General features: G+C 32.1%; 1 protein-coding gene and 1 long non-coding RNA gene across 22 annotated transcripts; one reads left to right on the forward strand and one right to left on the reverse strand.

The window, feature by feature from the left end:
• The first annotated feature begins 1,398 nt into the window (after positions 1-1,398).
• LOC119070545 (elongation of very long chain fatty acids protein AAEL008004) lies at positions 1,399-42,521 on the forward strand. Of its 21 annotated transcripts, none has more exons than XM_037174918.1 (13): positions 1,438-1,619; positions 1,765-1,927; positions 17,369-17,421; positions 28,127-28,193; positions 29,340-29,422; positions 30,219-30,326; positions 30,658-30,738; positions 31,486-31,569; positions 36,444-36,500; positions 37,102-37,207; positions 37,340-37,476; positions 37,614-37,772; positions 41,398-42,521. In XM_037174918.1, the coding sequence occupies exons 4-13, from the start codon at positions 28,136-28,138 to the stop codon at positions 41,647-41,649; spliced, it is 1,125 nt and encodes a 374-aa protein (XP_037030813.1). In that variant the 5' UTR covers positions 1,438-1,619; positions 1,765-1,927; positions 17,369-17,421; positions 28,127-28,135; the 3' UTR covers positions 41,650-42,521. The 21 variants fall into 21 exon arrangements, with proteins under 21 accessions (XP_037030832.1, XP_037030813.1, XP_037030815.1 ...); XM_037174920.1 differs by having other exon boundaries at positions 1,438-1,605; XM_037174919.1 differs by having other exon boundaries at positions 1,449-1,538; positions 1,620-1,927.
• Positions 42,522-48,462: 5,941 nt separating this feature from the next.
• On the reverse strand, positions 48,463-50,193 carry LOC119070522. Its single transcript, XR_005086528.1, has 3 exons — positions 50,035-50,193; positions 49,616-49,755; positions 48,463-48,695 (listed from the first exon to the last, which is right to left on the reverse strand). It is a non-coding gene; the product is annotated as an uncharacterized LOC119070522 (long non-coding RNA).
• Positions 50,194-57,719: the final 7,526 nt, after the last annotated feature.

The following is a 57,719-nucleotide window of genomic DNA, read 5'->3' on the forward strand; positions in this document are numbered from 1 at the left end:
AGCAGTAAACCAATGAACTTATCAACATGTAAACACATTACAAAGACGCTATAACTGAAGAAAAACCAATTCTGAAAACGAATTTTCTATAATTTAGTATCATTTGAGAGCTTGATGTGTCATTCCCGCGGCCTGGAGATATATTGCAGACACATTCAGATAAACATATGTGTGGCCGTGCACATGCACACATGTCTCTAACGACTTTATTTACTTATTTCATTTTGTGTTTGACTTCAAAACACCAACAATGTGTGTGTTCTTGTTGTTTATGCAATGGCTGTCGGTTTTTTTTCACAAATACTCATGTAAAGTATGTATGAATGAGCGAAGCCTCTAAAAATATCAAGTGAAGTTGGAAAATCCATTGGGGACATTAAGTGTGTATTGCGGTCATGTCACAAAATATTTGCCGTAGCCTCTACTCCACATCAGAATTATTGTGTTCATCTTACCTCACAGCTTCAATTTGGACAAACATATGATTTACTACTTATTTAGAACTAAAATTAATTTAAATTTTTCCAATAATAAAATAGGTGCGTACTTTTTAGCAATGGGAAATGTGTTAGTCATTTACATGACAAGGGATACAAAGTTGAAATTCCGGTTTTAGTGGGAATTTTGTTGGCCAGAGGCGAATCCGAGGTCATTAAACTTAAATACACGAAACAGTGAATTTTCATTTTTGTCCCAAGTTCTGTAACATTCTTTTGAGGATTTGGTAAATTTTCTTGTTTTCCCTAGGGGTGTAATGGGTCACTTTCGACTCTAGAGTAAACTAAAGTACGTACGAATTTTACACACTAGTGACAAAATTGTTATTTACGTAACTGTTGTGGACGGTTCGGGCTATAACTCGCTGAGACTGAGGCCTAAATTACGAGAAAAATTCCGAACTTTATGCCCAAAGTAAGAAAAGTAAAATAACACACTTTTGAATGTTGTATGAAAATGTGACTTTCGCGACGAAATTGCATGATTTGTATTTAAACGCTTTTGTCACACAAAACATTTATTGATTTGTACTCCGAGTCGGAACAACCCAATTCACACAAAAACTCGTTTTTCCAACTTTTTAAACCTTGTTTTGTTAATGGTTAACAAAAATCAATTTCACCACTGTAAGTAAATACGTGAGATAAAGTTGATGCTACATTTCTATAATTTTTCAACTCTCCTAATTCGTTTGTAAACAAACTGTAACGAGAACTATCATTAACCGAACTATAAACAGAGTTCAACATCGAAGCGGCTATATTCTCTGCGGCCGTGCTATTTACCTCCACATAGCCAGCAACAAACTATACACTCTCTCAAAGTAGTCTTCTGTCATGTTTTCGCAGGGTGTGTGTATGTGTGCGTATATTACTATTTATACAAATACACAAAATAGAGTGGGGCTTTTTGGTAAAACTCTATGGGTTTGAAAATTTTAATGTCAGTCTTTTATTGCTCTTGAGTGAACGTTCTTGCCGTCAATTGATTATATGCAATACAAACGTGTCCTACGCGCAAAAATTACACATCCACTCTGTGTGAATAATATTTTAATTACACAATTTTTTGCTGAATTATGATTAATTGAGAAAAGACCATTTAAAGGTGTGATTTTGCAGGTACTTTTTCATTCAACATTTTCCGACTGTGAATCAGTTTTCTGTGGCATTATATACAGTTTTTAACATCAAGTAAAAACCCTTGATTGATAAGACTGCGCGCGGTTATAGTGTTGATATCAAAATAAAATTAAATAAATTTCAGATTTACCTTTTTTTGGCATATTATTGAGTTGTGTTAATTTTGTAATATAAAAGAGTCTAAACAAAAGTTAAATAAAAGTGAAATCTAATCTGAAGTCAGTAAATATAGTTAACGTTTTAGTACGTGATTTAAATCCCTAATTCGAAATAGAAAAATTATATCGGTGAGTGTTATGCAACTTAAATTATTTATATTTGTTTTGTTTAATTAATTAACAAGAGCTCTGACTGGCTTGACAAATTAAAAAAAAGAGAAATAAAATAAACTGCAATTATCAGCTATATACTGCCTTAATCGACCACACTTCAAAATATATATAATGTCATTCATATAACATACATTATATTTACGCTGATGATAAATGAATGACTCCCATTTTACACATTTAGACATACCTTTTACTACACACGAAATTATGCGCGATCATTACATGTACATTATGTGCCACTAGGTGACAATATTCATCACGATGAACCATATTTACTTATTTTTAAGAGAAATATTAAACGAAACACCGACTCTGAGGCAACCTTTTTTTTATTTAGAAATTATTGATTACTTAATTTTGCCAACATGATATGCAAATTTGTGTTTCATTTAGAAAACCTGTTATTACTTTGGCTTTGGAGTGTTAGATCATTACATAAAACAACAAACAAATAATTTTTTTTTTTCATTGAATTGTTTGAAGACAAAAAAAAATAATTTCTTTTCTTAGACTCATTGGCGTTTGACCAGAAATAAAATTACCGAAATAAAAAAAAATAATTAAATTGATTTGTGGTCTTTTAAGTGTTTTTTTCTTCTTCTTCTTCTTCTTTTTGTTATTGTTAAAAATGTTAAATATTTAATCGACCAACAATTTGATTAAGGAGATTGCATTCATTGGACAATATACACACAACATATATATGTTTATTCTCACATCGCATCGATAAATATTTTTCGGCTATATTTACCATTTCATCTTGACCATCACATACGACACAAGCGTACACCTCTTACTTTTTGCCAAAAATAAAGAAAAGAAAAACAACAACCGAAAATGTTATACTTTGGTGTTTATAAAATCAATATTAAAGCTTGTAGACAGCGAAATATTTTTAGGGTAGCCACACATGTATATAAAAAAGTGTGTTTTCATTTTATTTGGTCTCGGTGGAGGAATAAAATTCAATATTTTCGCATTTTAATGGAGTAGATCATAAATAATAATTGGGTGCTTTCTGTGAGAACCGTATTTTTCATATTGTGTTAATGTATAATGGGGGGTTGGTTCCGAATGCATACATTACTTCGTGGAAATAAACAATTAAATGGAAGACAACACAAAATAAAAATTTAAAATTTCCGATTTAATTTCATTTATACAAAATATTCCATAGCTTTCATAGCTTCATTAAAAATTCAAATTGTTGATTATAATGAAATTTAAATAAAAAAAAATGATTTTACGCCTTCGCCTGTTTCATAAATATTGTTGCCCTATGGGCATTACTACCATAGAATGGAAAATACATTTTTTATTGCACACATCCAACAATTCAACACATTGCCATTCTTCAGGTCAGCATCAGATTCACCTGTTTTGTGTCCCTTTAGTTCCAGTGTCATCATCACGTAAATGTAACATATTTGATTTGTGATACATATCTCAGAAAATGTGAGCTATACGAACAATAGTAAATGATTATTTGTGCTCAAATATGTACTTTGTGTATAGTGGGTTACGTTAGGTTCTCTCATCGTGCATTTTACTATTATTATTGCGTAGAGACGATCAATTGTTGCAGAATTGTTATCAGATTGATGACATTGATTATTTTCGTTTGGCAAAATGGTAACATTTATCCATACATGAATGAGAGATATACGCGACATGTAGAAGAAAAACATAGGCCAAAAAAACCTCAGTTGGTCACACTGATTTTCAGCTAGTATTCCTTGTTAAATTTCATAGTTAAATGAAGCTACGCTAGATGACGCTAGATTGTCCCCATACAACACTAGCTCAAAATCAGTTTTACCAACACAGGTTTTTTTGTCCCACGAATATTCGACTTTGTCGTATATATCACTCTTTCATCTCTTATCCCAAATAGCCTCACGTTGTATATGGAACATACGATTCTTCACTAAATTCATGAATATGTCAGGCTTGCCTCTTGTGGTTTTATTTGATATATTTTCATTTCAATAAGTAGTTCTATCGGCATCTCCATAAAAATTAAGTCATGCTCACGCACAGGTCAGGTCATGAAAACTTTAGGTCAGATTGTAACATTTCAGGTCAAAAGTGACAAGAAATATAAGTTTGGCCTGTTGCTCTATCCTGATTTTTTTAGGTTGACCTTGAAAATACATTTGTTGTTATTGTCAATTCCAAAAATATTAGTTATTCCTAATTTGTAGCTTACGCAAATGAAAGTTTACCTTTAGATTCTACATACATAATTTATCGGGCCCTTTATTGTCTTCACAATCATAAAACGATATCTAATTTATCTTCTTATCATTGTTCGTTCTCACTGCCTACATTTTATTTAAATATGTTCGATTGACGAGGCTTGATCTATTTATTTATTTTTAACACAAATAAGCCGACCGTAGTGTTTCATCATTATGCTGAACTTTGATTGTTGAACGTTGATAAAAAAAAATCGCTAGATAAAAATGCAGGCATTTTCATTCTTTAAACCAAAAAAAATCTTTTCAGACACAAGATAAGATAATAATTTCATACAAACACTACAAAAAAAGAGAATTTGTTGGTTCAGTGATCTAATTTTTGTTCGACCCAAATATTTAGTGCCCTATCATAACGCTACCATTGGAATATAACATAAATAAAAATGAAATAAAATGAATGACTAAATCGATTTTTATCGATAAAAAAACGTTAGTAATCAATGAAAATTCTCTGAACCTGGTTTTGAGTAATTGCGCAATCCTGATGAATTACAATCATTGATTACGATTACGAGCTACAGGCTCTTCAAATATTTGATCGATTGACGTTATTGTGCTTTTAACAGAAACTCAACATGATGTGTCTAATCACTCGAATATTGTTTCATCTCTCAGAAAAGCTTCTGATATGCGTGGCAGATAGTTCCGGGCTGTAGTAGTGGTAGCAGTAAAACAAATTGTTAATGAAGGACAGAAAATCGAGGAAAGTTCGGGCAACAAATATTTTGTACGTTTAATATATCCAACAAAATAGACAACCCAGAAGTCGAACCAAAATCTCTAATTCAATTTGCGCTCCGTTTTAACAAACTATTTTTGCTTGTTGTGAAAACTTGGAAACGATAAACTAAGAATAAATCCTTGTTGGATGCTGATTACGCCTGAAGCTAGTGTAGCAAATGTAGTCTGTGGTGTGAGTAGTGATGCATTTTTAAATATATGTGTTCGTTAACCATTTCATGTGACGGAATGTTTATTGGAACGATTCGTTTTGACCAGCCACTCGTAATAATAAACTTAACAAAACGAAAATGTGAAGTGCAAAACAGCAATCAATCTCCGGTTTACGCACTCAATTTTCAATTGTAATAACACTTTTTTCGTTCGACTGATTAATCGTCCAAGAATGAACTGAAATATGCAAAAATAATTAACTTACAATTTCATTCATTTTGTAGGCTGTGTCTTTTAAACAAATTGTGGTTAAATTGATTTGATTTATTAACTATACCATCTACAAACATGTTTTGCATCTAATGTTAAAAATCTTACATAATTTTCAGCACATTTGTTGCTTATATGCTGCGCAAAACTTGATATGAACTCAGGGTTGCCAACATTTTTTTTAAAATAAACTGTGCGAAATAGTTGAACATGCTTAAGCTTAAACAACCAAGAGATTCGTGTAATTGTAGTACAAGGGCAATGTGCTAAGCGAAATGTATATATACGAATTAAGAATATGCTTTACTTTTATTAAAACATATGGGTGATACGACAAGTTGCAAGTTACTTTCTCTAGACAATATTTTACGTAAAAGAGATGAAAAAAGGCATGAGAACTGATTTTTTTTGACATTAAAAACGTGAAGGGGTTATTTATTTATACGCATATAATGTCAGGTGAATTTAATCGGAATCGGATAAACGGATTGAAAATGAAAAAAAACATTTTTTTTTGCTTGAATCGCGTTAGATAACCAAAACCAATTATGGCAAAAAAAAAACGGTTGACACCAATGTTAATTATTCAATAAAACTTAGCGTACAGATAGTTAATTCCATTTTTTTATATATTGCTACCAAATAAAATATCATAAAAAATGTGTCATCGAACGTTTTCGCAGCTTAACTCAAAGTGATTTTTATCGAACGACAAGATTTTCCTTGTCGCCGATGTTTCGTTTTACTTTTGTTTTCGTTTCGTTTAATATTTTATTTTATTTTAATTTATAATATAAAATATGTCACAGAAGGAATGTATAAAATGATGACCATGAACTTGTTTCATTCTTGCAAATATCAGGCTAATTATTTAGAGGTGTAATTTCATATTTGAAGGTACTTATTTCTTCATTTTGTAAACACACATTATGACCGCTAAACATAAAATGTTGGTATTTATATCTTGTTCATTTTCATATTTTGTAAAATAATGTTTTTCGTATGCATATTGTGGATTTTATCATTAAAGCATAGTATGAGATAAGATCCAAAATTCAGCAAATATTGATTTTTTTAATAAGAAAAAAAAATCTGTTAGAAATTTTGAAGGTTAATAGAATTAATAAATTATATTCGAGATATTGATACAACTAAAAGTCAATGGATTATTGCCTGCTTCTAATAGCCCCGTTCAATGTCTGAAGTCTCGAAGTAATAATATTTGTTTACAGTGAGCTTAAAAATTTAGTTGGATTTGTGTAATTTCAATAAAACATCGAACCTAAATTAGAATTTCGTTGACAAAAGTAGAAGGAGATTTCATTCAGAAAATAAAATGTTTTTTTTTTTCAAATCAAATCAAAGAGTATTCAAATTTGAAGATAAGTTTCATTGAAACTGTAGTAGAGCTGTTGTTGATGATCTATTGTTCAAAAAAATTATTATTTTCCGGATTTATTGACTAGAAATTCTATAAAAACAATTCTATTGCCTGTAAATATGTTAGTATGCCATTACAATTCTGAATGAAAATGAAGGACATCGTCTTGAAATGGATTGATTCATTTTATTTTGGTAGAACTGGAACTAGACTCTGTTAAATTTCCAGTAAACCTTAATACGTATCGAGTTCTCTAAAATTTTCCTCAGTTTCTTCCTTCAGTTTTTACGATGCCACTTGTCTTCTCTACATTCACGGTATAAAACTCTCTTTAAAAAAATATTTCGAGAAAACCCACCTCACATAGTAGATTCTGAAACCTTCACAAAGTTTCTAGCTAAGGATTTTAATTTTCGAAAGATTTAAAACAGGAATTGTTTGTGCCCAATAAGTTGGTTGAAACTGTTATCAAGACGAGCTAGCTAATTACGATGTATTCCACTCAGAAATGAAATAATTGTTAGAAACTTTAGAAGCTATTTCTGTCAATCCCTCTATCTAGTTAATTTCAACTGATCGAAAATTCATTAAATACATATTGAAATAGGAACAGAATCCATATAGATAGCTCTCAATACAGAATAGATTTTTACAATTGGAATTGAAAGGGTGAATTTTACTTCAAATGAAAAACCAATTGTTCTCGAGTTAGTGATTAAAAACTACTGGTGCTGACACTCATCCTAAATGGACGATCCCTCATTTTGATTGCTACGAATAAATCATTAAAATCTCTCTGCTCCGTCGAAATTATAAAATTTGTTGTGGCTGTAAACTGTATAAAAACATAGCCCAAAACCAATTGTACACGTAATGAGTCTAGCTTTGTTATTTGTTGCATGTAAAATTCTAATGCACATTCCCACCTCTTACCCCTATGTATATTTCATACGTATACGGCTTTCGTCTACGAATCATTTCACAGTTGATATTTCCATCTGAGACCGACAGGAAAGAACCTTAAAATCATCGTAACAATATTTAGTTCGGTAGCCGTTGTAGCTATTCTGTCGTTTCATTTAATTTATTTCCAAAAATAATTTTCTTTTATCAAATGAACCGCCGTAGCTGCAGCATGTTAAACAATTCTAAGGAGCTACACATGAATGTCGTTGCAACCAAAATATCAATGGGCAACAAACGGTTAAACTTTCCGTGAATAATTAAGATAACGAGCAAGCGATGACACGAAATATGTTAAAATTTGAATCGTCTAATTCAAAAAATTAAGAAATCGAAAATATTGCAAAAAAAAAATTTTTTTTTTGCTTTGTTAAAATGTTGCATTCAATTGGTATGACGACGTTGTATTATTTAAAAATAAATAAATTTAAATACAACAATGTCGATGAATACAAAAAATATTGTTCACAACGTTAAGGGACATTTAAATTTGATTTCCTTTTCCTTTTCCTTTTCGGTGTTCGGGCGAAAAAGTTTATTTACCTAATAGCCATTTACTATACTTGGTTAATATGCGCAATGTTCGAAAACATCCTTTTGTATTTTATATACATAATCACCAACCACATAAAGTTTAAATCGATAACCCGAAAATTTGAAATTTTAATGTTAACTTTTGCTCATGCTTAATTGTGGAACATGTAATGCAATATAATATTTTAATTGAAAGAGGAAAAAAAAGAGTTGCATGCGAGTAGGTCGTTTAACCCAACAACTCCTTTGGATGTATTTTTCTTTTATGTATTTCAGTTAATTTTTTTTTTCTGGAAATAGTCAACAATATTTTAAATAAAAACGGTTTTGTCTTTCTCTGTAGATGTGTACCGAAACACCTATGGCTCTACTTTTAATTCAATATCTAAAATATTACAAATTAACACAGAAAGGGAAAAATTGGGTCAATGTCGCTACTTATTATTTCTTTTTTTTCAATTTTCATATTATTCGAATGACATAAATTGAATTAGAAAATATTATTCATAACGCGAAATAAACTTGTTAAAAGTTATAATGAGTTGTGTAATGCCCCTTTTTGTTTAAACGTTCAAAATCTTCAGAAAATTTCTCTTTCGCTGCAAAGACATTGGTTAAAAATGTTAAACGAACGAAAATTGCTGACGATTCGTTTCATGGTTCATCATGTTTGAGGAAATTATTTGGTATATCGATTGTAATTTGGTATACAAAAATGTTTGCTTTTTTCTCGTCTCTCTTCAGTTTGATTTACGTAATCAGAAAACCGAAAGATTTATTTACCATTTCACTCTCCATTTCATTGCATTTCATCAAGAAAAGAAGGACATTGTGGATATGTCTGTTCCTATTTTTTTTCCATTGTTCCAACAATTATTGTAATTACCACTTAAATGAAATGCATTTACATTCATTCATTGGATTGTATTAATATTAAACAAGTTGAATGTCAATTAATTTCTTTATTGTTACAGTTGCCGATTAATTTATGGAATTAAGTAGACAAAAATGTAATCACTCATCTCAGCATTTCATTAGCTTTGTCCAATTAGGGGATTTTGTGATCTTCTACGTTTCAAATATCTGACTAATCTGAGTAAAGAAACGTTACGTTACAGCAACGTTACGAAACATCATAAAGTCTTCACACCTACACCAAGTACCGCAATTCTTCAGTATATATCCTCTGCAAATATCTTACTTGTTTCGATCATTCTATTTAGCTGTGCTTACCGTACCAATCATGAAACGTCAATTTGACTGGTTTATCATAAGGAATTGCCCTTAAAATATTATGTGGGACTTATTTTGTAAAATAAAAACTCCTTAAGTCAACCGAGGAGTCACAAACAATTCCCATCATCCAACGAAAATGTTTTCCTTTTCTGTTAAAAATAAAGAGACGGAAAAGTTAAACTCATCTCAACTTTCATTCATGCATTTCCTTCATTCTCTCATTATCTTGGACAACATGCGGGTATATTGTTGAATGTTTATGTCACTATCTTCAACATGGAGGCAACGTACCTTTTAACTGAGGGATATCATATTTGCCCTCCAGGCAGTTTATGTTTCGGTATCTTTCAGCAGGTCTTATCCGTGTCCATCTTCGTTTCTGGTGACATTATTTGTGAAACGATTCACTTTATTTCTAATTGTTTCTCGTCCACATATTTTATGAAAAGACCAATAGTAACGAAATCTGTTCGGTTATTGTGACCACAATAAAATCGAATAAATTAAAGGAAAAAACACACGCTTGAAATGACGCAAATCTTAACAGTTTGTGAATATTTGAATATTAGCTTGTGAAGTAACATTGTCTATCGTTTTATTGCTTGTACATTATAAATACCGTCGTGATACATGACATTTTGTGATGCCTGACATTGAATTGGATGTATGAAAATAAAGAATTTTTATTTGTATAAATTGAAAATATAAATTGTTTATAATAATTAGGCACTTCGCACTTATGGTCTTTGTTTAGATCTAGAATTTATAAAGAAACAAATCTTCTTTCGTTTCGTATTGTTTATACTACATATAACCCTAAGCGAAAATCCACGGTATATATTTGTACTTACAATTTTAATTTCCAATTAGTTATTCAACACGCATCGCCCTGAAGCGGAATCACAAAGTTCTTTTGAACAAATTAAATTATTTATTATCATTTTGGTTATACCCGACATTTATTTATGGTTTGTAAAATTGTTTTGAAGGGTATTTTCGGTATACATTTTTTTTGTTCTTCTTTTTCTGTTTGTTATTTATAAATATTCACTTTTTATATCATAATAAATATTCCGATACTGTGTGAAATAATTTATATAAAAAAAATGTATTGTAAATTTCGCTCTTTTCCATGCTAAATTTGTGTTTCCACAAACAATATGTATTCTTACAATAAGCAGCAATTTTTGCAATCATTTATTCTATGAGTAATGACGCTTGTTTCAAACACGATACGAACTTACATATAGATAAGATAGGAAGAATCGTTTCTAGTTAGACGCTTGCATAACAATGCAGCAAGCAGAGACTGCTGCCAACTGATTTTTTTAAAAGTCCTAACTGGAAATATAAGTCGAAAACCAGCCGATTCACGTGGTCTCCGAAAAACCAACTTTACTACAGATAGAACAACAAACTAGAACAATAGATTTATTATTGAATAGTTGCGTTTAACACTAAACAAAACTTGACAAGACCAGCCCATTTGTTCTATACTACTCAGGATCAAAATCGGCTTAACTCATCCCACTCATCAAAGTTTTAGACCCATGTAACTTAGAAGCACTGAGGCTTTTGATCAAAGTTGAGAATGATAAAAGCAAAATATAGGAAAACAGGGAAAAAGAGACCACCTAACGTCACCCAAATGGCGTATGAAAACCATCGTCACATAAACTCGAACTTACAATTTTCTTAATTCATGCACTTCGTAAATCATCAACTATTTTCTGTCATTTATATGACGATGCCTGTACGTATTTCGTTTCATGTTTACTACGTAGTTGGAAAAAGTATATCATCTAATAATCAGAATTTACCTGACATCAACCTAATGACGTAAATGGAACTGTTTTAAATAATTTATTGTAAATGCAGTGTACTTACACATTGTAAAGTTGCTAATGCATAACTTAATGTTAAACAAATAAATTGTTGTTCACATTTTGGAATGTAAATCAGTTCTTAGGACTGAAACACACGCGCAAAAAGGTCGCCTATTATGAATATAGAACTGGAATAAAGATGTCATCAACAGTAACTGACAATTACAATACGACAAATTGTGACTGTGTAATTTCGGCTAGAAAATGTGTCTCTAACTCAGCGTGTTTTCATTGTGAAGGTGAAGTGAAGTGGTCAATATTTCGTTCAATATTTTGTTATGCGTACTAGTGGTTCTATACGAGCGAAGCGAGCACCCACACGGGGCATAATATGTTGTGTACACGTTTTAACTGCATCAACTCTAACATTATGCAATTTGATACACAAACTAATTTATAGTCCCGCCTGATTAAACTGAAAAATTTTTGTTCTCTTTGAAAAATAAAATGGATGGATGACGAGTGAAAGAATTTGTTAATTGGTTAACCTTGGATAAACCATAAACTAATCAATATATCAAGTAGATAACTATGTGTGTTCGCGTATAAATATCTTTGCAAAATGAAGTAAAAAAAATCTACAACAAATTAATAAAATACTGATTCTTGCTTTACTGACCTTAGATTGGTTTGGCGTTTACTGCAGTTTATTAAAAAAATATAATTACAGTATAATTGCATCGTTTATTATATGTTACATATAGAACGGCAAAATAAATTGCCGGTAAACGATGACAATTATTTTTTGTTATCAACGTTTTTAAATTTTATTAGCACATTCTACGGTGCAATATCGGTTTGTCATTGTTTGTATATCTGTGATGTTTGCTGTATATCTGTGTGGAAATATTACCAGTAAACCAATTAACACGTAAAACTAGTAGTAAAATAACAGCTGCCTCGTCAGCAAAACCTTGCCATGCTCAGTTTAGATCAAACGAACACAATTCTGTATAGAAACAAGACACATATCATTCGTCCTGTGCAAGAGATTTTTTTTCCCTAGAAAGAGACGGACAGCCAACAAAAAAATGCTGACAAACAAGCAAAATCTCACAATCGCAAACCCGTCGCTATAAAACAGTGAGTAAGAAAGAAAACTGATTTTAAGGTGAGCCATTTAACTGGAAAATTCTAGTCAATCCGACGCCAGCTAAAGAGGACTTTTACAACAACATATAGGCTGTAAAAAAAACCTCCAGTTTATGAACGATAATAACGCCCAGGTCAAAGCTTATCGAAAATATCTGAATATCTCCACAACACGTTTATTTTCCATGCAACATTGTCTATCATAATACAACAAATTTTACCCTTATACGATTAATGTAATAAGAATTTGTTAACACGCAACGTAGTAAATGTTTATAATATACTGCTATACGTACAGATATATCGACGAATGGATATTAAAATATTGTGCTTTGCGTTGACTCAATTTAGGTATTTTATTTAAAATTTTCAATGCACAGCAAAGTGTGCATACCAACTTTTGTATACAATCTGTGGCAGTTAATGAATCAACATGAAAAACTCGGCAATGTAGTACTTATTAGATCCAGTCTACCTGGTTACACATCTTAATAAACTAAAAATTCTTGTCAGTGTCATGTTTAACGACTGATCGTTTCGTCACGTGTAAAAATTATGTCGACCTCTCTTACTCTTGCAATATAAGCCAAACTGAAGCAAAGAAAGTATAATTATATGACAATATTTATGATGGTTTGTAACATTTGGTGTACAAAAGATTCACTTTCATTTACAACCGAAAGTTGTTTACAAACAAGTTAACATTGTTACCAATAATATAGGGCAAAAACCCATATCTGAAAATAATGAACCTTTTGCTTCAATTTCGTTGTTACTCGTTGTTCGTCGCTCATTGAGTAGAACCGGTAGAACGATAGGTGCAAAAATGCGAAAATATGGAACCCGGGGGCTAAGCACTTCTTCTAATAGTATTTTGTTCACCAATGAAAAAAAATAATTGGAAATTTCATTTTAGGTGTGGTGCTTTCAATTCACTCGAGAAAATAAAATTTCCTACTTTTTCCCCGAGGTCAACACAACGTTTTTCACAACAAAAGCTCCCTGAGTTTCAACTGAGATGAGAAAATGACATTTTTCTCCTCTGCGCAGAGCAAATGAAGTTTAATTTCAAAGAGAACAGAAATGTGACGTTTTGTTATAATCTTCATTGATTTTAGTCATCTGGACGAATAATTTATTTATCCGTCTTTCCATCTCTCAGTGAGAACAGATCCGATCGATGTGATGTGACGTGATGCGCACCTCGATTCGTATTATGTACTTAATGAGCTCATCGGTCATATTATTCTCATTTAACTTATCTTTACAGAAATTATTCTTAATTAGCAGTGATAGCACACACTTCCTGTCCGGTCTCAAAGCTAGCATGGATGTGTATACAATCTAATCATTGTTCTAGTGTTTGTATACTAACGAGACCATGGCCAATTCGAGTAGTCATTAAAAAAAATTCAATTTTTCCTCTTAACTACACTTAATAATTACTATGAGGAAGTTCACGTTAAGACGAAATTGTTTGATTGCCTATCGAATGTAGTGATAATATATTGAACATTATGTGTGTGACTCGTTCCTACAATTCATAGTAGAGATATAATAAACATCTATAGGTATTACTAATTGATTGGAGTGTGCAAATATGTATGTCTTTATTTAATCATCAATTTATATTTATGAATTGTTTTATAAATAAATTTAATATTCTTTCAATGCAATGATGTGAAGTGAAGCCATCATGAATGTGAATTGAATAACGAATTATCAATGCTTGTATTGTTTTAAAATGCGTTGATTTTTTTTTTCTTCTTCAGTATTTCAGTAACTGAGTTTTTCGGGGCGAGCAGCTTTATGTTCGACACACACACAGAGACTGAACGAATATTTTTCTTCTGTTAGAAATATTTTTTCGCAAATTTTTTTCTTTGTCCATATTTTTTTCTTTATTTTTTAATTCATGAGGATGTACATAAATCACGGGCATTGCAAATTATTGTTTTGTTAATGAATTATGTAAAGATATAGCACATATAGCAAAGCTTACACAATTCGTTTTTTTTATATATACAAAATTACAATATGAAAAGGAAAATTGGCTAAATGAAATGGCAATGAAATCATTTAAAGTTATACCTTTTTCAGTAGGATGAGGTTGTGTATACAGTCTTATGGTTCTGATCTAATTCGGATTTTTTACATTTTCATCGACATAAATACAATAAAATATTTTTGCATTGCAAAGCATTATTTTATTATTATTTGCTTTGAAATTTCACTATACCTTTAAAATGCTTGCATGGCAAGCGAATTCTGGGTCAGCCGAATGTGGTGCAATTTTTAAACCAAATATTTTCTGTTTAACTTCCGAAAATATTCGAGTCATTTATGGCACTAATTAACAGCCGGAGCTTATTTTTCTGGGTAAATTAATTTGTTGAATTTCTAGGAAATGTCATGAATTTCCTGAAAAATCATATCGCCGCTATCAGCTCATTTTACTGTTTGAAAGTTTGTTAAAATTTTGTCAGTTAGTCTGAGTCAGTTTGGTGATCACAACTTTGCTTTTAAACCTGTGCTTTCCAAAATCGCGAGACTTTTAAGGACAGTCTTTGAATGACAATGTTTTTTTAATCAAACTTTTCCTGCTCACTAAAGCAATTAGTATGACTTATAGGTCATGATAAAGCCCGAAACGAAGTGGAGAGCTGTATTTACAATTCTTACTCGTCAAAATAAAAATTATGTAGCACGGACGTGATGTAGTTCATGCGATTAAGAAATGTAAATGAATATTTCATATGAGTAAAGTCTGCCGCAATTTTCATAAGAAAGAACCCACGATTTTTACATTCAGCTTTTGGCAGTTTTTTTTAACTTTCGTAGCAAACAAGTTGTCGAAAAATGGCATCAAATACTTTGCATAACAAACAACGCCTAGGAGTTTTTTATGCAATTTCAATTAGCACAAAATACTCAGAGTCAGACGTTGCGTATGCACCATTTACCTCCACTTTCATATAAGAAAACAACCAAGTTGAAAAACCCCAACAAAGAATTTGCATAGGAAACACTTGTTTGTTATGAAAACTTCGCCAGAACAGCTCCATTTACATTGATGTAACTCGTAAAATTTAAATTTGAGATTTTACATTAATCTTTCAGAAACCATTAGCTATTGACAGCAAAAGCAAAAATCACCGATAAATTACAACTAATTTGGTCGTATATAGTAAAATGAAAACTATAATTCAAAAACTTCTTTCAATCCTTCATTTTTTGGCAATGTGTTTAAAATGCGTTTTTATGTTGGATATTAATTGAAATCCGAAATTTCAAGTATTTCTTACATCTCACATCTCTCGTCTATTTGTTCAACATCGAGCCAAGTTGATCGATTAACACTTTACTTCCTCACACCAAGGCCCATGGTTTTCACAGCACACCAAGGCCCATGGTTTCCACAGCAATTTTCGTTTGACGGCTTTTCCTGCTGCAGATTCTACTTCTCGAATCGTTGGCATGATATAAGATAGACAACGAGTGTCTGTGCATGTCGCGTCCCAAAGTCAATAGAATATGAAAAAATGTAATAAAAGAGTAATAAAAGCACTACTCAATACTCTAAGCAAATGAAGTAACAGATTCGATGATTATAACGCGAAACGATGACGTCTTACAAAGTGTAAAGGACTGTCTAACCGATCCACCCTTCAATCGAAAAAAAAATATTTATTTCACCTGATTCATCAGTTCAATTTTTTTTTTGGTTCCGCACAGACAATGTTCCAATTATATTTGTTTTAAAGTATGGATTATATCAAGAAACTTGTTGTGCTGCAATTAATAGAATTGCAAATGATTTCATTACATCGCTTTCCGTGTTTGGAAAAAAATAAAATAAATATTATCAACACATTGAACATTGTGTGTAAAGGTAATGCCATTATTGAAAATGAAGAAATGCGGCACGTATCTGTATGCCAAAATCATTCTATGAATTTTCTAGTCAATGCTACATGGAAGTAAAGTTAACCAATATGCACGTAATATGGTTGATTAATATACCCCATCGATCATACATTTTTTATTTTATTTATTATTTATTCACCTCCCAATATCATACACCAAATGTAAATAAAAAAAAATTCAACATTGTTGAACCATTGGATTGAACTAGATTTTCAATATGCTGTAACCGCAGTTATTTTTTTATTTATTTAATTTTAAAATTTTAAAATTTCAGTACTTTCAGTTTTAAAATTATTACAAAACAATTTATTGAACGAACGCATAAATGAAAAAAAGAAGAAAAAAAAACTGGTGAACGATTTTTACTCTCGTTTAAACATTTTCATTTCATTTGGTACAAACATTATCACCTCCGTTCCGATGAATTTTACTGTTTACATTTTTTTCCGTTTCGAATTTGTATGTTACTTAGCTGAACGAGTATGGTTTTTCATTTTTTATTAAAAAAAAAAAAAAAATAACGATGAGTATTTACGGTCGAGATAAGCATTATATACATCATGATGTTTGTTGTTGATACATTGGCCAGTCATCAGAGCCGGCTAGGAAACGAAACAAGTTGACCGATATTTGGTGGTGTGTGGTATTATTTCTGTATAGCTGATGGATTCTTGTTTGATTTAAAACTTGTTCACAACGTTTATGTAATAAAATGCATAAATACGTCTAAGTGGAAAGTAGACGTTTCGATAGCATTTTATTTTGTTGGTTTTATTTTTCTTTATTATTTGTAAAAAGTATTAACACAATGATGAACTGAAACCGTTCGAAAGTTAACCGATTCAAAGAACTTTACCTACGTAATTGAGAATTTCTAACGAGTCGTTCTTCTTTGCTTTATTTGACAATGAAATTCAAACACAAATTTACATCTTTTTCGTTTATTTTTCAGATTTACATCTCCTAAGGGTACGTGCTTCCCAGCAGCAACATATTTCCAATAATGTAAGTTAAAGAAAAGTGAAAACAAGTTTTTGTTTTGTTTCTGAGAACTCACTGAATATGACACTGTGTCGTAAGTCGTAAATTATTTCCATTGATAACGAAAGGTATGTGAGTTTATTAATCGAATCGAGCGTGTTCACTGTATACATGTGGTATCGTTGAATTGGAAAAGCAGTTTCCGATTAGAGTCATTATAAAAATCATCTCAAACTCGAATAATGAATCAGTAGACAGAATTTCTAAACATTTTCCAGACCGACATATTGTATATTGTATCTGCCCTTTTATACTCGTTAGACTGGATTTAATATTTTTGCTCAGACAGTAACTGTAGCAATAAAATTATATAGCCGCATGACAATAGCCCTGTGATTGTGGTTGCATAAAATCCACTTCCATAATAAACAACTTTCAATTATCCACAAAAAAAAGTGTTCATCGCAATGCTTCTTTCACTGCAATTTGCATTGTAAAAGGGGTGAGACCCCATTCTGTGTGATGAAGTGGCATACAAGCATTTTTATATGCTTAATAAAGGTATTTCACATATATATTTGACTACCCGTTAGCGGTAAGTCAACACAAGTACCTCTGGAATGAAAACAGAAATATGTTTCTTTCTCTCCCTCTCTGATTTTTGAGCCAAACACACAAGTACTGTTTTCGACAGTACTTTCACAACAAAATTGAATGCCACTCTTTGCGATTAAATAACGCGACTCAATGAAACTGAGATAATTTTCAAGATTTTCAGTTCAATTTCCATACCAATTGAAGCGATTAAGAAATGTATATTATTGTGCAGTGACAATGTTTCACAGTTGAGCTAAGGCATGTGGCAAGGTATACAAGCGTGCACCGGAGATAAATTCATATTTATGATCGTTGACCGGAATTTCAAGAAAGAAAAACCATTTCTCACACGTAGACAGTAGTTGTAAATGGTTAATTTACACAATCAGCGATACTTGCTGAAGGTGTTCGAAGTATTTTTCCTGCTATTAACTCACAAAAAAAAACTCTTACGAAACTAGGAAGAAAACTATTTTCTGACTTGTCGTCTCTACCGGGTTTTTTCATAACTCTACCGGTTTTTCATTATTTGTCAACATTCTCCCAGACATCTCCTTGATTGTATGACTAAGTTTCGAGTCCAGGCCAACGAGTATGAGGTGCAAATGGGAAGTTTCGATAATATACGCTAGCTATACTTGTATCCATACGGATACAACTTGACCTCAGCTTATTGACGAGCTCATTTATATTTGGATCGGACTCGTCGAGAAGCAGTCACTCATGTGAAAAAATTGTTGTTTTTTTTACTCTAGAAAGCCTACCAACACCTTGGCTGGACAATAATGCCTGAAGTCAATTTTTAGAATTAACGTCCGGACATTTGTCGATTCCACAGCTTCGTTGAACTAGTTGAAAATGATATTTTCAGTTAAATAAATGTAACACCCTCTGCTACGTCTGTTTTGTGGGTTGTTTGTAGATTTTACGTGTAAGTTTTACCAAAAGTTTTTTTTAAATTTATACTTCACACCACAACCCACCCACCTACAATGCAATAATTTGACCTTGAAAAGACACCAAAATATTAAGTTGATTTTCTAAAGTTGCCGCAACTAAAGACATGTAATTTTCAATAAATTCACCGACTCTCTAGTTTACCGTTATCATGAGCAAAGCCGGGTTCTTTGCAAATATTGCATTTGTCCGTGTCGCAACCACAGGAACAAACACAACCGGTAAGCGGTAAGCAAAATTAAACACTTACACGATATGCACTGCATGAAATTCTATACGTAATCACTTTATCGTGATTCGATGTGATTGATAAGCGATTAGTATTTAAATTTGATATTGAAAAAAAAGTCCTCAAGATTATTGAGCGCACACCTTTTTTTTCGTCTGATCACTTCTTATAAGGTAATTTTATGTGATTAAATATCGTAAAAGTGTCATTATTTTCACTCGAACATTACACTCGTACGTTACATCATAATATTCGAGTATATTTACTAGGAACGAAATGAGCGATCGATGAAAGTTATATGCACGTTTGAGTTGTTTAGATAAAACTCTCAATTTCGAAATCATAATACAAGAACTTATATAAAATTGAAATTGATTATAGGGTTGTCAGCGAAGCGCTTGTATAATTACGGCGCCGCGCCGTTTTATCGAACAATTTGTATATTGGGTCTGAGACAATTTTCCGTATTCTGAACGCTATTTCACATCTTTATACTTGTTTAATTACTCCGGTTTCTGCAACAGATCTCACTTATTTACTTCTATTTATTTATAATGAAATCCTATCTGCCTATGCGCGCGAAATTAGGTAATTCATTCTGATTATCACTTTGTTATATTCGAAGTGCCATTTCTTAAATCAATAAAAAATTTAACACCTTCTGATGTGAACAAATATGCAAAAAAAAATATGTTGGCTGTAATGTACATTGTACACACATCGGTTCAAGAAAAGCGAAATTGTTAAATTTTTTAATAGCCATCCACCACGTGCTCCGACCAAAATTGGATATATTATGGGGACCTCTCTCATAATAATAACGCAGGGTGTGCTTATCGATGTGTGATTTACGTTCGGTTTCTTTCAATTTACGATACAATACGGTCGGGTTCAATTCAATAAAATGAAAGTCGAAATGAAATATGTGTTGAAAAGGAAATGAATTACTTTATTTGTGTGTCTATCGGGGAAGGGAATAACACGCGTTAATTATCGATCATCAATTTACAATGAATTTTTGAATAATGTTTGTGTTTTATTAGGCTAAAATATTGTTACGAATGGGGAAGATATTTCACGAAACAATTATTATGTATTGGACACAAAGGTATCGAAATTAAAGCGCAGGAAAAGGGATAACTCCAAGTATTGTTTCCATTTCCAAGGTCATATCCCATCGTTCCCCTCGTACAAATAAACCGTAAAATGTAACACCGTCTGACGTGAATAAATTATGCAAAGCACACATTTTTATTTAGAAAGTGTAGTTTCATTTTCACCTGCTCAAAAAAAAAATTGTCAACATTTACTTAATAGTGTAGGTGATTTACGAGGTGATTTGACATGGGTTGATTTGGTACTACACAATACGGAAAGAATGAATTTTAGTTTTCAACCTGATTCGGTTGACGAAAATGGGTAAAGGTTATGCTAAAGTTCCGTCACGTCAGAATAAAAAATCGGGTAAAGGTTATGTTAAAGTTATGTTAAAGTTATGCCCGTCGTATGGCCTGAATGAATTGTTAACAATTGGCAAGCGTTTCACATTATAGCTGTTACTGTTTTCGTTTAAAATATCGTCGAGGGTTCGTTGTTCGTCTGTTTCAGTTAGAAAGCCCTGACATTCATTGTGTCTAAATCTAAATTAGAAATCGCCACAACGCTTCAAATAAACCTCTGAACTTTCGAGCTTGTTTGGTTTGGTTGGAATTGTTTAGTTTGGAAGTATAGCTCGGAACAGATTGACCATGGCCTGAGTATCGGGTCTGACCTAAAAATTCAGGTTAAGAGTAAGACCTGAGCCTGATTTTTTCTAAATTATCAGGTCAGGTAACTTGACATTTTCCATACAAATATTTCTGTTTACCTAAAAGCTGACCTTATAGGTTGGACTTGAATTCCAAAATCAGTTTTCAAGTCAGGTCAAAACAGGTTCTGTTTCTAGGTTGACCTGACCTATTACAAACCCTATTTGGAAGTGTGCTGTTGTAATTCTATTTCATTTTGTTTTAGCAATTAATCTTAAAACATAGTTGACTCCAAACTGAAAAGCGAAAGCTCTTAATATCCAAATTAAAAATAATTCGAAAGCCCTCTTGCCAAACTAAACTCTTAACATTGTCAACACATTTAATGTATAAAAAATGGGGTGATACGAAAACGTTTTCTCGACAACCACTTTACTCCATTACTTATTTTAACTCACTATACACACAAGTTGCAATCGTGGAAATTGTATGTTGACTGGGAGTGGCACTCGTGAAAATATTTTTCATTTTGTTACGAATTACAAGCTTTGGTCTGTGGATATTTTTTAAGTTTTTTATTTGTATCCCCACTTTCTGAGAATATACGAAGCGTTATCCGTTGACTGTGTCCCATCAACATCATGTTTAAATATTAAAACGAAACGAAATGCATCCTTTTACACACAGTACACAGTTCTTTTAATTGTATTTATGATGCCGATAAAATGTTTATTTTTCCACGGCCAAGAGTTGACGTGAAAGTTATGCACAGTTATTTGTTAAACAAACAATGAAAAATTAATTGAAATTCGTTTTGCTGAACTAGTGCGTAAATTGCTTAAACAGAGATGAACAGTGTAGGTACGATCGCACGGTAAAATTAAAACGGCCGGTTATCTAAGGCTGTTAATAATACCTGTTAGATAATTTCAGCGATAATTCTTTACTAAACCAACGTATTATAAATTCATCGTGTGTGTAATTTTTCAATTGAATTGTATTCCCTTTTACCGGTGGTCTTCAACAAAATCATTTTTTGCTGTAAAAACCATTTTGGTTATCAAGTTAGCATTGTGGGAGATGAACTGTTTCCGAGTGCATGTCAGTTGTGAGGCCAGTTGCGCATTTCCAAAATTATAATACGTTACAATGACTCATGATAATTTCCTTATCAACACGCTAAATATATTACCAAAAAAAAAGAAAAAACGAAAATCCATTTCTAACTGTTCACGATTGTATAGCATTGGGTTCACTGGTGTATAACCACACACAGAAAATTAGCAAATTTAAATTATAAAAATCGTACGCCAGTGTCTCATACAGCTCAGATATGTTAAAATTTCTGTTTACATAAAAGTTAAGAAAAAATCCACAAATTTCTAAGACCTTCAAATGCAATATTATGAAAATATATTCCGTTTTGATTTTTAGTTATTCGTTAAATATCTTGCATGATCTGAAAATTTCTGACACACGCGGATACATCACCTTACACTTAAGTATGGTTTCCACTCGATAAGAAGTACTCCGTGTAAGAGCCGTGAGAGAGCGAGCGGTCAAGTGAACAAAGCAAAAATTGGAAAAATTCAATTTTGTCTCTCACACGGAGTGCTTTTTCGGTAAGTGGAAATCAAGCCTTGAGTAGCTAATAGAAAATAAAAAAAGAGAAGAGATTGAAACTACTACTTTTCAGATATACCCCATATTATACCACATCATTTCTAAGCTGAAATGCTTGACAGATCACTCCAACCTGTGCGTACGTAATATCTCCAGTCCACATAGTAAAATACATTTTACTCTACCTACATCTAATAAACTCATTTTATATGAGACCAAACCTATCGTAATTTTTCTTCTTCTTTTTTTCGTACAACCGAAATGTACAAAGGTCGCTCTTTATCGATATTAAATTTAATTTACTGAATGTCCATAGCCCATTAGATGTAATTACTATTTTCATCATTTTCTCATATATTTATAGGAAAGCATATAATATAGTGTAGACACTGTGCTGCAATGACTACAACAACAAAAATGAATATTGCACGATTGATGATTATATGAATGGGTGTAGTTTTTACATGTAGTGCCGACGACGCGTCGGGCTATGCGCTATGCTACAGCATACACCCATGGTTGTATGTTAACACACTGTTGCCCACACAACCACTCATGCAATTCGGATCGCGTATAGTATAGCACGGGGAAATTACTTCAAATTTTAAGATTGTGTGCGTTCTCTCGGCTTTATCACAATTTTCACATATATTATATTCACCAGAGCCGGTAACGTAAGCATTTTCATAATGAAGACTTTGCTGCCATATAAATAAATCATTCAAAAGCTTCAAGAACTAAGAATTAGTGGTCTTGTGATAATTGAAAATAAAAAGAATATTCACGAGTTCTTATCTCATTTATCATCAGCATTTTAGATTAGGAATATGGGAACTTTATTGGTGTTGTAAATTCAAAGTAAAAAATTAACTAAAAAAAAATAGTTGACTTTACGATTATGTTGGTTGAAGTGTTGTTTAATTTACGAAAGCAAAATAAAAACTACATTAAAACTGGTGCCTATGCGATCACACACAAACACACGATCAAACGAATCAAAAAAAAAAGAAACACTCTAAACTCAACCGCCACAACAAGAAAAATGTGTATAATTTTGTCAGTGTGATTGCCATTGTTAATAAAAATACACCTTAACAAAAACTCTGAGTATAGTCTCTGCGAGTACGAATGTGAAATTTCCCAAAAGTCCACATACAGCAGATTGAAACTAAAATTCAGTTGAGTTTTGAATATCGCGATGACTGAATCATTCTTGTACTCACGCGACTATAATTTATGATAAAAATTATTTTTTTTTTGTTTCTGTTGCTGATTGATTTTGAACGTAACTCTATTCGTACGTTGAGTTGATAGAGAAAATTTCGTTTTTGGCGTTTAATAAAAATAAAATAAACGAGACGACGACGGGGAGTGATATAAGTTCAGTGATTGATAACAAAACGTTCGCAACCGAAAAGAAATAGTAACCAAAATTTGAAACACACACAGTGCATTTTGTTGATTCTATAGAAGGAAAGGTAACGATTGCCAATAAGGTTTCTGACATTTCGAGCACATGTATATACATTTTGATGTTAAAATAAAGTATTAATAAGTATTCCATTAGAATATAAAAATAAACTGTGAGAAATTATATAACAACGTACCGCACCGCCTGGTTTATAAGAGGATTATAGGTTAGATTATAATGTTGCATCTTACAAATTTATTTTTTTTCAATTTTTTTTACGTACGTGCATACAGTGAATAATGTGTACATAAAATTTTCAATGTGGTGTATTGTGGCTTATTATAGAGCTCTGGTATGTTATCTATATTTTCTGTGTGCTGATATGTTCAAAGTCTGACAGGCACTGTGTTCGCCGATTGTACTAATTTTTATGTTTCAACTCATTAACACATATGTAACTGGTTTTTTTTTTTCTTCTTCTTCTTCTTTACGTCCGTCCACAGCGGTGTATTCGTTTCTCGACTTTGCATCCAGCACATAAATGGGCATAAATTGATAAGCCACACATCAGTAGATAAAGTTTTTTTTTATTAGATTTTGTAAAACTGTAATTTTTATGTGGCCCCGTATCATTTGACTGTGTAATTAAACAATCAACAGCGGGATTGCATAACTGAAAGTAATATACAGAAAAATATAAGTGAAATACTGTCACACACGGACAGAATAACAAAACAAAAAAAAATAAAATAAAAAAAAACTCTAAACAATTTAACGTATATATTGAATTCAACCGATTGACTTTAGATTTAGTTTACGCTGAGAGTAAATTCATATTTTCGCCGGTTTGATTATGACATTGGTGTAGTGACCTTGTCGCGTAAAATCATCTAGTAGAAGCATTTCCGTAGTCAGCCAGTGAAAAAGGTTCAAGCATCAAAAAAAAAATTAAAAAAATATTTTTATTGCCAGTCAGGTGACAAAATGTGTTTTTTGTGAACCAGATGTGATGCTTGCCAATGTCTGTATAGGTAAAACATCAAACATGACTCATATATTATATATGCTTGTGGGGTAAATAGCAGATCGTGAACGTTGATTTCGAAAGTAAAACCACCACACCGGTCCACTCAATCACCTTGTGGCGATGGTTTAATATCAATGAAAGACATTCTTTGACGTCAGTAAAATGTTTTATTAAATTATGTTAAATTATGATTGTAACTCGTCCCTGGAGCGGCCAGCATCGATTAGCATTAATGGGTGATTGTCTTTAACACTAATAGTGATGGACGATGATGATTGAATGAATGAATGAATGAATGATACATAATGCTCTTGTTCACTTAGAACCTTGTTTAAAGTTTAGGTCCTTGTTTATGTCCATGTTTAAGTGGGTAAGTAAATTACTTGATTCGATGATCGATGGAATCATTGTTCGAGATCGTCTTACAAAACAGTAAAATATTTCCTTTCTGTCCGGCACTTGCGAAAATCACTTTCGCCATTAATATTTCTTTTTAATTACAGAAAATCAATCATAAATGTCCAATTAACACTTTACCTTAATTGCCGACAATTGAGAAATCGCTTACTCGTACAGACAGCCAAAAAATTTATATTTCCCATTATTCAGATAACGTATCAGTTGCAATTATAAATCTCAAGCATCACATTCAAGTGTGTGATTCGTAATACAACATCAGTTTAGCAACATTATCTGATATATTTTGTAATGAATCATTTGATACAGCCAACAAAAACCTTTTTTTTATTTAACCCACTAAATATTTATTGGCCCCGCAAAGTACTAGGTTTAGTTGAATGCGCGTTGCTTTAACTCAACACCAGATCTTGTTCTTCGAAGTAAGAACTATGTAAAATGTATTAGAAAAGGAAAAAGATTCGAACGCAGCTTTGTTATCTGTTGGACAGTATTTATAATCACTTCAAGCATAAATCCTATTTTGTATATAAAATTCCTCCATAAATTCCAGAAATTAATACAGCAAATTTAGGTAATTGGTTTTGTTTTATAGAAGTTTAGGACATTGAAACAGTTTAGAAATTTCATAAATTCTCCAGAAAACAGATTCCATATAAAAATACTATTTAACTTTTTCATATTTTTGAATTTCTGAACTCGGTTCATTTTGCTGATAATAGTTGTATCTCTTAGTTTCCGTACTATTTTGAACAATTTGTGAACCAAACACACACGTCGTCCCTTTCAAAGGTGTACAAGTTTCGCGATTGATATGTTTTGGGTAACGTTATTACTATTTGACTCAGGCAAAGTGGTACGCATATCATTTTGTGCAACTGGCCGATACCCTTAATAGCAATACACCACTTTTCATAGTTTGGTGTGACGGAAATATAACAAATTTCATAAAAACTTTCTTAGATGTGTAGATGTTTCGATGTTTGCGCGTTTTTAACTTTTAATTACAGCTTTTACCGACCGTAAAAAATATTAGCAGTTTGGCTATCGGATCTATTACTTTATTTGATGTAAGTATTTCCAAGAAATTGATTTCAAATCTGTTACTTCATTTCTCTGAACATGGTTTTTCCTATGAAATACAGTATAAGTTAGAAATTGTCGTTTGGTTCTGCAGTCGTTACCTGTAACAGCAGTCTGTAACAGGCTAATAGACAACAAATACGTTTTTTCCAATTTTCAAACTGTTTTTAAAATTTCTTCCTCAATAGAAGATGCATTTTGAAAATGAATTGTTTGCATTTTTCCGAGTGTGATTTGAGTCCGATACCAAGTGGAAAAGATCAGTCGATCAATAATTTCCAAGCAATAAAGTACAATATTCAACTTCCTTTGGTGCAGTGAATAAATTTCATTCCCCAGGCTCGTCCAATTTTATTGGTCGTTTACAGTTTGCGGAAATCGCGTCGTTTGTAAAACAGCAGGGATATGTGAATTAATACAATCCGATATAAATACCAACAAATCCATATAGTTTAGCGTTGTATGCGTCTAAACAGGATGTTGCAACCATTTGTATAGTTTTCCATCAGCTGTAAAGGTTTAAACCTACCCAAAAAAAAAACATGTGCAACCCGAAGTGAATGTCTGTAGACGCGATGAAAACAATACGAAATTAGGAACATCAAAATAAAATCAATAAATTTATGGATGCTAATTATAACCGCCGAAATATCAAAACGGTGTAAAAGGTAATTAATTTCAATTTTTTATTAGCTTGATGCTAGGCTTTATGGTTACGAAAAAAAACCATTGTTGTCGCTAAAGGAATGATAATTTTGCTTTCCATTTTATTATCTACAAATGAACATTTTTCGATAGTTAATGGTCCTAAATATTACTAGAAAACAATCTAAACAAGCAATTAATTCAAACATACAACGAGCAAACAGGAGCTTCTGACGCTGAGCCAAATATTGTTAATAATAATTCAATTGTTGAAAATCTGTGAAGATAGGCTTTCAATATGACGAAAGTATACGTATGCCATATGATTTTAACGAGCAAATTGTTTGAAAGACCAAATAACTAATTTCATTTTTGTTACAGATTAAGAATTGTTAGAATGGACAATTTGAATCCATTTATGTTATTCATTTTAACATTGCTAGACATACGTGTACGTATTGTAATAATGTTGGTAACACATGTGAAACGAGCAGAGAAAATCGGATTCTTTGAGATTTTCCGTTCTTATAATTCTCAAACTCTAAAGGACTGTCCATAAACGACGTCCACATTTAGGGGGATGGGGAGGTCGACAAAACTGGGCAAACAATGTTAAATGTATAGGAAAAACATGGACGTAGGGAAAGAGGGTCAAAAACTACCAACAATGTATGGAAGTCTTTTATGGGCAGCCTCTAATAGTAAATGGAATGAACGATCGAAATTTTATCGAGATTTAAATCTAAGTTCCAATAAAATGTTTCTGGGTTTTTACTTTACAAAAATATGATGGGGAAATCGTTTTATGATAAAACGTTTTCCTTTTTCTTGTTCAGTAAAACTTTAATCAAACTAAACTCTAAATAGTTGCTATATAATATGCCAATGGTATTTTATGATTTTTTTTATATAAATGATTCTAGACTAACATTTTTATCAAAAGCTGTTATCGACTTGAATTTTCACTCTATTTTTTTCTTTTTTTTTTGCAGATATAAAACATGGCCTTAATAATGAGATATATAGATAGTATGCAAAGATATATGGACTCATATGGAGGTATGTTTTCAACAGATATTTTCACACATCTCATGATTACCAATAAATATGAATTCTACGTGTTGGAATTTAAAGATTTTTTTAAAAATTTAATTCGCATTCCTATAAAACAAAAATCGAAATCAATTATTTAGAATAGGCATAAATCATAAAAGTCAATATTTCTGTGTGGAAATAACAAAAAAGTTGTCAGGGTCGATCAAATGACAATGTTAATACGCAATTATTTACTAAAGAATGCAACGGTGCAAATTAAAACTAAACGAATCTTTTTGTTCGGACAAGATAATACACACGCAACATCTGGTCGGGAAAAAAAACCTCATATCTCGATGTGTGTAAAACAATAATTATCGTAACAAAATATACTAGCAACAAATCAACTAAATTAATTGTTAAATGCATTTCCGAAAAGACAATGCACGTTTGTTAATCATAATGGCAATTTTTTTCCTCTATAAAAAATAAATAATAAAAAAAATTAAAAAAAATAAAATTACGATTGCAACAACAAGAAAAAAAAGATTGTTGTTGTTCTGCAGTGATATTATATTAGTAATTGTTAAATCTAGTGAGTGATAATTCGCATGGTGCAAATTTGAACGGTTATGCAATTCATTTTTTTTTATCTTGATCCGAATATTGTTACGGCAACGAAATGAATTGTGAAAGAAATAAGGCCCGGAACAGGTCAATTTTTAAATCTTAGAAATTAAGTTCAATCGTTGTGTGAAAGGGTGCGACGACAGTGGACATAGTTGTTAGTTGGCATCAGTTAATACATTTGTTTTTGCTACAGATAAAGCTGGGAGGCTAAAACTGCAAACTGAAATATAACATTTTTTGAGTTTTAACCTCATAACTAGATTTTACGGTAGCAGAGTCAGATCCAACAGATTTTTCTGTATTCAACTAGTTCTATGTTCACAGCTACTATCATGCATATAATTATAGTGAATGTTTCATACTTGAAATTAACATAATTTGATTGCTATAATATTCAGTTTGAATCCAGTTGGGTTCAAATGTGGTCAGACATTATCGGAAACATAAAATTGTTATTCAAGAGATAAGTCGCACAAACCCGTTATTTGGTCTGGGGTTGCACCGAAAGTATATTTTTCTGAACGAAAATTAATTTTACAGATCCCAGAACGAAAGATTGGCCAATGATGTCCTCCCCATTCCCAACATTAGCAGTTTGTTTAAGCTATGTATATATAGTTAAGGTAAGTGCAACACTATCGTCTATCGATTAACTCGCCAATTATTTACAAATTATACAAATCCGTCTACCGGTGAATAAGCTTGACGAAATCGGAGTCAATTTTTGGCAGATTGATTTTTGAATTCGTTGAAAATTTGCTGAAATTTTCCAATTTTTGCAACATTTGTGTCTATTTTGGTATATACAATCGCTAAAACGAACTGGTGTGCATACGTTATTTTGCACCAGCTGGTCCTATTTGGAATTGTATGTGACCAGCTGGTGCAAAATAACGTATGCACACCAGTTCGGTTTAGTGATTGTAAGTCATTTTGGCAAATTTTGATAGAATTTAGAGAAATTATTGAAAATCCATTTCAAAATATTTACTTTGAGTGACACCGAACACAGTTAATGCAACCGAGCCCAAATTATTTGTCACCAGAATTTGATCGTTTTTTTCCATGGAGCTAAGAAACACGATTAGAATTGACTCCAGTAGTTTCCCTGGGCTTTTTGAATAAGTTATAAATTTAGGCTTTGAAAAATAAAGATTTTTGAAGCTTGTGAGTCGACTCATTTTATAAGTATTCCACTAAAAAACGTCATTTTAATTTAGAGTTGAGTAATTCGATTGCAATTTCGTGGTATCGACGTTAGTAGATGCTATCGATTTATTATTTATTTATCACGACGAGGTACAATGTATTCCGCGCGTTTCTTGTCTATCTTTTTTTTTTTTTAATTTAAAACGAGAAATTCCATCTCCGAAAACATTAAAAAAAATTCTGATCATTTCTGTTTATTTTTTTTTACAGGTTTTGGGACCAAAAATTATGGAGAACCGAAAACCATTCCAATTGCAAAATACTCTGATAGTTTATAATTTTATTCAAGTAATTTTTAGTGCATGGTTATTCTACGAGGTAAGTTTAAATCAAAAAAATAAATTATTTTTAATTCAATTTATTTTCCATTCAAAAGAAAAATTATTACAAGCCAAATTAGGTCATCATTTTTTCCACACTATTTTTTTTATCCTGATTTCAAATGGTTTTTCCGCTATATTTCTTATCACACAGCTTCGCCATAGCAAAAGAAAATTGAATGAAAACATATATACTGTTTTGTCATTCAAACAGTCCGTCACACATATAAAACGCATAAAACTAAATATTCTAGTCAGAATAAAAACATTTTTTGTTAGAGACAGTGAGATGTTAAGTATAACAATTTTCTTTTCGCCGGATAAATTAGTGTCTTATGGGCGGTTGGTGGGGACAATACAGTTTCAGATGTCAACCCGTGGATTATAGTCCCAGCGCGACAGCTACAAGAGTAAGTCCGCTTGAAGGAAGAGCATAAACCATGAAAACAGTCAAAAAATAATTGCAAAAATAAAGAAAATGATATTTTTAGTCATGCAGAATGTGGTCTGTTAAAAACGTACAAAGAATTCGTCGTTGAGTAAAAACATAATAATGAAAACAGTTAATAGAAAAATTGATAGAGCGCCGAAATGCGAACATGCCCTTGTAAAGAACCATTTTTTTAAAAATTAAAAGTGATAACAAAGCTGGTGTGTGTAAATCAAAGGCATTTTATGGAATATTTTTTTTTTATTTACTTCTATTCCTTACACGCCTAGCTGGAGCCTAGGTCTCACTTAAAGGAATATTTAATCATTATATCATCATACCATTTTGCGGCACCCACACTTTATTTTGATCAAAAGAAATGGTCGTTTTTGTCCGTCATCTTAGTGCAATTAAGATGAAAACCGAAACATACTTCATGCGATGAAAATTGACTCATTTCTGATCGAAAGGAAAAGTCAGCTTAAACCAAAAAAGGAAGCTTTTATTCATTTAACATCATTCATATTACGCACAGAAATTAATAATTATCAAAATCATATTGTATACCCCTATCCCCCAAAACCATTGATCTAATTTAAATTTTTTATTTTTTTTTTATTTTTTGTAAGATTTTTTTTTCAGGTAGCGTGTCATTTTTAAATAATTCCATCAATACATTTTTAATAATAATTAGATAAATAGAAACAAATCAATATTTTAATTACAGATTTCAATATCCGGTTGGCTAACAGGACATTATAATTTTCGATGTCAACCAGTTGACTATAGTAATCACCCTAAAACGTTAAGGGTACGTGTAAAAAGTGTAATTTGATGAGGCCTTGAAACAAAGAATCTTTGCATTGTTTTGATATGCACTTCAAATTCTGTTTACTTAATTTTTGTTGTTATTTTTTTACATATATACGGGTTAATCTTTCTGTTTGCACATATTGTTTGTCTATTCTGTTCGTTTTGGATTCATTAACCACCCTACTATACAAATATATATCAAACATTATACACCAATATCGTCAATCTCTTTTAGTTTACGTAACTAGCACGAGTTATGTTGTTGTTGTTGTTTTCTGTCTCAAAAACCTTAGCACTGATTGATTGTTAAAATTGATGAATATTACTTTCCAGTCGTATCACACCTACATAGAGAAAAAAAAAAGTTGAATTCGTCACTCAATTAATACCGGTGAGATTGATAAAAATATAATCTGATGTTGTCGAAGAATCTCATAAAATTTGATCAATTTTTTGTCGTTCTTCTGTACACTAATCGTATACATATAAAACGCAAATAACAATTTGTCGTAACAATCTTGACGCCGTTTCCTTGATTTTTTTTGCGATTTAAAACATTTTCACGGTGGACGATCAATGTGTAGCAATTGATTTAACCTCTCGAATGTCGTTTGGTCAGCTCACCTTTATCTTGAACCGATTTAATGGCCAAGGTCATAGCACAAAAACAATTTTAATGTGCGGTGTGTATATTTAATTCCAAATCGAAATTAATATGGTGGACTTTCCCAACCAATTTTAATATATATTTTTTTCGTCTTCTACATTTTATGTAAAACCAGAATTGCTACCATTCACCGTACTGGAGATACATTTTTTCTTAATGAAATAATTCCACAAAATATGCCTGCCTGCATACGACAAAAACAAAAATTTGAAGATAAAAAAAAACCGTCTTGGGTAAACTGAAACCACTTATCAAAATGGGCAGACACATGATTTGTTGTTAGTTTTGGTTTTCTGACCCCACATACAGAAAAAACCAAACACACTTCAAAGCTTTTTCCAAGCTCTTAATTATTTTCGAAAGAAAAAAATTACAAATCCTCAAGGTTATTTTTTATCAATTTCTATTTTGAATTACTATTATAATATGGGTGTGTCAATTAAAAATTTAGAAAAAGATTTCAGTGGTACAGAGGTCTTAATTGTAAATTTGTTCGTTTTTTTGCGTAATACAAATATTTGATTGATCTTAAATTGTACCTACAATGTTTTTAAATGCAATTATTTGCGCTCTTTGATGCAAAATTCAACATTTTCGAAGACAGTCGATCAGTTCCCTGGTTTTTTTTTGTTGAGCAGATGAAAAAATGACACAAACACAAAATCATCATTTTTAATTCAATATTTTAGACATCAGTTCCAACTGAATCGAAATTATTGAGCAGGTAGGCCGTACCTACACACATACACGTACATACACAGTTGTAAAGTCTGTTTACACACCCAAGGATATTTTCGATAATTTTTTTTTGTGAGAGCGTGAGGACAATCAAGGCCAGACTGGCTTAAAAAAACCCTTTATACAAAATTCCAAAAAGACCCTTTCGGGCCTGGGACAATTTTGATAAACGAGCTCACCAGAGTCGAGAGTAACGGAATATCGCGTGCGCTAAACAAAAATTCCCTTTGCATAAGCTGAGGACAATATTCTTTTCATGGTGTCGGACGTCAGAACACTAGTTAGGAAAGAAATATTTGTAAAAAATTCATTGCGTTCTCGTGAAATTTTGGCGTCATGTCACATACAAAAAATGTCCGATTATCAAGAACCATCTCGACCATAAACATTCCTTGCAGTCAATGTACATATTACCATTGTATTACTAATAATGTTGCTAGTTCGTATACTAAATAAATCGAATTATTATTTTTTGTAAATTTCATTGATCAATTGAAATTGGTATTTGGTGTTTGGAACAATAAGATACATATGATATATATAAATATTCAAAGCTAACAATTTTGCCGTTTGTGCATGTGTGTTTGATGGTCTAATATGTTATTTGTTATGTTGTATATATACGTGACTAACCAACTTAATTATTATTATTTTTTTTAGTATATTACTCTTCTTTACGAGAGTGTTACAAAAAAAACTTACTATCTGTTCGTATTTGGTTATGCCAATTTGAGCATTTTTTTTTAATGATCTAATTAACTGCAACCCAATTGATTGATATATAGTTTGCATCTTTGTTTTTTATGTTTTACGAATGGACCACAAAATTTTTGTTTTGGATTTTCCAAATTTAGTTTGTTGTAACGTTGCATTGCATTATTTCATGTATGACTTTTTTTTGAAAATGATGAGAGAGAGATAGAGAGTGTGAGAGTGAGAAAAAAAAATTTTACTGAAGGTTATGTCATTTTCCTTTAAAAAAACAGAAAATCAACTCTAACTTTAACGAGGTATTTATGTTGATCGCCGTTTTAAAAAAAAAAATGACATATCCTACCATTAATGTTCGTAGACGCATTGTGCTAAAGCGATAAAAAATGTTGTTGTATATCTCAGATCAATACTGCATCGTTGTGTTAATTAAATTTATTTAAACAAATTAAACGAAGTGGTTATTTTTATCCGATAGAAGGTAAGTTACTGACACTTAACATAATACTCATTTCGTTGGTAATTTGTTTACAAGAATTATAATCAATTTTATGCAATTCTCAAAGAAATTTAAAAAAAAATGCAAACAGTAAATGACTGGAAATGTTTGGGAGAAATTTTTTTCGAACAACTGGTGACCTATTAAAAATGTATGTAATCTGTGGATTAGTTGATTCGTGTAATTTTAGTTGATAAACTGATCTCATCATAAGAATGTAATTTAGGTGGGTTTCGTTTGTTTCTTTCGTTTTATTTGTTCCACACGTATTTCACTACATAGAAGTATCGTTTGTTTTTACGTTTCTCCAATTCCACACGTACGTGTGGATGAAACGATACTCTTCTTTTGATGATGTAGAACATAGTGGAACAATTAAAACTGCAGAATGCTAACCAATTACAAACTTTAATTGAGTTGAGTTTAAAGCAAAAGTGGAAAAACATTTTTTTTAATCTTTTAAAACTGCTCTTTGAGTAGAAAATTCAAAAAATTTTATTTTTCGACGAGTGAATTCCAAATTAGTTTTTTTTTAAATATCCAAAACTTCTTTTATGAACAATACTGAAAATCATTGAAAGTTTAGAACACAATACAATTTAACAGAGCTGGAGAAGAGTCTAGAAAGTATAATTTATTGTCCAAATGTTACTGCAATTGATGGTATAACTTTTCGTACCAAAATAGATGTTATTGCAAACGAGATCAGACGTATTTGATAATGTCAATAGAAATTTTACGTTTTTTCGCCAGACAGCTTGATTAAATATTAAATATTAAATATCCATTGTCGCTACAGGTGTAAAATTATAAAATTAAACAATTTAAATCCACGTGCTATTCCATTCCATTGTGATATCGACGCTATAATACATACGAAAACGTATATCGTAATGTTGTACTCACATCGTAAAGTATGTGAAAATGAGTAAGTTGAATTGGTTTAAGATTGTTGGATTCTATAATTCCTTCGATGTAAACTATTATTCATAGTAAGTGATTATATAATGCAGAGGCGCTGACTTCGACTATTCTCGGGACAAGATTATTTTTGTGATCTCTATCTAACAAAAGTCAATGTTAGAAATGTGTTTTGAGTAGCTACTCGTCAATTAAATTCATTAAAAAAAGTTTTCTCTCAATTCATTGGGGACTTGTCTGTATACTCGGCGCCACTACCACTGTCTAGAAATGGCATGACTTTAGAAATGTTTACGGAAAATTGTACATAAACCTACATGCTACCATTATAAGTGTGACAAACGACAATTTAGAATTCAACTAATTGCTGTTTGACCTACAGCACACCTGAAAAACATAAGTTTGGAAATTCTAATTGCCCAGTTGTTATTGCAATTAGTTTTATTAGTTTTTTTTTTGCAATAAATTGAAACTGTCTTTGTAAAAAAAAAATCTTCTTTTATACATTCAGCATTAATTTTTTTTTCATTACCCAATAATGTTAAGTTCCGCGAGCGTGTCATGAAATCAGCTTTATTTAATAAAGTAATTATTATCCAGCTATTTCAGCATATCGGAAAAAAATTTTTTTTTGTCAGAAACCTCATTTTTTGTATTTAACAAGTATTGCTAGACAATTTTTGTGTTGTTAAAAATAAAACCAAATTTGTTATTTAATAATAAAATAAAATAAAAAATTTGAATTCACATTTTGCGTTAATTTGTTTATTTTCTTAAAATAGTACACATAAACAAAAGTTGAAAAATAAAATAAAAAAGAATTCGGTATTAGCACGAGCAGCATATTTTTAATTTAAAATATATATATTCCAGTAACCCACATTAAACGGTGTAAAATGTTTTCGCATTTAAATGCCAAAACGAAAAAACCATAACGATCACAATCCACAATTACACAATGCAGTGTTGGAACAAAAAAACAATATTTTTTATTTATCCATGTGTTATTAATTAAATAATAATTGTAATTAACATAATAATACAGTTTCGAAAACACCGTCTGAGATATACACAATTAGCGCCGGTGCTGCAAAAAAAAACATATTTTTTTCCAAAATAAAATGAATTTTGTATTCCGAGGAGTTCAAGGTACTCATTAAATGTAAAAAAGATATATCGGATATTCGCAATTTTAATAATGTAATTAACATGCAAGACAAAAATCTTTGTGTTTTGTTGTGCGTTTTGCAGCATCAGAGCGATAAAATAGCAAAATGTTGTTTGACGATGAAAAAAAAATTGTAATTTAATTAAACATGAACATTAACAATTTTAGATGGTTCACGCGTGCTGGTGGTACTACTTCTCGAAATTTACAGAATTCATGGATACGGTAAGTTTTGACCGTGAATATTTCTCCGTTTTTTTTTACTTCTTTGCGTTTTATTACAAATTTAGCGCAAGCGATAATTTCGTAATTTGATATTATTTCCTATGTTTAAATGAATTTAATATAAATAACAAAAAATCAAAAATATCAACACCGAAAAACTGGTTGATTATTATAGTCTCGTTAAAAAAAAGAAACATTTTACGTAACTTCTTGCACATTGAAAATAAACAAACAAAAAAACCAAACCAGTGCATCGGATACACTTAAGTCAACAAAAAATAAAACAAAACATAAATGTATCCAAATACTTTCGCTTAGTCTGACGATCTGAAGGTTGTAAAAATTAAATTATTTCCTGATTGATACACATATTTGTTTAAACAAAAAAATAAAATTATCACTCTCCGATCCGACACAGTTTTTTTTTCTGTCTTTCTTTCGGTAATTAATTCAAGTAACACGAGACATTAATTAGGCAAATTACATTTAAAAACGTACGCAAAATTAAAAGTGAAAAGTGAATTTAATTAGTAGAATAAACCAAAAAATAAATAAATTATTTTGAATTTTCCTTTATCTTTGTTTTTTTTTCTTCTTCTAGATTTTCTTTGTAATGCGAAAGAAAACTAGTCAGGTGACAACACTACATGTTATTCATCATGGTTGTATGCCAATGTCAGTCTGGTTCGGTGTAAAATTTACACCAGGTAATAAAAAAAAACATTTTTTTTGTTTCGTCGTATTAATTTCAATTAATTAATATTTCTGTTGCGACGAATGAGAAATATAAATAATTAAATATTTATTTATCTAAAAAATATTATTAATTGAACCCGAAGGTGGTCACAGTACATTCTTTGGATTGCTTAACACATTCGTACATATTGTAATGTACACATACTATATGTTTGCGGCAATGGGGCCACAATACCAAAGATTTTTATGGTGGAAAAAATACCTTACCGCTCTGCAAATGGTAAATTATTATTTTTTTGATTCTTTCATTTCTTTATTTAAAAAATTATTTATTTTTTTGAGTATCAACGAAAATACTGTTCATTGAATGCGTATCTTTGGGATTCGTTTTATTTAGTTTCATGTTGTGTTTTTTAGGTACAATTCGTTGCCATTATGGTTCACGCCTTCCAACTCTTATTTATCGATTGCAATTATCCAAGAGCATTTGTCTGGTGGATCGGTATGCATGCAGTTATGTTCTTCTTCCTCTTCAATGAATTCTACAAATCCACATACAAAGCGAAGCAAGACCGAGTAAGTATCCAAATTCAATATAAAAAAAATGACAACAACAACAAAATTACCAACATAAATCTCTTACGTCAACGCAGTGGAAGTTGAACTCTGTGAGAGGACTTTGAACCAATTTTTTATCTTTGAACGAAGTAAGAAAAAAAAATGTCAATTGGTCTGCGTTGCAATAACAACTTTTTACGTTCATGAACCTCTGATTTTGACCTTTAATCGTAATGATAAATTCCCTTTCACGAAAAACACTCACCCATAAGCCGAAGACAGCAAATTTATTCACGCTCGTTTGGCATTCGTTTTACATTTTTTCGTTTTCTTTTTTATTTATTCAAATTCGCTTTTTTTAAATCATTTTTTTTTGAATGCACATACTTTTGGCATTGCAATTTTTGTTTTTTTTTCTCTCGGTTTTTTTTCGGAAATTTTTAGTGTTTAGCGTCCGTCATAACATTCAAATGTGCGTACGCCAGAGGTCGGCTTTTATTCGTGCATATAAATTGGCAATAAATGAATTTCGTTTGAAGATGATTTTCATGAGGTCTGCCAGATAATAAAATTCTAGTTTGAAGGAACCTTTTTTTTCAAGTACATTCAAAATCGATGATACATAGAAGTGGAAGCGAACCTATATTTGGTTGTGCGACATTTTGTAAAGAAAAATGGTTGTGTCCTAGGTACGGGACAATGATCCGAATGGAAATGATCTGCAACTGAGATTAGTCGTATCATCAATAGAAATGTGATGGAACAGACTAGTGGTAGACGCAGACCCCGGAAACATTTGAGTCCACCAGTACCCGATCCTTTATTTATTTATTTTAAATGAAGAGGGATAAAAAGTCAAAAAAGTAGAGCTTTCGTGTTAAATTTGTTCAGCCGAGGAGAGGCCCGAGGTCAATAACACGAAAACGAGACTTTTCAACTTTTATCCCGAATTTTGTGCCTTCACAATTTCATAATATCCAGCCACAATTTCACAGTAAACCCGAGTGTTTCAAACACCGCGTGAATGTGTCCGTATAACGTAGTCGTCCGTAGAAATTCCAAAGTCCGAATGGTATATCGAAGCGCGGTCTCATTCGGTGAATTGAAATTGGTTTGTGATTTGACGACAAACAAATTTTCAGAATTTCTATTTCCATACACACCGAGTCAATAAATCGTAGTTTTTTATTTAATTTACTTTTTAATACTTTGCTGGTATAATAACCTTCATTTCTCACGTATCCGTAACATCAATTCAATAAAAAAAAAATTCATTCATAACCGGAGTACAAACAAAGATTTTTATATATTTTCCACATATAATCACATAACCATATAAAATGCGAGATAATACACCACTAACCTTACACACTCTTCTCCTTTACCATTTTACATTTTTTTTTTTGAATTTTTTCAACATTGGAAGATAAATTCAACACACAACATATACGTAATCAAATTCGATGATAAACATGCTAATTTATAAGCACAACAGACAGTGTGAATACAAATAATATGAAAGATTATTGAAATTATTGTATAAAATAGAAATTGAACGTTTTGGACATTGAACAAGACATTTTGGCAATTTTGTCATTGAATTTAATTATTACAAAATACGGAGAAACAAAAAATTAAATTTCGCTTTGTTGAAATTCCGTACCAAGAATGGGCGGTTCAAAATACGTAAACTTTTACGGACGCTTTTTTCAACATTCGTCGACTTTTCGTATATTTATCACCGAATCACTCCGCGATTTCGTCAAAGTAAAATTTTTGTTTGTACACACGAAGAAACGAAACGAATTGTGTACGATTTCTCCTCCTCCTTCTACCATTTTAATGGCAAAAGGCCACTTCTTTATCGATCGTTTGGCAGAGCAATCGTTTTTTGATTTTGTTTTTAAACCGGCTCAGTTATCCTTACATTGTTCACCTTTAGCACCAGTTTTATTGTGTGGTAATTGAATTGATGCAGTTTCGGTGACCTACCATACATTTAACATTATGACCGCTCATCACTTTATGTGAACGCAATTAGGTGTCGGTTCAATGGAAAATAATTTTTTTTAGTCGCTCGTTAACGTTCGTAACCTATTCAAAACTATCGATAGATTGTCTTAATTCGTTTTTAATTTTCTGCGATAAAAATATTCTTTTTTCGAGGTTCAATAACCAAATCGCACAAGAGAACATTTTTATTTACAAATAAGCCATAAACTTGAATGTTAAATATATAATACGCGCGATATACTTTTATATACGCCAGACACTTCATTTATTATAAATTGCATAAGTGTTGATGTAACTTTGATCTTTTCTGTAAGTATACAAAGCAGGTTGAAGTGTTGTACTTTCTTATGCATTTGATATGGTGTACAGACTCGTGGTAATGTTCGAAATGTAAAAAAAAATTCGTCATGTGGCCGGGCATGCAAGTAACGTTTTATTCCCGGTAACAGAGTCATAACTTCCCGGTAACTAAAAATGTAAAACTGACTGTCGAACATTTGCCGGTTCAGCGAAGGCTTGATTTTCTGGTATCCAAATTTTTAACTGGTTACCAGGATACAGCATTATTTCCCGCATGTGGCCGTGTAGAAACATGTAGCAATTGGAATTTTCGAGGAGGTTACTTTGGGTATTTCCTCCGCCCGACCTACTACCTTCTCGAATTTATTATTTTTGTAGTTTCCATAGATCGTACACGCTCCATACATACCTCCATGGAATGCGTCAGATGATAGTGGAATTTTACTGCTTGTTTAAAAATAAACATTGATAAGCCATTCGAGATTGTTACTCTAATGCATCTGAAGCTTCTTATGCCAGTGGTGAATTAACCTCAGGGCAAGTCTGGCTCTTGCCAGGCGATGGAAAAAAAATGAGGCGCTGAAATCTTAGTCCACATGCAGTACATTTGTCCAGGCTGAAAAGATTAACACACAACTGTCTTAAACTCACCAGATCGGAAATAAAGCGAGTAATGATGGTACATATAATAGATCGGTCTAATAACCCTATTCTGTTCTTGTGGTTTAACACCTAAGATTGGTGTGCGTATCCTTAGGGATTGGCCGTTTTACACCGACCTTAGGGTTTACATCTTCGGGTATGAATTCCACGATGAGGATTTACCATCCGTGGAGAAATGACTTCTGATAAAAACTGGAGAATTCCAGTGACGGAAAAGGATCTTTGATTCGTTTTCACGCTTTCACAAATTGGAAAGCTGCCATGATATGACGCGCTATTTGAAAGACCCCTTATATGTTATTTGACGATTTACGATCTCTGATTAACGCAGAATAGTCCATCTCAACGGACAAGTTATTGTTGATGCTAACCATACAACACCATTTGATATGTGTTGCAAATACTTTTATGTCTAGAGGAGATACATAAAGGACGTCCACGATTCGGTGTCAGAGAGAGCTGTAACTGAAAACGTGCATATTTGGGAAGTTAAATGTATGCTCTACTCTCTATCTCAGGGAACTATTTGAAGCTATCAACGATTTCAAACGCGGACGTCCTTTATGTATGTCCCCCTAGCATCCGAAATTAAATTATTTTTCTTCTTATCGGACTACATACACATTTGTGATCACAACTCAATCGTTAAATTTTATTAAAATTTCAGTTGAGACGCGAAGCTGAGCAAAAGAAAAATGACACGCTGAAAAACGGACTCAAGCAAAACGGTAGCATTAAAGAAAACGGAGTAAACGCGAACGGAACGATGAAACATCAAAACGGTGTCATCCATTCGAACGGTGCTGTTCACAAACACGAAAATGGTAACGGCGTAGCCAATGGTAGTCTTAACCATAAAACAGATTACAGTAACATCGATTCACCTACAGACTTAACAAGACGAAAAGTGCAAAAATAGTAGCGATTTAGGTTTAAATAAATTTTTTTTTTAGTTTTTTAGCAATTGTTAATATTAAAAAAAATTTGAGGGTGAAATGATAAACAAACAACAAGAACAGAAAATTATAATTTAAATAGAAAACAGTAAACAAAACCGAAAAAAAAACATTAAAACTCAATCAAATTCTACGATGCCACGAAACCACACACCTACAATCAAATATATCGCAAAATCAAATTAACGATTGACGCGTCATGCTGTTAGAATGAAAAGAAAAAGAAATAGAAATGAAACAACTAAACGATGAATCAGATTGAATTGTGTATTAGGTACGAATGTATGGAATTTAGAGTTAAAAAATAAAAAAAAAATTTTTAAACAAAAATCAAAAGTTAATTGTCGAATGTATAATATTTCCAGTCGGTGTGAACATAATTTTTTTTATAATTAACTTCTGAGTAAGAACTTTTTGTTAACGTATTTTTAGGTTGAATTTCAAATTTTTGTTTCCCTTCTTCTTTCTTTTTTATTACTGTTTTGTGTCGAAATTTGGGGCGCATTTTAGTCTAAACGAAATGTAATTGTAATTTTGTCTTTTTGGTATTGAATTCAATTTTCTTTTTGTCTGTCTGTATATGCCTCCCTGGTCATTTTTTTTCTATCTATTTGTTTAAAAACAAAGAAATGTTATTTCGCGTAAGATTATTGTAAATAATTTTTTTTACATTTTTTTTGTTGTCAATAAAACGAAAGCCTTATTAGAAATTCGACCACATATCAATTTTTTAGTGTTTCGGGTTTTGTGCTGGCGATCAAGTATATAAATATAATTAAATGAAAATGATATATAAAAAAAAATTGGTTAACCAACAATATAAAAAAGAAAAAAAACAAAAAAACAAAACGATGTACATTAAACTTAAATTATTTATAAACTAAAAAAATTACAATTAATTTGAAAAAAAAAACAATTTTTATATTAAATGGAAATCAAATGGAAATCAAATGAAAATTTATTTCGTGTCTCGTTTTTTTATTATTTTAGAACGACGAAGGAAGAACAATGAAACACATCGGGCATTATGTTTTTTTTTAATTAAAAAGAAAATTCCATTCAAAACATTTATTTTATTTAATTTTCTGTGAAAGCAAAGCTTACAAAAAAAACGTATCGGATTATGCTCGATTGGTGCAATAAATAAGAGAAAAAAAATTCTTAATTAGGATTTTAAATACAAAAAAAACACAACAAAAATGAAGCAAAAACTAATTTGTTCTCGACTCGAAAATGTTTTATTAATTTATTGAAAAATATTAAATACAATTAATTTCGACGTTTGTTGTTATTTCGACCCAACACAAGGCTCTCTCTCTCTCTCTCTCTCTCTCTATCTATCTGTCTCTCCGCATTCGTATTCCAAAATTCCGAGGGGTAACCGACTCGGGTAATTGACTACACACCCTTAAAGGAATCGCCACAGTATCCGGTAAATAATTGTAATTGATGGAAATACGAGAAATTGATGGAATTATAAGGAATTGACCGGAATTGGCTGGAAATACGTTATATTGTAAGGAATTGAAAGTAAATGAGGATAAGTATGATGATCGGAAATTCCTGGTACTTTTTTTCGATCATCATACTTATCTGTTTTTAGTCTAATTTGCTTTCAATTCCCCTACAATGTATTAATGTATTTCCAGTCAATTCCGGTCAATTCCTCATAATTCCATCAATTTTACGTATTTCCAGTCAATTCCTTATAACTCCATCAATTTCTTGTATTTTCATCAATTACAATTATTTACCAGAGTATCCGGGAAGCTGCAATAAAGCTGTTCCAAATTTTAGTTTCGCCGAAAATGCCTATAATAATCTGTTCATTACAAAACGCTCCTTTAACTTTGACTTTAGTCTCTATTTGACAACTATATTTTTAGTGAGTCACCAACTATTTTCCTACAAAAAAATATGTCGCAATGGAATTGAATAATACAGTTTTTAACATTCAAAAGTATAGACACATTATAAATTTCTTATTTTGCTTACTTCTTTCATTTCTCCATATACTCGTTATGGAGAAATAAGAGAAGTTGTAGAAATAAGAAATGTATAATGTGTCGATACTTTTGAATGTTAAAAACTGTAGCGGAAAATATCGTGGAATTATTTCGAAAATTCCTGGAATTGGAGAAATTAATAGGAATTATAGGAATTGAGAATCCGGCAAGTTTAGGTGTTACTCCAGTAATTGAAGTAATAAAAGGAATTGAAAGCAATTAAAAGAAATTGGTAATTGATTTGCCACCATTTCGGCAAGAGTACAGATAAAAATATGGATCTAGATCTAAATCTTTTTGGGATTAAAAGTACGCGACCGAATCGTTTTTAGAATTTAAATTTAACACCCTCAAGGATTACTTGAACTTATCTCCAAATAAGTAATCTCTAGAGGAATTAAATTTTAATCTGTTAGGCCTTGATGTTTGACGCTTGTTTGCTATGAAAATGAAACTCATGTTAATCCGATCAAAATGTTATTTGATAGTGCAATAGTACCTAGGACTAAAAGTCTTTTTTAGCGTGTGAGAGGTTTCCAAACAGAGCCGAAGGCGAGGTCTGGAATCGAATTCGCTAAAAAAGAGTTTTAGTCCGTGGTACGAATAATATGTTTCATATTGGACGGAGAAAAAGTGCGGCGAAAATCATTGAGAGGTGAGTTTGTTTATATGAAATCGCTATTTCCTCCGGCTTGTATGGATAGACCATCCCTGGTTTGTACATTCATTGCACATAGTTACATTACCAGACACCCGATTATTATTCATTTAACTCATCATAGTAGCTGAACTCCTAACGGTCATCCCGAACATGGTGTAGTTGGATTTGATGATAAATTGTTACGTTTGTAATTACGTTGGATGTCATATGTTGTGTTTTTCACGTCGCGTCGGTTTCAATTTTATTGTTTTCAAAGATTTTGTTTGTTGTTCAATACGATAAATAAAATAAATTACCTTATACTAATTACATTTCTTCTACGACCTTTGCAGGCTCATATTTTCTAGGGTGGACCATATTTCAAGGTGAGATAAACTCCCATGAATACCTTTGAGAAATTAGCATTGAGCATTGAAGTGTTACGTATTGCTCTAATATATCGATCCTCGAAGCTTGTGACTCTTCTAGTAGTTTGAGAGCTATCAACACTCAAGAGATGTCAATTAAATTACTATTCACCAAGAGTTAGAAATCCTAGAATGCTTTAAAGGTATGAATCCTCAAGACATGTCCACAGAGGTCAATCAATTGAGGTTAAGGAGAACTTAACGAAAACGTAAGTACCGCATAATTAATAAGGGCTATAGATCTGATCATCTTCAGTTTCATTAAATGTTTCGTTCATTCATTCATTTGTATTTTTTTTAATGTTACAGGCATTTCTAAACGTGGATGGCATTTTAAACGTTCCTCAAGATGATCTATACGTCTTTATACGTGTCATATAGTTGCACGCAAGCGAGATGTAGTTGTAAAAGAGTATATTGAAGTATGAGTAGTTTTGTTTGTACGAGTGAACCAGCTGAAAAACAGCGGAAGCAAATTCATGTATAAATTTCACTGACGTCGACTGTCGTAATTTTAAATTCCTTAAAGTAGGCCAAGTCGGAACTATTCTTTCCCTAATTTATACCGTATACGAAACTGTTAATCAAAAAACGCTAAGATTTGTATGATGATTTAAGGAAGAATAAAATTATTGAATTATGTTCTAATAGTGTCCATAGCGGGTGTCATACATTTCACAATATAATACGTTAGGCAAAGGTCAATTTCGCACCAAGCAACGAAAAGTAGGACCTTCCGTTGCTTTTATTGCGAAAAACGTTGTATACAACTCGATGATAAATGCTTTTTTAGGCACACGATGTGTATTGTCACACTCGGCCTACGGCCTGGAGTGACAATCTTAACATCTAGTGCCTAAAAAAGCATTTATCACTCGGTTGTATAAATAACTATTGTTTGATCACTGATTAAAAGCAGAAAACAACTTACGTATCCTCTAAGCTTATCATGGCACGATTTTTCACGGTCCAGTATAATGATAACTTATACAATGTCGCTTAGTTTTACTTAAAAGACGTACTTAATTAGCTATTATCATTTGATGTAGTGCAGTTGCCATATGACTGAAGATAATGAAAAACGAACAAGATGCAACTCATGGCCGTTCAAAGAGTTGTGTCGTCATCAGATACGACTTTCTTATCTTCAATTTTAGTGCAACAAAGGTAAGTATCTTCGAGAAATTGATAGTTCGCAACGATTGCTTTACATTTCAAAAAATTATATTTCGCTGGCCACAATAACAGTAAAAATACCCAGATTTTCGATATAAATAGCTGTTAAATGCTATGAAGAAAGTACTGGATCAACGCACTGTCAAGCACCGAAGCTGACTTTGACATCACTCAATTAGAAGGCTAAACACACACCTGTTGACTACTTTAAAAAAAAAATTTGATAACCATTGTATGAAAAATAATAGCCACCTTTGATCGGTTCAGTCCTCTATTTGAGTGACGTCAAAGTCAGCTTCGGTGCTAGACAGTGCGTTGACTGGATATTAACCAGTGGATACAAGCCTTCTTGTACTCAAAACCTTCTTCGTGATTCCAAAACATCTTTCAATGTTTTTCATACTTTATAAAAACTGTATCTCAACATAAAACTGTAAGTTGGCGGATCTAGAAATGGAATTTCGCGTAGGGTCTCAAAAACCACGAACCGATTATCAAAACTTTTTATCATTTTGAGATTTTTTTTAATAGCACTCTTATTTTTATTCATTTTTATAAACCTAAATTAGTATCATAATATGAAACAAATTCCACCCATGGCTTCTATTCTTAACAAAAGTTACCCTAATCTATTTATCCAGAACCATGGAAACTGGCCTGATTCAGGAGGAACAGGAGTAAGATAACTTAAACTAATCTCACACAAATACAAAAGAAAAATTACAGAATATAATAGAGTTCATCTAACTTCGGCAAATCCCCTTCGAACGTTCCCATTATACAAGCGGCGTTAGAACGTTGAAGTGCAATAGAGATTCTTTGCTTCAAATACATCTTCGATTTTTTTTCGTTTGTTACACTTGCTAATAACTTTCCCAAGATGTCAATGAATTGAATTTCTTCAGATTGAATTTACTGCTGTTTGGTTCGTTTTTCCGTAAATTCTTCTAGTAACCACAGCTCAGCGACATATTGATTTTTTTTTTTATTTTTTGTTTAATTTAAAGTATATCTTCAATGTCTTTTAAGGGAAACTATCAAAAACGCGTCTACTAAATCTGGTAAACAGGGAAAGTGTTCTCAATAATTAAGACATTGCATGAATTGCATATACTAACTATACATCGTGAGAGAAAACAAAATAGAGAGTTCTGACTACTAAGACAATTCTAAGTAATTCAGAAAAATGCCATTGGACCTAACAATATGCAAACGCAAAGCCCATTAAATCGAAAAAATTTGAATTGCTTAAACGGTTGCCTGAAATGTTACTAAAATATACTATTTGTCCGAGTCAACTATACGTTGTATACGTTCTCGATGGCACAGTTCATGTTTTCGAGAACAAAAATAGCACAAAAAAAAATAAAATAAAATTTCGTTCGTTTTAGAGTCGACCGAACTTACAGACTGTATTCATTAAACATTACAGTTGAAATGATCACAGCTTGCAATCTTTACCTGTTGTACTACATTGGGCCGTTGCGGGTTCAATTAATTGAAACAAAATACGCTTGCTTCAATATGACGTTGATATATAGTGATTATGTTATAGTCTTATCTGTGAGCTCGACTTGGAACAATGATGGTGTGTGTATATGACACGGTTGTTAGCCGACATTATTGGAAATATGTTGTATAATATTTCTGCCACCATAAAGGATATCTGTCAGGTTAAAACTATGAACTTCACATTAAAATTTTAGGCCGAACTCTAATTTCGAATGTTTTGAGTTTTAGTCTCATATAATTACCCTTAATGGTAAGAAAAGGCACCGACACCAACTAAAGCTTTCAACTGCAGTTTAACGCCTGCCCTGCTATAAATTCTTTGAAAATGTCTGTACAGAGATATCGAATGTAGGTGGTATACCATGGTCTTACGAAAAATGGCAATAATTCAATTTACCTATATTTCATCGAGTTACTACCTACGAATTTCACGAAAATAACTCTTCCCGTTTGAAAAAGCTTAAGAGTATTTTTTTACGTTTCCAGTACCGTCATCTCTTGGTGTAGGTGAATAGATTCAATCTACCTCTGCCTTTGATTTTTTTTAGGTTCGGAACAGGTTGAATTGACCTGAAACCGGATGATCAGATTATTAATTGGAACTGAACTTGAATTCAAAATATTTACCTGACCCGAATTTATCTGAAACCTGAAAATCAGGTAAGATTTTAGGTATCTCCGGATTTGCTCAGGTAAGCATGAAATCTGACCCGATTTACCTGCATTTTTATTGATTTCAGATAAAACACAGGTCAGGTTAGAATCGGCTATCAAGGTCTCACACTTGATATTGCAGAAATGTTACACAAGGAATCAAATCCATGTTTAGTTATAAGCCTTAACATCTACTACTATCTTACTTCAGCCCGTTCATAAGAGTCCATGTATAAATTTGTGCTCGTAAAAAATATAAGCCTTTCAAATCGTGTGCCTGTGTTGTAGATGAAACATTTGATGAAAATTTCTTAGGCTCCATAATGAGCAGCTGACGTCAAGGAATAAAATGTCATGAAATGCGATCAAACATTAAAATATTTTATTAGTAACACGAAACGACGTTAAAATAACATTGTTTGTAGGTGCGACCTGTACTCGTTGTGGTGTTAACACCGCGCCGCTGTCGAACTTTGAAAACAGGAGGATGGTTGGAGGCACATTCTTTTTTTTTGCTGTCGTACAGCACAAATCTCCGGCAACGCAGCAATGAACTGACTTGTCTCGTGTATCGCAACAACAATCACCATTATCTGAAAGTGAATGGAAAAAGATTTTTTTTTATTTCTGTGTGGTTGCATTATGATGTTTGTTATGATTTTTAAAAAATGTATAGTTAGAGGGACGCTTCTCAAATTTTTGACCAAAAAAGTGAAACAGTAGTCATTTTCACTCAAGCTTCTTTTACGTGTTCTTTTTTGAGTGATAAATTTCTTTTAGTTATTGACGGTGTTCTAGCTACCAGACTCTGCCGTAGCAGTAGGAAGCAAAAATTCAGTTCCAGAGCTAGACTTGAAGAGAGATTCACCATTCTAATTTTTTTTAAATTAGTTTTGGTAATAAATAGAACATCAGCTGTAACCGCTGCAAAACTGAATGAACATTTTCTTTTTCATACTGCAAATATTGAAAATATTTGGCTATCATGAGCAGATAAAACTGCTGAAATTTAAGAGGCTTTGGGATTCTACAGTTCATTCCTAGACTCATAAAATTCACTCTATTGAAAATGGATCCGACTTCGGCAGACTGTTTTTCAAAAGTATTATCAATTAATAGCGCCGCTGGCAAAATTTTGAAGAAAAGAATCTGACCTAACTGACCTTGAAAATAAATGTTTTTCAGAAAAGAAAGTGAGTTTTTAGTTGAAATGATTGGTTTTAGGTGCAAAAACTTGCTCACTTTTTCAGATTAAATAGTTGGAAAAAGTGAGAAAAGTTAGTGAAATTTCAGGATAAATTTGCTTCAGAAAACCACTAATCCACACATTTAATCAAAACTGTTAATACGTCTTTATACGGTTTTACCACTACCACGCGCGTGCGTGTAGTAGCTTCATCCGTAGAAACAAGAATAAACAGCTTTGATTGTATATGTGACTCAGCTGAAAAACACTTGATGCAAATTTATGCTGAAATTTCACTGCCGCTGACGTATTTAGAATGCTTATTACCCTTTTCCGAACAGTCAATGCAGCAGCCTAGCAGAAGGACCACTATTACCATTAGGAGTGGAACGTTTCTGAACATTCTCGACTAATGAGCACTCTCGATTATACTCAAACACTAAAAGTTAGAATCCGAAATAGATATCCTAGGAAAATGAAAAAAGACAAATTAGAATAGTGGTCAATCATTGTTCCATCTATATAACATTATAACACGTGTTCGCTCGAATATTTGATAAAAATCAGACATTTAATTAGCAAAGTTAATATTTAGGCGATGATGTCGTCCTCAAAAATAAACTATGAATTTTGATATTTAAATTTATTAAAAAAGTGAAAAAAGGCTGAGTTTATTGTAAAATAATAAAAATTAAATTTACAGTTTTCAATAGTTTGAAGAAAAAAACCTCCGACATTTCTCTTACCACTTGTAATCACATAGAACGTATATGTAGTGTCGTCAACTCTATTGCTCCATCGAAACTGATTTTTTAAATCGAAGCGAGTGAATGTTTCACCTCCTAAACTCAAATCACGTGACCAATAAAAAAATCGATCTGTGATTCTATTGAAAAGTGCACGAACACATATATTTCAGAAAAATTTGAACATCATCAACGCACCATGCACTTGCGCATCCAGATTTCATGTACCTGGTTTTACTGTTAATGACACTATACTTTCGTATAAAAATCGATCTACGATGTGCTACAATTTTTGTTTCAAATCAGTGGTGCAGGCCGATATATGTAATTCCGTTCGATTTAAATCAATGAAAGTATAAACCAGGTATGGTCTGTTCATACAAACCGGAGGACATAGCGACTTCATACAAACAAATTCACCTCTCATGAGAGGTGAGTTTTTTTTATATGAAATCGCTATGTCCTCCGCTCCATACAAAGTTTGACATTCGACCATACCTTGTGTTGACGTTCATTGATTTAAACTACATACAGTGAATAACTTTTTTCGGTGTGTCGATGTAGTAACAGCTAGTTTTGTATCAGCTTGTGAACATTGTAAATATTAGTTACTTTGTATTATGCAACGGCGCGGCGCTGTGAAAAGTGAACTTTCTCATACCTCATTTGGGTGACGTATGAAGGGTCTTCACTTTTCGCTTTGCTCTTTTGATAAAATCACATTTAACGACGAAAACAACCTATTTTTGCAACTTGTTGCATAAATTACTATTATCTTGCTGTTCTCTTTATATGCGTTCGTGTGACGGGTAACAAACGATAAATGCAGATCGTACTAACAATGAAATAGACACCAAGCTGATGCAAAACCAGCTGTTGCTAGATCGGCACACCGAAATTATTCTGTATTAAGATGTTTACTTTGCCTCATCTTGTTTAATTTTTATTGTTTGCGAAAAAACTGAGTTCGGTTTCTGTTTAGGTACTGACCTAATATTACCTTACTTGGGACTTAAGTCCAGAAGGGAACCAATAAAATCACCTCTATCACCTGTAGTTCTCGAGTTCTTGCACACCGAAGATGGTAATTTATATCTATCAGCAGCATTTTGCAATAACCCTGTTTAAAGACATTTTTTAAATGGTAGAAACTTGGTTATTACAAAATGGTGTCCCTAAAAACGAACGAACAAAAACGAATAAACAAAATAAAAATTAACGAGTGTGAAGTTTGCGGCCAGTGAGAAGTGAAGTTTTATTGAAGAGAATCACGGCAGAGTAAAAGTAACTTTTAAAGTTACTTTTACTCTGCCGTGAGAGAATACAACCAGACCTATGTCAGTTGCCGATTGTAAAATTTAATCATTCATGTCGGAGTTTACTGTGAAAAACTCTCTAAATGACCGTCTTTTTTCTAAATTTCTTATTTCTCTTACTTCTCTCATTTCTTTATATATTCGCTATGGAGCTATGTTTTTGCAATGAACGTCAACACAAGGTATGGTCGAATGTCAAACTTTGTATGGAGCGGAGGACATAGCGATTTCATATAAAGAAACTCACCTCTCATGAGAGGTGAGTTTGTTTGTTTGAAATCGCTATGTTCTCCGGTTTGTATGAACAGACCATACCTAGTTTATACTTTCATTGTATTTTTGTGGTAATCAAAATTACATTTGATTGAAATAAACCAATACAACACTATTGATTTTATTTAGCGTATGGTTTATTCCAACAGTGTACTCTAATTAAAGTGAACGCATTACTACTACTTATACATCGTATCGTCATAAAAAAGTCAAAAAGAATGAAACTAAAAACACTATTGAAACGTTCAAACAGTCAAGGGGTCTTACCCACCCAACATGTGGGACCTAGTAAATTATAACACGAGTTATAAGTTTTTTCAAGTACAATCAAGTGTACAAAATTTTGCGAATATGTAAACTTAGGAGGGGAGCGATTTTCTCCTTTTTTTCTTCGTATTTTTGAAAAATATTTCTGATGCTTTTTGTAATCTTTAGAAGACCTTTTCCGTTTGCGAAAAACTAAATATTAAAAAATTGTTCCGCTCTAATATGAACTCTGCGTGCAGGTTATCATCATTGACGTAAAAAAATCGTTTAGCTGAGAAAATATATGATAATTTGGAGTCACAGTAATCATTTACTTTACAGTAGTGCTTGGAATACAGAATAAATTCGTAAAAGCGTTACCTCACAATGAAATACGCATTAATTTTCGTTGCAATCGTTCTGTCTCCCGTGTTGGCGAGTCGTCTTGAGGTAACCGAAGCTTGTGGCATTCAATTTCTGAAGGAAAAAGGAAAGCTTAGCAGTAACTTTGAATCAGCTGCGGGACCAGCTGAGAATTGTAAGGATGAACTCCTTTATTTTACACAACCATTACGAGATTACTTTAAAGAATCTGTGCACAAAACGATGCCTAACGAATCCTCATGTTTGGTGGACGAGTTCGATTACAGAGACGTGATGGATTACTTAATTACGATATACGTTATACGAGCGAATAAGATTTTCAGTGAAAGTGTGCTCACAGTTCAGTTGGATTTCATTCGAGCTCAACTGAGGCATGAGTTGGAAAATATTGCGCTAGACTGTGAAGCGGATGAGGAGAAACTTGTGAGCTTATTCAATTCTGAACTTGGCATTCGAAACGAAACGTTGGAGGCTCTACAGTATGACTATTGCCTCATAAAATTTTCCGTGGAAAATAAAATTCTGGAAATGGAAAATTATGAAGTGAATCCCTATGAAATTTCAACGGATGACATCAACTGCACGGCCATTATTGATGTAGACCGAAACCACACAGAAAGAAAATTTGCTGATAGGCTCATTACAACGCCGGAGACAATAGCTGCGAAAAGTTGTATTCTGCAATTCTATCGAGATGAAAAGAGGTATGAATGGGTTGCTGCTTTTAGAGTGATTGTGAACATTACTTTCGTAAAAAAAAGAATCGAATCGGATCTAAAAATGGTTTTGGACAAACTTAATGATCCATCATTTTTCCAGTTAATAGATACGTGCTTCTCAATATAAAGAATAGCTCGATTGCTCGAAATTTTTTTTTTAAATTTTGAAGAATCGAGAATTGTCATACACACACGTAATTTTGAAAATATACACATTTTCAATTTTGTGTTTTACTTGAATTTCTGATTTCTCCATGTAAAAATACATGCAAAGTTCACTAAAAACCAGTAAACCACAAAACAGGAAATGCGTCAAAAATTTATCATTAATTTAACTTTACTCATATAACTAATTTCGTGAACTATGAAAACTATCAATAATTAAGTTTAAATTAGTTATTTACGTAAGGTAAAATGATGGAGAATTGCCCTAATTTGACAAATCTAAACTTTGAACTTAAATTTCTCCGCGATTTTGGAACTGTATTATGAGAAACCACTTTTACTTTAAAGATGTGCCTCTTGTTTACTTAATTAATTTTTTTTTTACTAATTATTGGCGATTTCGTCTAACAAAGTTAATTATTTATTAAAAATTCAAAGCTGACCCATATGAACCGTAAGTTGTCCCAATTTCATATAAATTCAATGAATCGAAAATTGTTCCATGTATAGGTAATTCCAGCTAGTTTGAGACTTTTCGAAATATATTTCACCAAATGAAAACCGATTTCAGTAAACTTTTTTTTCTTGAAAGCTGTTGACCAGACGCGTCGTTTAAGCCCCATATTAGGTCGGTGGCCGTAAATCTCGGGATGATACCACCATAAAACCATTTATGCTTTTTTTTAGCAAATTTTTGAAAATTCTAGCTTACTTCACGAAATCTGAACCGATTTCACTATTATTTTTTTTTGCTGAAAGCTATTTACAAGACGCGTATAGTTTGACACCAAAGGTCATTGGCATAACGTCTCGGGAAGATATGACCAAAAAGTGTTTTTTTTTGTATTCGACTTTCCAAGATATTCTCAATAAATCTTAACCTAAACGTTGCCAAAATTACATTATTACACATTAAAACTGAAGAGCGGTGTCATTCGAAAGCTACAGCATATGACTTTACGAGAAAAATAACTTTGGCATGTATACAAATGTCATAGGACATACCGCGGTTTATAATATTGGGAGTTGACTTTTGATTTTTTCTTCATTCAAATTTACACGGTCAACTCAACATCAATTTTTGGATAGGTCAGGATTAGGTCTCCATCATATATCTGTTGTGGACGGTATATTTTAGGCAATTTCGCGAGTTGTAACGAAGTGACGGCGACAAGCGAAAGTGACTAAAATAAACCGTGCACAACAGGATGCGTATACAACATTTCCCTGTTGTCGATAAGAAGTTGTTCAGGTACTTGTCATCTAATGATTGTAGATCCTCATTGTGGAGTTCATAATACCCGAATGTGCGAAAACTGATATTGGTATATAGTGGACAACCCTCAAGGATATGTACACCAATCTCAGGATTGAATAATCACCAGAATAACCGATAGTTCCAAGTCCTACATTTGATAAAGGAAAATAGTGTAGAACTAATAAAGTAAAAGATTTTTCACACCGCAGTTCAGAAAAGAGCCATTTTCTCTCTTCAGATGAAACGTAGTGCGTGTGACTCAAGCTTTGACAGGTTCGACTTTCTGTCGAAGAGGAACAAAAAGAAATGCATTTTTTTACATATATATTATGCTGTGTTGTGTATGGATTTTATTTTCAATTTAATTTTATATTCTCTTATAATTGGGGTATACAATGTAACATTTTACAATAAATTAAGAAAAATAATTTACATTCATCATAAATCTGACGTTTTGTTTGTCTTTTTGCCTAAATCTTAAACTTAAAAATGTACATCGTTTACAGTGATTTCACTTAAGTTGCTAAATCTTAGATTGTTAATCCGTTTCTGTATAACTAATCAACTGCCAACCTAAAAAGCAAAACCATCAATTCGACTTGTAATTTATTTATTAATTTTTTTAAACCAGAAATTTAAAATAAAAAAAACTCTAATCTTAGGCTCCTATTTTACCATATTGTCATTTAAATGTATTTTAGAATTATCCATCTGCTTCATTTATTTTTTAAATAAATTTATTTTTATTTATTTATATATATGTGGGATCTGTCTATATTGGTAATAATCTCGAGATGATTTTGATAGCTTTCTCTTTACTGTATTGATTGGAGGCTACTAGTCTGTCTGTCTACGTTTTTTTTTCTTCTTCTCTATTTTAGATTATGAATTATATATGTTCCACATTCTTGTTAGGTTTTTGTTCTTTTTTTCGTGTTATAATATATTCTACGTTACTTTAGCATTTTTAAAACTATGACGCACAAATAGAGAAATTTAACATTTAAGTCAAGGCAATCTGTCCAAACAACATCAATGGTGTAAATAACATCATTCTATAAAATGATTGGGGAAAAAAGTGGATTCATCTACAATGCTACATCTGCCAATTATTATGTACATTACAGTCGATGGTATTGGTCTTAAAAGTATATTCATTAAACTCCATCGATTACATGAATTAACACTATGTGAGTATATTATATGCAATGACTCAGACGAAACTTCCATTAAAAATATCATTTCCATATCATTTATACCCCTCAAAGGAATGGGAAGGGGTTGTAACGATTATCGCTGGGAATGTTGCCGACCTAAGGGATATGGCCGGCAGACTCTCCTTGATTTTTCTTTTCAATTTAGATCAACCAGAATATTTTAATCCAAATACTCTTAGGATATAGCACTGCTCCAAGCATGAACATAGAAATTCGAATACTGATGAAATCACTGTAGGTTATATAATATATATCAATGAAAGTACAAACCAGGTCCATACATACTGGAGGAAATAGTGATTTTATATTTTAAGAAAACTCACCTTTCAATCATTTTCATTGAATGGTGAGTTTGTTTATATGAAATCGCTGTCTCCTCCGCTCCATACAAATTTTGACATTAGGACTGATAACCCGAACACTGAGAGCTATAGCGTCATTCATATAGAATCCTAAGCTGCCGCTTAATTTTGTGTTTGGTCCGGATCAACAAAAACGTTAAATTTAATAGATCCAATGTTAAGGTGAAATTATAACCGTTTCTTGTACACTGTACATCAGTGTTCAAGCTCATTATTTTACAAGAAAACTATTCAAACATTTGTTTCTATTTTCAAACGTGAACAAAGTGCCTGCTCATTTTTACTGCACATATTTTCAGGTTAGGTTCTCTGTGGATGACTTTCGACATTTCAAATAACCTTGGACTGAGATCTATACCAAAGTTCTGAAAGAACAGGTTAAGACAACCACGAAGGCGGTTGACACCAAATTTTGTAAACAAATAGTGTGAGAAATCAACTTGAAGAAAATAGTTTTCTCGAAAATTCAGAATTTTGTTTTTGTTAAGTTCCATTTTACATATAAACTTCGCAGCCGTTGACGCAATTGTGATCAGCTCAGAGTTGTCTTAACCTGTTCTTTCAGAACCTTGATCTATACAAACAAACTGAAACGGTTGCTGTTATCAAGATAAATATAGCGAGGAGGTAATGCCATTTATAACCGAATCAGATGTGCGGTGGCACGAAAGTTCGGTACAAACGCCATCTCATCCCTTCGTTGAAAGCAAAAAATGGAATAGATTAGTCACCCATTTTAAAAAAAGATGTCATTGGCATCGAACTTATGTGCTATAGGCCGCGCGTTTGAATGGCATTACCTCCTCACTATATTTACCTTGGGCTGTTATCACTGAAGCCTCCAATTTTGAGTCTTGTTAATTCAGTGTTCTTGCTAGGAGAAGCGCTACGCACAAGGATGATCTGAATTTTTTCTAACACAAAATTGAGATGGTAATTGAACCGAGGTATTTGCTGATTTGACTGTTTCAACTTTGAGGAAACCAGCTAAAAAAATATATAAATAGAAACACAGGAAACTTTGGCAACCTGTATCTATGTGTAGAGGTGAATAAATGAAGGATGAAGTAAGTGAGTTTTATAGCCGGTCTAAGGAACACACAGGTCATCAATTGTTTATCCCAGATGTGCCAAAGGTGTCCAATTTTTTTTTCTACGCTCTTTAATGGTCTTCAAATTTCTTCCGTCAGAAAGAAACATAATGCATCCTAATGTCCTTATTGAGAAGCGGTAGCTACTTTATAGAAACGGTGGGGGTTGTCTGTACGCTGTATCTGTCAGTGCATTTTTCTGAAGTCACAGCTCTGATGTCAAACATCTGACGTCACAGTTAAGAATTTGTCTATGAATTTAGAATTAAACTATTACTTAATCAACGATATTAAACTCATGACAAATTTTACGTTACCGCAACTTTGTTATACCATCACAATTGGTTTATAAATCCTTATTTAAGATTGTGGGAATACGCAATAATTAATACTGAGTTTTAAATTAACATTTTTCCACAAACAAACGAACATTCTTTACCGACATTTTTATCTATCTATGAATCAATCTCCATCTTTGCCCTATTTACCACTTCTGTTCCTTTTATTTATTTAATTTACCGTCGATCTACTATATCTAACAATTTACAGTTAAATCTCAGTACGCTTAAAATATTAAAGAAAAGACATAATAGAAACAGAATTATAACACGGAGGAGTAGCAGTATTTGAATTAATTTAGATTTCACCTAAAAA

Source organism: Bradysia coprophila (assembly GCF_014529535.1).
Source record: "Bradysia coprophila strain Holo2 chromosome X unlocalized genomic scaffold, BU_Bcop_v1 contig_98, whole genome shotgun sequence".
Taxonomy (NCBI): Eukaryota; Metazoa; Arthropoda; class Insecta; order Diptera; family Sciaridae; genus Bradysia; species Bradysia coprophila.

What these genes read in the sequence shown, in the direction of transcription:
- LOC119070545 (XM_037174918.1), top strand. Translation starts at nt 28,136, where the DNA reads ATGGCCTTAATAATGAGATATATAGATAGTATGCAAAGATATATGGAC. An exon ending in TTACAGAATTCATGGATACG is followed by an intron (nt 36,501 to 37,101) that starts GTAAGTTTTGAC and finishes TTCTTCTTCTAG; the next exon opens with ATTTTCTTTGTAATGCGAAA. An exon ending in ACAAAGCGAAGCAAGACCGA is followed by an intron (nt 37,773 to 41,397) that starts GTAAGTATCCAA and finishes TTAAAATTTCAG; the next exon opens with TTGAGACGCGAAGCTGAGCA.